General features: G+C 41.3%; 6 protein-coding genes across 14 annotated transcripts in view; 4 read left to right on the forward strand and 2 right to left on the reverse strand.

Annotated features, from left to right (window-relative positions):
• The window catches only part of TRMT10C (tRNA methyltransferase 10C, mitochondrial RNase P subunit), a 3,884-nt gene extending 611 nt beyond the window's left edge, over positions 1 to 3,273 (forward strand). For all 3 annotated transcript variants that reach the window (XM_017830882.1, XM_017830880.1, XM_017830881.1), the window contains exons 2-3: positions 1,116 to 1,269; positions 1,471 to 3,273. In XM_017830882.1, the coding sequence (XP_017686371.1) occupies positions 1,502 to 2,755 (1,254 nt within the window). In that variant the 5' untranslated portion in view covers positions 1,116 to 1,269; positions 1,471 to 1,501 and the 3' untranslated portion in view covers positions 2,756 to 3,273. The remainder of the gene's footprint in view (positions 1 to 1,115; positions 1,270 to 1,470) is intronic.
• Positions 3,274 to 4,838: 1,565 nt separating this feature from the next.
• On the forward strand, positions 4,839 to 15,064 carry PCNP (PEST proteolytic signal containing nuclear protein). Of its 3 annotated transcripts, none has more exons than XM_017830876.1 (5): positions 4,839 to 4,950; positions 8,407 to 8,575; positions 10,538 to 10,612; positions 11,114 to 11,169; positions 12,114 to 15,064. In XM_017830876.1, exons 2-5 carry the CDS (start codon positions 8,498 to 8,500, stop codon positions 12,241 to 12,243), a joined length of 339 nt encoding a protein of 112 aa, XP_017686365.1. In that variant the 5' UTR covers positions 4,839 to 4,950; positions 8,407 to 8,497; the 3' UTR covers positions 12,244 to 15,064. The 3 variants fall into 3 exon arrangements, with proteins under 3 accessions (XP_017686365.1, XP_017686364.1, XP_017686366.1); XM_017830875.1 differs by having other exon boundaries at positions 4,868 to 4,950; positions 8,355 to 8,575; XM_017830877.1 differs by lacking the exon at positions 4,839 to 4,950 and adding an exon at positions 5,115 to 8,331.
• A 3,016-nt stretch (positions 15,065 to 18,080) lies between these two features.
• Positions 18,081 to 37,068, reverse strand: ZBTB11 (zinc finger and BTB domain containing 11). Its single transcript, XM_017830849.1, has 11 exons — positions 36,759 to 37,068; positions 33,831 to 34,066; positions 32,943 to 33,174; positions 31,019 to 31,806; positions 28,826 to 29,005; positions 28,231 to 28,467; positions 27,702 to 27,846; positions 26,613 to 26,730; positions 23,919 to 24,077; positions 23,275 to 23,450; positions 18,081 to 21,330 (listed from the first exon to the last, which is right to left on the reverse strand). The coding sequence occupies exons 1-11, from the start codon at positions 37,066 to 37,068 to the stop codon at positions 20,798 to 20,800; spliced, it is 3,114 nt and encodes a 1,037-aa protein (XP_017686338.1). The 3' UTR covers positions 18,081 to 20,797.
• Positions 37,069 to 39,890: 2,822 nt separating this feature from the next.
• On the reverse strand, positions 39,891 to 43,377 carry RPL24 (ribosomal protein L24). The gene is made up of 6 exons (XM_017830850.1): positions 43,325 to 43,377; positions 43,135 to 43,210; positions 42,195 to 42,305; positions 40,968 to 41,104; positions 40,593 to 40,656; positions 39,891 to 40,018 (listed from the first exon to the last, which is right to left on the reverse strand). The coding sequence occupies exons 1-6, from the start codon at positions 43,327 to 43,329 to the stop codon at positions 39,938 to 39,940; spliced, it is 474 nt and encodes a 157-aa protein (XP_017686339.1). The 5' UTR covers positions 43,330 to 43,377; the 3' UTR covers positions 39,891 to 39,937.
• A 121-nt stretch (positions 43,378 to 43,498) lies between these two features.
• On the forward strand, positions 43,499 to 60,423 carry CEP97 (centrosomal protein 97). 5 transcript variants are annotated; one of them, XR_001877406.1, is made up of 13 exons: positions 43,499 to 43,659; positions 45,950 to 46,092; positions 47,013 to 47,171; positions 47,565 to 47,666; positions 48,133 to 48,246; positions 49,169 to 49,335; positions 50,569 to 50,733; positions 51,762 to 51,892; positions 52,412 to 53,168; positions 54,186 to 54,261; positions 54,986 to 55,580; positions 57,108 to 57,183; positions 58,743 to 60,422. XR_001877406.1 is itself a non-coding variant. In XM_017830889.1 (12 exons), the coding sequence occupies exons 1-12, from the start codon at positions 43,614 to 43,616 to the stop codon at positions 57,110 to 57,112; spliced, it is 2,460 nt and encodes an 819-aa protein (XP_017686378.1). In that variant the 5' UTR covers positions 43,499 to 43,613; the 3' UTR covers positions 57,113 to 60,422. The 5 variants fall into 5 exon arrangements, 2 of the variants coding, with proteins under 2 accessions (XP_017686378.1, XP_017686377.1); XM_017830889.1 differs by having other exon boundaries at positions 57,108 to 60,422; XR_001877404.1 differs by having other exon boundaries at positions 43,500 to 43,659; positions 54,986 to 57,183; positions 58,743 to 60,423.
• Positions 60,424 to 63,066: 2,643 nt separating this feature from the next.
• NXPE3 (neurexophilin and PC-esterase domain family member 3) overlaps positions 63,067 to 63,260 on the forward strand; it is a 21,909-nt gene continuing 21,715 nt past the window's right edge. Inside the window, exon 1 of the mRNA XM_017830892.1 lies at positions 63,067 to 63,128. The gene's annotated coding sequence lies outside the window, so the exon portion shown is untranslated. The remainder of the gene's footprint in view (positions 63,129 to 63,260) is intronic.

Here is a 63,260-nt window from a genome sequence, read left to right on the forward strand (position 1 = left end):
ACTCCAGAACTATCCGGACACAATCCTGTGCTAGGTGCTCTGGGATGACCCTGCCTGAGCAGGGAGGTTGGACCAGATGACCCGGAGTGGTCCCTTCCAACCTGTCCCAGGCTGTGATTCCGTGTGTGGGCAGCTGTGCTGGGGAAGTAAGAAGAGTTATTCAGAGTCTGAAGTATCAGTAAAGGCCCTTTCTGTGCCTGAGATTAGTTATGGTGAAGCCATGCTAAAAAAAGAAAAAAACAAACGTTTATGTTTTTTACAAATCTAAGTTCTTTAAAGAGGTTTAGATTGAGTCTTGCAGTAATGATGTTAGTGTGAATGTTGGACACACTGGAAGGTAACTTGGCTTTATCAAAAGCTGTCACCAAGTGTTCTGATTGTGTAAATCTGATGTTTAAATATTGATTTAATTGAAGCTCCAGTAATATAAGTTAATTGAGGAACTTATCCCTTGATTTCTCCAAGGTGGACAAAATACTTATTTGATTATTATTTTTGCCATTAGGTTTAATGGTGAAATGTAAAATTAGGAACACCTCTATAGTAACACTTCTCAACTTTCACATTGTTAGGTTGGTTGTTTGTTTTTGTTCCTTTTATCTTAAGAACAGTAGTAAATGAGAAGTTGGTCACCAGTTTGACCAGTTACTGTATAGTAAAAGCAGGCCAGGTTATGTCACATTTCTTAATACACAGCTCTTTCTATGCCTCATCTGAGCAGGTACATATATATAACCCCAAAATTAGATTTAACTTGTTCTTCTGTACATCAAATTATTTTTAGGTTATTAGGGAGATCATGAATTTTGTTTTCAAAATGTTGAGCTAATCTTAGTTTTGATCAAATCATGTTTTCTCAAGCATTGAAACTTCACTGATTTTAGTTCTGTAGTGTGCATAGGACAAAAAAAATATTAAACATTCTTGGGTGTTTTTTTTCTGCAGACCTTTCGCATTTAAATACAAATGCATATGAAATTAATGGGGCTGTGGGGTTTATCTCCTTAGCTTTATGTGCCAATACCAACTTAATGGGCAGTTTAGTAAAAAGAAAAAAGATGGCCCTTTCATATACTGGTTGCTTATTCTTCCATTTCTTCTTTCTCTTTTCACAGCATAGATAAATTTGGTGTATAAAAATATTTCCGATGTCCATGCAGCGTTTCACTGACTTGGGTTGAAAAGGCTCCTGCTCATCATATGGTACAGAAAACTTGGTACAGATCTTGGACAGTACTTGGAGGTTGTGTGACCACATTTTGAATTGCAGTAAGTATAGCTGTTTTAAGCAGCAGTGCCACACATACTGTTTTTATTTAGGAAACAGTAAAAAAAGTAATAGTGGAAATAGGAATTTCTTGTATTCTCCAAGAATTAAGCTATTGTCTGTGTTACTAAGAATAAAAATTAGTGTGTGTTTTCTTTGTGATTTCTTACGAGTTGTTTTTTCTTCTTATTGGTGTTTTGCAGATAAGTGTTTGAACACAGCACATGTCTAAGTATGCAGTCTGCTAATATGCTTCTGAAAAAAATAGTAAGAAGTTCTGTCCTTCCAGTTGCTGCACAACATGAGATGAAAAGGGATTTGTTTCCACTCAGTAGAACTCTGAGTTTATCACTTTGTCTGAAGCAGGACAACTCATGCAAACCCTCAGAAAAACTAGATTTAGATGCGTGGAAGAAGGTAATGAAGTCTGGGTTGCAAGAAGAGGTCAGTGAGACGGTCTCTGAGCCTCAGGAGCTTTCCAGTTTGGCTGCTGCACGTGAGACTGTGGAGATGTGGAGACTAGCTGGCAAATTAGTTCCAGAAAATGTCAGTGAAGAACAGCTAAAAACGTTTATGGAGTGTCCTTCCAAGTCAGCCAAAAAGAAGTATTTAAAGTTTTTGTATCTCAAAGAACTTTACAAGAAAAATGACAAAAGAAAGATGGAAGAGAAAAGGGAAAGGAAGCTGGAACCACAAGAGCAAACTTCAAAAACGGATGAGACCAAAAAGAGTCCATTTTTATCTTTGTGGGCCAGCACTATGGATAAAGCCTACAACTGGAGGGCTGCTCAGTCCATGATCTTTGGCCAGCCTCTGGTATTTGACATGTCTTACGAAAAAGAAATGTCTGTCCGAGAAGTTGCAAACACAGTGAAACAGTTGGTCCAGAGTGAAGGCTGCAATCGGAGGGCTGTGGATCCATTCCACATCCACTTGTGTAACTTCAAGGATGATAGCCTCTACCATAGGGAATTTCTTAAGCATTATAAAGAGGCGTGGGGCAAGCTGCTTATCACTGTGACAGAGCAGTGCTACACAGAAGTCTTTCCAAAGGATAAGCTCATCTATCTGACAGCTGATTCTCCCAAAGTGATGAAAACATTTGATCATGATAAAATCTATATTGTCGGGTCGATGGTTGACAAGAGCATAAAAACAGGAGTCTCTTTAGCACGGGCGAAGCGACTGGGATTGGAGACTGCAGCCCTTCCGCTGGATAAATACTTGCTTTGGAATACTGGTGGCAAAAATCTTACACTGGATCAAATGGTGAATATTTTATTAACCTTGAAAGATACTGCCGACTGGAAGAAGGCTCTGGAGTTTGTTCCAAAAAGGAAATATCATGGCTTTGTAACCAAGCCTGTAAGTGAACTGAAAAAAACCTTAGACCTGGTGAACACGCTTAAACTTAGAAAGAGACAGGAAGAAGTACAAAAGCAATTTGCCAAGAACTACCCTAAGAAGTATAAACTAAAGCAGAAGTAGAGTGATGGAAAAGAGAATGACTTTTCTTTTTTTTTTTTTTTTACAGGCAAACTGTGCCCTTTAATGCTCCAGTTTCTTGGGATATTTAAAACTCTGTTCAGCTCTTTATCTCAAAACATGTCTTTGTTGTTTAAGTTTGAAATGACTGCTGTTAGGGTTGCCTTTTTTTTTTTTTAATTACCTTAGTAGTCCAGTCCTGTTTAAATTTATGCACACATTATTGAAATTATGTAAGAGAAATAATATGTTCTAAAAAAATTACTCTGCACAAAGAATATCAGCCTGTTCTGTTGAACCATGCTGGGACAAGGGTGATTGTAACTGAATGCAAAGGTCATTGTTCAGAGAACACCTCCCTGCTTTCGATTTGCAGTGGTTGGAGGCTGTCTATAGTTTTATGCTAAAAGATTACTAAGATGAAGTAGAAGAGACCTCCCCATTACTTCCTGGATCTTCTTTTGGTGTGCAGATGCATTGACTTTTGGATGCTGAACTAAAAACAAATGGGAAAAACCTTGCTTGAGTTTGTGGAGCTGCCCATTTTATTTCTAGATGTTCTGTCTGGCACAGATCAAGTCCCTGTTTGAAAGGAATAAATCAAATTTCTTGACCGTGCAAAAAAAAATAAAAAGCTTTTATCCCCAAGTGCCTGTGTTTTCAGGCCATGTAATGTAAATTTCCCACAGTGCTGGAACTTTTGAGGTGATAAAATGTCCTATTAGTATTTCAGGAGGAGAGACCCTTCTGTCTGGAGCACAAGAAGGGTTTTAAGGGGTGCTTAAATTGTTAATTTAATCAACTACCCTGATGCTTGAAGTCAGTGATGGCAGGTGGTGAGTTTGGTCCTGAAAATTAAAAAAACTAGGAGAGGGGAGTATAATTTCACAGAGTAGACTTCAAACATACCAGGGGTTGGTGGTGTGCACTCCCTGTCTCACCTCTTGGTACACATCGTTTGAGGGGGGGAATTTCTCACCTCTTGGTACACATCGTTTGAGGGGGGAACTGGAAAGCAGAAGATTCTCTACTCCAATACTGCCTCTCACTGCCTGTGAGGCACAGGAGTCTCCAGGCATGGATAACCCCTGGCTCATGGAAAGACTTGGTTCCTTTCAGCTGTCCATGGTTGGGCAGTACACAAAGTTTCACCCTAGGGTGGTGTTTCAGGTGCTGCTTGAGAGCTGTCCTCAGCTCCTATGAAGCCCTCAGGTGCAAGGACGGGCTGTGTGAGTGTCTGTGCCACACTTGGGCAGCACCTTTTTCTTCACAGGAGGAAGAGACAACATGGAGCTGCTGAGTGCCATAGAATGATGGAATGGTTTGGGTTGGAAGGGGCCTTAAAGAAGTTCCAAAACCCCGCTGCGGGCTGGGTACCATGTCCTCCTGTCATTTGCTGTTTGCCATACAGCCTCTTCTGTGACTGGATTGCACACTGGGGAGGGGAAATGGTGTCACTGCTCACTTGAGCTCGTGTTACAGTCACAGAATCACAGAACAGGTCAGGTTGGGAGGGATCACCCTGGGTCATCTGGTCCAACCTCCCTGCTCAAGCAGGGTCATCCTAGAGCACGTGGCACAGGATTGTGTCCTGATGGTTCTTGAATATCTGCAGTGAGGGAGACTCCTCACCTTCTCAGGGCAATGTCCCAGTGCACACTCAGGCGCACAGTAAAGGAGTTTTTCCTTAAGTTGAGCTGGAACTTCCTGTGCCTCAGTTTCTGCCCGTTGCCTCCTGTCCTACTGCTTGGCACCGCCGAGCAGAGCCTGGCTCCATCCTCTTGGCACTTCCCGCCCCCGCTGCCCGTAGATACTCATACACCCCGATGAGGTAACGAGGTCACGATGTTGGTGAAACACGGACCGTAATCGCCAAACCACGCGCGGCGGGGAGGGCGCGCCGGTCAGCGCGGCAGCGGCCGCGATTCCTCCACACGCCTGTGACGCAGCGGCTCAGCTGGCGGTGCCGGGGGCCGGCGCTCCCCGTGAGGGAAGGGAAGGGAAGGGGAGGGGAGGGGAGGGGACCGGTGCCCATCCGCGCCCGCCGGGCCGTCCCCGCGCGCCGCAGGGGCGGGGCCCCGCGGAGGGGCGGGGCCGGCGCGTGGCGCGTGCGCGGCGCGGGAGGCGGCGGAGGCGGGGGAAAATGGCGGACGGCAGAGCCGAGGGGGAGAAGGCGAAGCGGCCGCAGCCCGCAGGAGGTGAACATGTAGTGCCTCTCGCCGCGGAGCTGTGGGGTGGGAATGGGGTCCGCGCTGGTTCCGCAGGGGTGGGGAGGGCCCAGGAGTGCCTTCCCCGGCCGGGCGGGCCCGGGCCGGGCCGTGTGATGCCCGGCCCTGCGGGGAGAGGGGGCGGCCCGGGCCTGAGGGGGCTGCGCTGGAGGATAGGCCGAGTCTGGGCCTGCTGTCCTCAGCCTTACAGGCACTTTTGTAAAACTGTGACATCTTCTCCACGCAAATGTGCTATTTCTCTCTGTTAAAAATACGCGGGATACTTATGCTGTGTTTTGAGAGAAATTCGGTTGTTGCTGCCTGCAAGGATGAAGACAACACCTTAAAGCTTTACTTTTAGCACCTGCGGTACCTTTTTTACATATGAGTACAGTGAATATTCCTTAATTGCCTTTTTAAGCATCTTGGGTTTTTTTTGCTTGGCAGCAACCTGTAAGTTTATGTTTTGGTTTTATAATATCTATATTGTAACTGGACAGCCTTGCCTTTTCTGCACTATTCGAAAATTTTTAATGGGATGTTTCTTTTCTTTTTTCTTCCCTTGATTTAAAGTTGAGAGGATAATGTCTTTTCAAAGATAAACCTTTTTTTTCCTGGTGTGTTTCTATTTGTGTTGTAGTTGGGTTTTGGTGGTTTTTTTTCAGCTTAAATATATCTGTAGACAGAGGGCATTTCTTTGATCTGCTGAAAAATTAAATCAGGCTTGTAAACCAGTTAGGACAGCCTCAAGAGTGAATGTTATTTCTGATAATCACTGACATTTGAACAGTAATACTTGATTTTTAGGTAGTTCCTTGACTCTTGGTTCTCTGTTGGTTTTTGGTGGGCCTTTGGGTTTGATTTTTTGATTTTTTGGGGTTTTTTTTGTATTAGTAGTACAGTAACTGGAGAGCATCAGTACATAAGTAATCCTTAGTGCCCTGTGTACTGTTTGGTGTGCTGCAACATGGTCTTAATGAGTTATGGTACCTTGGCCCTAAGGAAGAATAGTTAGCTCTTGATGATTTTTGAAAGCAGTTTGGAATCTTTAGCCTTTGCCAGGGTTAGTGGGGTTTATCTTAGAATTAACTTAGTTGTGTCTGGTTTGTTCCCACCTCCACCAGTGGTCGCACTCCTGGAGACAAGAGATCCTGGAATGCTGTGCAGCTGGCACTGTCAGTCTTGTCACTGCAACCACCTGGAGAGTGGAAGTTGTGCACTCGTGTGGTTTGTTACACATGAGTAAAACTCCTCTGTGCAGTAGGACAGCTTTTTATTTCTGTGATCCACAAAACCAGCACCGATCAGTCTGGTTTTGGAAATAGTGCTAGTGCTTTTTGTAGGTGAAGTGTGATCTCCTTGATATCTCTAGGAAACAATAAAGAAACCTTAATGTTTTGGAATATATATATATATATATGCATGCATTGGCATGGGAGAGACCTGTTTCATGGTTAATATGTGTCTGCATTTCTGTTTTCTGCAGAAATCAAACAGCACAGCAACTCCTTGCCCACCTTCCCCAATTGTCCTGTACCCCTTATAGCTCTGCAGTTCATCCTACATCAAGCCTAGTAGAAGTAAAACTCAGAATGCAGTGATAGGAGCTAATTTTGAGAGAGATGCTCCTTAAAATTTGGTGAGAAGACAGATGTGAGTAGGTTGTGTTAGGCTTCCCCTTGTGCTTAGCAGTATTTGAGAATTTTCCCTTAAAGAAGTAAGCTTCAGTGTAATTAGCTTCAAGCTAGCACTAGTTTCAGAACCTGGACTGGTCCTGTGTGCCCTGAGATTTGGGCTGCTGTGGATTTTGTATATTATGAAAAAATAGACTTTTAGGCCCATGGTTCCAGCACTCTTAAGGACAGTGAATCTCCTACCTACCCTTGAGTCACAATTCTCTAGTGTACCGAGGCTAGACTTGGAATATTCTGTTTAATGTAGTTCCACGGACTAGCTGTAAAGACCTTCTAGTCTTGCAGATTGCTGTTTGGTAAACCGTGCTAAGTCAGGTACCGGTACCCAGGGTCACTTGTGTAAATTTTGCTTGTTTCTCTTTCCTCTTTGGTTTTTCACTGTTATATCTGTGCTTTCTGGGTCAAATTTCTAGTGAAACTGATTAAAGTTACAAAATATTTTTTGTGATCTGCCATATTTCCAAAGGCGAACAATAAATCTATTTTTGTTTCAATCACTTATCTTGGTAGCTGGAAGAGTGGGGTAGAAATGCTGCTGAAATGGTATATTCTGCTGCTTATGATTTGGGAAATAGCAAATACATGTATATAGATGGTGTCCCTAGATTTCCTCTGTCCTGATGTTGTTTGCTGCTTTTTTTTCCTCAGAGCTACAATATTGTTGACCTCCAGTTCAGACTTCTCTCCCGTTGCTCCATCTTACTTAGTAGCTTTTTGCCATTAGCTTTTTTCCCTGATGGTCTGAACTTGCTGTGCATGGAATGTCCTGTTCTCCACTTGATACGATGATGAACTGGTGCTAACTCCAGTTTTTCTTAAACTGTTACTGTGAGCACTTCCCTGTCCATTCCCTAATGTGTGTTGGGGTTTTTTTTTCTCCTGCTACTGCAGGAATTTGCTTATTGCAGCAGCAGGGAAGTGTCTTTTTGCTGAAGCATCTACTGTGTTCAGTGTGAGTTTTCCAAGGACACCTTTGTCTCTTGGTGTAGCTGAAGAAGCTGCTTATGTAGGAATGGAAATGTTACTGGAGTGTTTTTTAATCTGTGGTTCACTGTTCAGCTGCTATGTTTTCCATGACTTTATACAAACCTAGAAAAGGTGAAAAATATATATATATATATATGTTTTTTTAGTGCTGATTCCTTCCTCAAGCAGAGCTTGGCAGATTTATTACAGATGAGATGCGGACAAGCAGTGACTTGAAAGATGATTGAGACAGCCGGCCTCACTGCAGTCACTCCCATGGTTTTAGAGTTGTGCCAGACAAGCCTAGAGACTGGCATGGACATGATTTTGTAGAAATTTAGTAGAATTAATTTTAACTTAGATTATCTACTCTAGATTTGGAATTGAGATTCCAGTTATCAAAGCTTATCTATGGCAACTTAAAACCCTAAAAAGATTTAGTCATCTACATGTAATTTACTACGTGAACTTTGACTTCCATACTAAATAAAAGAGATGGTGCTTCAAGATTGTTTTCCTGGCTCATACAAAAGAAGTTCTTTACCAGTAGTGGAGTGCTTGCAGTTTCTTCTCCTCTGTGTTTTGCTGTCCACTAAATGTACATTGGTGGAAACTGCTGTCACTAAAAACACCTTACCTATTGCACCCAAAGTATAATGCTTTTTGAGGTTGCTGCTCCCATCAATCTGCTCAGTAAAAGTAGCTCATCTTGGTAAGTTGTTTCGACTTCACCAGGACCTGAAGAAGAGGCAGAAAAACCTGTGAAAACTAAGACTGTTTCTTCCAGTAATGGAGGAGAAAGTTCGAGTCGCAGCGCAGAGAAACGGGCAGCTAATGAAGAAGCTGAAGACTTCACCACAAAGCCTGCTCCTGCCAAAATGTCCAAGTTTGGATTTTCCATAGGCAGTCAGACAACAAAGAAGGCATCTGCAATATCCATCAAACTAGGAGCAAATGTAAGTTGCCCGAGGGCTTTTAATTTTAGGGAAACTGAGGCAAAAAGGGTAGCACTTTGGGAAGGCTTCCTTGCAAAGGGAAACCTTGAATTCCATGAGGGTAACTTGGATAAAGTTTAAGCAGGCATTGCAGGGCCAACTAGTTGTGCATGTGTAAGTACTTCAGGGTGATTAATAACAGGTCAGTTGTCTTAGGAAGCAAAAGACTTGATTGAAATGAACTGTTGATCTTTGAACATAGAGAATAATTTCATAATGAGATTTGATAAGTCTGGAATAATTTCCTAAGGGAAATGAGCAGACTTGTAAAACTGCTCAGGCTACTTTGAAATGAGTGCTGGGAACCTTATGCTATAGGATGCTTAAAGCTGCAAGAAAGCATCTCTTAGATGGCTTAATAGGTTGTCTTCCACTCCAAAGATCTTATTCTGGATGGGGAAGTACAGTTGATTTTTCATGACTTTGCCTGTGCTTTGCAAGGTCAGTATGATTCATTTGTACTTTATGCAAGACACGAGGCTTCCTTACATAGGGTACTAGGAATTCTGATGCCCTTTATTGTCCGGTACAAGGTATCCTTGTGCTTGTTTAGATGTGAATCTGATGAGTCTCTTTACTTCAAAAGCAGTCCTCTATAGCTTGGGCAAGGACAAGCCTGGCACTGCCTCTCCATCTAATACAGTTCATTTACGTTTCCTGCCTACCACTGTGATGGATACATTATAAATCCTTGTCTGCATTAAATTCAAACTGTAATCATGAAAGGCTTGCACCTGCAGTGCCAGCATTCTACAGATCTGCAAAAGATTAAAAGAGTGCTCTGTTACTTTGAGATGGGAGATGTGGGCTGGCAGCGTTCTAGGGTATGAATGCAATCAGGTCAGCTCAGACTGAGCAAGAATTGACAGAGCTGCCTTCTCTGAGCCACCAGCATGCTTCAGTTTCTTATGTCAGAAGATGCTTGCAGTGGCAATAAATTGGGCTCAGGATTTCTGGCTCACTGCATTTAGTGGGTGACTGACAGTGCACCAGATGGGACAGTGCTGAAACTTATCCTGTTTCTTTCCAGTCATTTTTAGTCCCTTAGAACATTACCCATCCCTGCGGAGCAGATGCTTTAAATATGGTACAGTGTTTTACTGTTGCACACTGTCAGTAAAGAACAGCTGTAGACAGTTGCATAAGGACTCTGCTGCAGTATCAGCTTCTATGAGTATATATTAAATAATCACCAATAAAGTAAAAATGGAGAAAGCACTGTATGTAATTGGTTTAGATATCTGGAAGTACTGTAGAAGCAAACTGTTACTGGTGACTTGGCTCTTAGTGGTGTCAAAACAACTTTTGGTACCGCTGTTGTATTACTTGTAACAGTTGTGAGTTTGACAGCTTCCTACACTTTTAAATGGAGGAAGGTTTTTATTGGAAATAAAAATAATACTTTTCAAAGGAGCTTTATATTAATTGGCCTGTGTGATACACACTGATGCTCGTTTGAAAGTATCGAATTAAGCCAAAAAGCTGTTATATTGTTAAAATACTGGAGAATAAACATATTCATCTTTCTGACATTGATGGATAAGAATACTCCAAAAGAATAATGGAAACAGTGACATAGTAAAATTTTGAATACCACAACTTACCCAGGATCTTTTTAATTGTTCATGTCATGCACCAGTGGCTTAGTAGCCTTGCAGTGTGCTAGAAAGTTAAGACCTGCTTGTGGGGAGCTGTAATATGAGAGGGCTGAGCTTGCTCAGAGTGTATCATGCTTAAACAAGCAGTCATTTTTCCTTTTTTGTTAGAGAAACCTTTATGTGCTCGATTCAAAGAAAAACTTTTCCCTCTGATTGCCCGTTTCAGTGAAGATGTTTGACTTCATTTACCAAAATATTTTAAAGGCCAAGGGTAGATTTTTTGAGTTAGTAGACTTACTTTACTTGTTTATTTGGTCTTTTTCAGAAGCCTAAAGAGCCTGTTCCAACCCTGGCTCCAAAAACCCTTTCTGTAGCAGCAGCTTTCAATGAAGATGAAGATGTGAGTAATAAGCCAGTGATCAACACAAAATACCATTGGTGTGGGAGGCAGAGAGAGTGGGTTCTCTAAGGTTTTCTACATAAATGTCAGGAATTTTCAGCCTAGAAGCATCTCTTGTGTTTCTGCTTAAGAATGTACAACTTTGTAGCTCTGTGTTGGTTCAAGAAGTCATTAAAGTGCTGATAACTTTTCCCTGAAAATGAGATGCACAACATAATTTGAATTAATGGTTGCTTTTTCTGGGCTTAATAAAGGGGAGGTGAAGGAAAGTCATGCTTCTGGTTTGCTAAATATCTTGTCATGTCATAAATATCTTGCTCCTTCTTACACAGAGGTCAACAAAGGAATTTGTATTTCAGTCTATAACCTTGTAGAACCTCTGTTCTGTCCTAAGTCTCTTTGCTTTCCTGTGGGGCTGGAGTCCATCCTTTATCTTGTCAGGCATTTGAAATGTTCAAAGGCAAGTGCCCAGCCATGCTCTAACCTCCTTTCTCTCTGCAGAGTGAACCAGAAGAAATGCCTCCAGAAGCCAAGATGCGCATGAAGAACATAGGAAGGTAGGTCAGCTTTTAACTGTGGTTTGGAGAGAGGTGAGTGTGTGAGAATGACACTGACCTCCTCCAGCACAGGTCAGATCTTGCAGATGTCTTAGAAATACAGGAAGATAGAATGGGCTCAGAAATTTTTCTTTCCCGGAAACAGGAAAATTTTCAAATGTTGTGTCTGTAGGTTAAAAGTAGTACATTTACGTTTGAACTTTGAATCTTATTTGCTGCCTTTGCGATGAAGAAATTGATTCCGCATTAAATAGAAACTTGTTTTCTTCTTGGAAAGGTAATGGGTGGGAGTTCCTGCTTGCCACTATGTATCTTTCTGGTTCTCCATTTTGTAAGTTGCCTTGAAGTAGGGCAGTCTGGTGAGGTTTTTTAACTTCTGTACAAGGGGAAGATGCGAATCATCTCTTTCAGAAAGAAAAAAAAAATTGTTTATTTAAACAAATATATGTAGTTCTTCTGCTTGCTACAGATTTGAGTAGAGGGCCAATCCTAAAATTAATAGGGACCTTTTCAGAGTAGGCTTTGCTTAAATTAGGGATGAATTTTAGGAATATGTGTTTTAAAGGTGTTTATCACGATAGACTGCTTTTAAAGTTAATCCATCTGGAGGTTTTCTAGTTTCGTGGGGGTTTTTGTCTCCAGTAGCAAATTTGGATCCTCAGTTTTTTAATCCTTGTGAAGAATTCTTCAGAGCTGCAGCAGTTACTGCCACTCCCACCTCCTGCTGCCCCATCTCATTGCTCTGTTTTGAGATGCTGTGGAGAGATCAGTTCTGTGGCCAATTTGCCGTTGCTGATAGTGAGGACTCCTGATGTAACAGAAAGAAATGTGTGGTGGTTTCTGGCAGCAGATTGGACTTGAAATTGGTGTTTTCAGTGTCCCATTGCACAGACTGCTGTAGTTGAGCTGACTTTCTTAACTGTTCTTGTTTTACTTTTTCACAGGGATACACCAACCTCAGCAGGACCAAATTCCTTCAATAAAGGAAAGCATGGATTTTCTGACAACCAGAAGCTATGGGAACGAAATATAAAATCTCATCTTGGAAATGTCCATGACCAAGAGAATAACTAAATGATGTGGATTACAAGTTGGGTGTTTGGGGGGAGGGGAGGGTGTAACGTTAAAGGAACAGTTTCCTTTTTTAAGAATGGTATGAGACTATCTTTGGAGCCACTTTTTTAAGATTTTGAGTGGTACACTAATGAATTAGTTTGAAATTAGAGGTAATTTATGTTTTCTATACAGATTTCAAGGCATTTGCTAATTTTGTAGTTCATGTGATTAGTTTCAAAAGGTTACAGATAATAAAGAAATTGGAGTGGTACCTTTTTAAGAATTTTTTTTTGGTCAGTGATTAAATAAGGTGGATGAAAAAGGTTACTGTCTCTTTAATCAGGTTAAAATTGAATGCCCGTGCATTCTCACTTCTGGCTCCCTCTTCATAATAGGAGAAACAGTTGACTTCTAGGAATTCTGCTAAAGAGAGAGCATTGTTTTGTGCTAGAAGTGTTACTGGACTATTAATTTGAATATAATCTACACAGGAAATAATAAGAACCTGGATTTTTTTTTCTCCCTGCAGTCACCTTTTTGTTAAGTCTCCGCAAAGTAGGAATTATGTTGCTCTGAGTGGCTCTGGTAACTTAGTTCTAATTTTGTTTTAAACTTCATGTAGGATGTGTAACCTTCTGTGGCCTGTTTCATCCTAAGGAAATGGGCCTTGTCTGTATATTAGATACAGTCTGTAAAGAATATTCACTACAAAGGTAAATCAGTATTTTCAGTGTGCTCCTCTTAAATCATCAGCCTTGAGTAGTGCTTGTTAGCATTTCCTAGTGGTACACGAAAGCCACCACCAAAAATACAAGCTAATGTACATTAAGCTTCACATTTGGTTGAAATATTTTTCTTTACTATGCCTAGAAGGAATAAAAGCCACACCAAAAATCAGTAACTCACTGCTTAAGTATGAAAAATCCAAGATGCACTTTCCCTGTCTTGCCATTTAAAACAAAATGCCTTGATGCTATGACCTCAGTGGACACTATCAGGTCAAAGAATACTCTGTCTGCAGTTTTAATGCTTCTAACAAGTGTCGACTTCAGAAATAAAACTTGACCTTTTCCTGCCTGTCTGCCTTTTGCAGTGATTTTCAGCCATGACATTAGTCTGGTCAGTTTAATTTCCTGGCTTTCATACTGCAGAACAGTGCTGTAGGATTTTAGTAATGACTGTCTAAATTTTAGTCTAATCTAGATTGCATATTTTTAAAACATTGTACTATCAGAACTGGTTAAACAAATTTATCGACAGCAACACCACCACCTGCGTTCCCCCTACCCCAAAAAAGCATAAGTTTTTTTTTAAACTCAAATACCTGATAGTGTCAACCCCTAAATTAATTTCAGCCAGGAACTGGTTGTAGAATTCAGTATACAAATTGCTTTTATCTTGCCTCTAAAACCTTCGTACTGAAGTTGAACCTGCAAGTGCAGAAAGGAAAGTGCATCTTGAAGTGTATTTTTTTATTATTATTATTATTATTATTATTATTTTAGGAAAGCTCTGACCACTTAGACTTTTGAGTTTGTAAGTTCTAAAAAATATTTTTTGTATTTTTGTATTGTATGTGTAATCTTTTTTCTTTTGAAGTCTGATGCAGTTGAATACCTGTAACTGTTTTCTTTAAAAGCCTTGTTATAAACGTAACATAAAAATGTATACATTATTTTTTTTTCCATAGCAGAAATACTTGGTTTTTTAAAACAAAACACACTTTCAAAACTGACTTTCAGGACTTCCAAAACAGATTTGGGCATTACTGGAACTAGGCAAGGCAAACTTTTCACTTATTTTCATCACATGTGGTTATGTTTGTTGAAATAAATCCCTTTAAGATAGTGGTAATTCATAGTGAACAGCTATTTTCTCGTGCTCCTTAGTAGTTGCTCCATATTATGTTGATCACTTTTATTAGGAAAAAAGCAAAACAGAATTTTGAATAAGAAGATAGCTTAGAGATCTGGTAATTTTTTAGTTGACATACCACCACTGTTTTCCACATCTTGGGCTCAAGTAGACACTCATATCCAGAGTTTCCTTGTACTTCAAAATCATTTAGGAAATTGCCAAGCAGAAGAGCAGACACACTAGGAAATACCTTCCATGCCAGTGAGAGAACAAAAGTTATATTTATCTGTCTTACTCCTATGGTGAGTAAATAATTACAGACTGGGAGAGACTGCAGAAGCTTCTAAAGCTCAGTGATCCTGCCTCACCTGATGCAAGTGTTCTCTTCCTGATGCTTCATGGAAGAGAATTGACCAAGGTGGCCTCAGTCCCTGTAGGACTTAGTGCCGGACAAGCTGGATCTTGTAGCTACGAGGTGTCTGCTGGTGTTTAATGTCTGACACTTGAAAGAACAAACTGACTGACCTGAAAGGCAAATGTTACCTAGGAATTCACTTGAAGCTGTGGGCTCTTGTTAGAATATTAGAATAGTCATGGTCTTTGTGTGCTGAGAGCCTCTTTTTTTTTTTTTTTTTCCTAAGAATGTTCGAGAATCCTGAAACTCCTGGTAAACTATCTGATTTAGCTGTCTTTAAGTGCTTCCAGGAGGTGTGCTGAGACCATTAATTGCTTAGAATAGCAAGGTATGTATAGCTGTCAGTGGTTGAAATGTCTATCCATCTAACTTGTGTAGTTTTATCTCAGAAGGCTTATGCTTACTTAGCAGGAATTAGCACCTGAGCAGCCTGCAGAACGCTGAAGACATGAGGTGATGTGAGGAGTTACCTGGTAACCTCCTCTGTGCTACCCTGCAGCTGGGCTGTTTTGGGCCTGCTGGGTTGTAAATGAATCCAAACTCATCTAATGCTAACTATATTAAAATAAAATTAAAAAAAAAGAACCCAAAGAAAAAGAACCAAAACAAACAAAAAAGGCAACCCCCCCCCAAAACCCAATGCCAGAACAGTGCAGTGTACTACTGCTGGCAGTGTTGCAGGCAATCCTGGGTGTAGCCGCTTGACTAATTTCACTCCTTAGAGTATGGGAGGTGCACTGTCCAGATTCTCAGAATCAAGATTTTAGAAGGAAGAAGTCCCAGCCAGCGTGTCTCTAAGGTGCCATTTCTCAGGCTTGTGCCATGTCAGGGATGGCCAGTCACAGGGTACGCTGACCTTTAGCAAAACCAACTCTCTGTGTCCCACCGTGAGCATCACGGCAGCAGCCACAGCTGCTGCCAGATGTGTTGTGCTCCGTCTCTGTGTCTGCCGGGTTTGCAGAGCACCCCTTGACAGGACTGTGCTGAGCTCTGTGTGCTGGCTGTGGCTTTACCAAAGTTTGCTTTGTGAAGAGACTTGGAGGAAAAGTCAGCTTTTGAGAAAAGGGCAGTCTCTGCTTCCTGAAGAGGCAGATGGGTTTTAAACTACTGGAAATCACTGGCATAAGTACAACTCTGTCTAGAGTAAGGTGAGACACATCTGTTTGGAGAAGCAGCAGAGTTTTAAGAAGGCTTTTTTTCTCTGTAGTTAGCAGCCCTAAAGGCTGTTCTGCAAAAAGGTTGGGGTTTTTTGAATTCATTATAAAATTACAAACTGAGGAATGCTGAGCAGTCCTGCCCTTAGGCTACAAAAGGGAAGGTAATGTTCTAAAACCACAATAATTTTTTGTCTAGTTCCTCTGGCAAGAGATGGAAGAACACCATAAATATGGGACAATTAACAATTTGCCTTTTACTGTATCCTGTAAACATTCCTTATTTCTTCTGGTTTTATTAATGAAGGGATCTCCTACTGTTCTGTAATTTTGAAATACTGGCATCTTATATAGTGCTTACCTAGGAAAGCTGCTAGTATCTAATAATGTGGAGCCACTGCCTCGGAGGAGAAGTGTAGTTATCCATGGAATTAAAAGCATGAAACATGAACCGTTAACCTTAAACTCTGGATATAGCATGTTCAGTTTCTGTTTACGAACTTCCATTTAACAGTCTGCAGTGGGGGGAGTCCGAGCAAGATTTAGTCACCAAAGCAAATATTTAGACTGCAGCACACGCCTTTTTGAGGTCTGGACACTTCCAAGCCAGCTGCCTTCAGGCTGGGCAGAGAGGAGGGAGGACTGGCAGTGACTGTCAGCACTGCTAATCAGAGTATGAACCTCTTGGTGCGGTGTTGTACAGTGAGGTCTTAAAAACATCTGCTAAGCTTGTGGTGTAGTTCATAAATCTGGTTTTTGGGATTGGATATCCTGATGTGACAAATGCACAAATGGAGCAAGAGCTCCACTGAAACTTGAAGTCATGAGCGTATGTTGATGTTTTCCTGGCAGCACAAGTTTATTAATGTAAAGGGAATGCAAGTTCTAATAAAAACATCTCTCCTTTTCTCCCCCAGCCTCCCATAATTAGTAAACATAGTAGTCGCACAAACCATGTTGGCTGATGCTCAGTAGTTACAGAATCACAGTTGTGCCTCTGTGAAAGAAGTGTGACTGTGGTGGCCCTCCCTGTTCACAGGCAGACCAGCTGCCACTGTCTAGAACTGCAGTGAGTAACAGGCAGTTGTGAAACTGCAGCCTGTCTCAGGGTGTGCCTTGCTTTTGTTACTTTGATGCTTGTTTAAGAGTCCTGTTCATGTGTAAAATTTAAAGCCATGACAAGAGCTTGGACTATTGCACATCTAAGAGCACCAAATCATTCAGCAGTGCTGTTACCATCTGTAAGGCAAAATACTGCCTCTAGGACAAAACTTTTCCCAGGAGAGGAAGACCAACTTATTTTCAGCAGAGCCCCTTCAAGGTCACACTAGATTTGTGAGCATGTTCCCCAACAGCCCTGGGCCTGAGAGTGACAACAGAGTGACCAGGGGCCTCTCGCCTTCCGCAGCTGGAACTCTTCTGCACAAGAATAGGCCTTGGTAAAGAACTGCTTGAGAGCTGCTGGGTTCCACCCCGCTGTCAGCAGCAGCTCTAAGACTGGCTCCTGAATGTTACCATAATATACACCCCTCCAGCACTGTAGAAATTCACCATGCTTCCTTTAACAGCCAGGAATGACAGTTCTAGCTCAAGTAGAAACAAAGGGGGGTGTGAAATTATCCACACATCAGGTGGCTGGTTTGCATCTATGGTTGCATCCCTGTGGAAGAGTAGTAATTCAACAGTAGGCTACGTTACTCCTTCAGCACTCAGCCTTTGAAACCTGTTTTTGTTTAATTATATACTTGCTTTTTTACTTACAGAGAGCCAATACACTAAAAAGCTCCCTTATCACTTCCCTGAAGAATCAGGATGAACCACAAAAGATAATCAGCCTTTCTGCACCATTGGTGTTGCCTTGAAAGTTCCTGTAACAGCAAATGCAAAGGCACAGGACACTGTTCCCAGCCCAGGAGCAGCTGTACAGCTCATCCTTCAGCCAGGATGACACTGGAGGACAATTTCCACCCCACAACCCCTGCTCAAATATTCATCCCAGAGCAGAGGCCAAGGTGGAAGTGCTGTGTGATGCTTGCCTTGGGGTGCCAGTGCTGTACGGAAACCCAAGTCAAGAGAGCCACCACCTGAAACAAACCACAGTGGTTACAGCGGGTGCCGGGGGGCCGAGCAGATGCCTCCCCCAGCAAGAGGCCTTGCAGCCAGAGTGATTTCAGTACCAATATACACGGTGTTTTGTTAGCACTGTGCTCTTGCAGAGCCACGTTCTGACAAAATTCAGGAGGGCAGCGTGTTTCCTTTCCTCATCCATGTTAATTCTTTGAGCCTTAAGCAGAAATTAAAAAGCAGGCCTTCCTAGAACTATTCAGACCAGACATTAGCCTACATATGGAAAGAAATACTGAGGAGGAATAAACAATTCTGCAACCCCTTCCTCCTCATCCGCCAAAAAAAGTTTCTTGAAAGAGTAATTCATGGCAAAGCTCCGTTTATTTGTTGACAGAATTAACCATAACTTTATACATCTAACACTAAATAAAAAGAGCAGAATGTACAAATCAAATTAATTATGTACAGGAATTCACCAGGAATACTTAATAAATGGACACTTCTCATGAACTTTATTTTAAAAAAATCAAATATCAACTGCATATTTGCAGTCTGACTTCAAATAGATTGCAGAAGGGTAGTGAACATCCTAAGTGCTGAAGTCTAAAGAAAAATGTAAGGCAACACATACGTGGGAACAGCAAAGCCAAAAGTGACACTCCCTACTTACCTCACGCCGTTCTGGAAAGGTAAGGCACAGCGTGTCAGGAAAGGGGCGCACAACATTCAGCTTTGACATTCCTGGCTGAACCTAGTTTAGGAAACAACCTTTTGGGATTTGTTTGGTTGGTTGTTGTTTTTAAAGAGCAGTCTATTGAGTCAGTTACAGCATTTTTACAGTGGATAGGAAGGCTCTGAAATTCACATTCACTTCTGCCTCTTCCATAGGTTGGGCAAATAAATAAACGCACCAAAGATTAAACTAAGGTGCTGGTAATATTCTTTTTGTAAGGTAACACACTAAATATACAAATAATGTTCTAGTATTATTTACAGCTATTTTTCCTTGAACATTTCTTCACTTTAGTAATAATTTGTAGGATAAGAACATTGAAGTAAATTTAAACTTTACCTAGTGCTCTTTTAAATATTTTTTCATCATAATGGCAGTATTTTAATTTTAAGCAGGATGGCTATCTCCAGATTCTTGACCATAAAAAATTCAAGTTACAGCTATCAGTATTTTTTTTAAATATTAATTTTAGTTTTATTCCATTTGGTAATTAGAAAATAATACAATTGTAAAGGGCTGCAGGATGTATAAATAACTACATTATTTTTCTGAAGGAAGACCCTGACCTTTGAAATAGACATCTACAAATTAATTTGGATCCAAGACAGGAACTCGAACTACGCATTGCTGAAAAAATTTCAATAACTGCTTATCTACAGGATTGCGAAGTATAAAAAGAACAGTCCACTCTGTAGCTTAGTAGACAGATACTCACATAGTTAAATAAGATGAAAGGTAGAAATACTAATTCAAATGAGGTGGTTACTTTGCCATAGGGTTTCTTAAATTTTCTTCAGTGGATCTGTTTCTGTAGCACAGAATTATATGCACGTTGTTTTATTTATGAAGTTTACCCTGCAATAGCACAGGTTTCTGGCTCCTTGGGTATCTTGCCACTGTCCAAATGAGGAAATATTTGATACCACTACAGACTGAGAATCATTTAAAGACAGTTCTGATTGTTCATATGCAAAGCACTTTCAGTTACCTCAACAAACATCTGCTTGCTTAAAAATCAACCCAAACAACCAACAATAAAAGAACCCACACCTTGTACACATCAAGATGTGCACTGTTGGTGGTATTAAATAAGGAACATGTAAACTTGGGCCAAGCATGGCTGCGATTCACACTTGGTTGCAGAAACACCTAGTAAGGATTTTTCCATCTATGTGGTATAACACTGGGTAATTAACTGGCCCTAGAAGTATTTTCTTACAGCAGCAGTAATAAGGTCTTCTAGAGACACTGGTAATTTTGAGACAAATCTGATTTTTACCCCATACTAAGATTTTCCTATTTCTCTATCCTGATATTGCTGTGTGTCCTATTTGGGAATTAGCAAGGCTCCTCCTCCGTACAAGATCAGATCGTAACTAGGTGGACTTCTTCACCATGTTTACATTCCCAAAGAAGTGTGCTGCTACACCTTTTTCATTTGAGAGTTTGTACATTAAATGTAGAGCAAAACTAGAAACATCCATCATTAGGCTGCCTGCTTTGGGTACAGACATCAGTGCTGGTGACAGCTTCCTTTAGACAACCAAACATTGACCTAAACATGGCTGTGCACGGAGGCTGCAGGGAAAGCTCCTCCCTCACAAATGAGAAGGAGTTGACTTCTCTAAGGAGTCTCCCTGCAGTGGGCTGTCCTCTGGTCAACTTGAACTCACAATCATCTTGGAGAACCACTTCCTCAGCCTTCAGAAGATCCCTGACCATTATGTGTAAATGATTTTAACAGTGTTTTGCTGCACCTTGGACTGCCACCCACCTACCCGGAATTTAAGTCAATTCTTCAAACTGGGATTCACTAACAGCCAATGGTGCCTCTGCCCAAATAAAAAAGCCTCAATTTTTTTGTATGTCACATGAAGCACATGCTGCACAAAGCATTCTAACACCCCCTTGTCTTGGGGAGTAAACAGACAGAATCCAATAGAAGTAATTTGCTCACAAACCTGAGGAAATGCACATTAAAACAAAAAAAAGAAAGCTACTGATAGCTGTGCATTTCTAGTTTTTAGTGCAGCCTTTTTATATGTTTTTTTCTTTTAATTTTTAAGTTACAGCATGATACTTACTCCATGACACAAAAAACATTATTCTAACTTTTTTTTTCTTTCAGTTATGGTCAGTACAGACATCTTAGCTTTCAAAGCCTTGGCCCACACTGGAGCATCTTAACTTTTTCCCTCTAGTGCGTGGTGCAGTATTTCGTCACCACAATGTTCAGTACTGAGTAGTAACTGTTTGAAAACAGGCATCATTGAAAGCCCCAGATAACCCATTCAATACTTGCCTCTCACAGATTGTAACACCTCACTCTTCATGCTCTCTCATACACTAAATGGACTCTGTTGTTGTAACATGGGCCACTTCTACTTCTACAGTTTCAATGGCCTGCGTCCCTTCAGCCATTTTCTGTCCTTGCTGTTGTGCCAATACATAATTCACCACCTGCATGATGCTTTGGTCAGAAAGAGTAGAGACTGATGTACATTCCTCAGTAGCTGCAACTGCTTCGATGGCTTCAAGCGTCTCCCCTGTCACTACCACAGTCTCACCCTCACCAGCACCAAAGCTAATCTCGGTTTCTTGCTCCTGCACGTCTGCTGCTAAAATGCTGATGGCATGCTCCACCTGCGTCCCCTGGTTGTGAAACTGAAGAGTATCTTTTTCCAGCATGATTTTGCAGGGTATGTAGTCCCTGTGGAACTTGGTCATGTGCTTCCGCAGGGTCCGGGCATCTATGTAGGCCTCGTTGCACACTGGGCACACGTACGGCCGCTCCCCGGTGTGTGTCCTCACGTGGCGCTTCAGGGAGCGCGCGTCGGCCCAGGCCACCCCGCACGTCAGACACTCAAAGGGCTTCACACCTGTGCTCGGGGGAAAGCAAGGAAGAGATGACCACCAGAGTTCATAAACAGGCATGAGCCACGATGAGAACTGACAGGGAAAAGAGGAGTATGAAAGAACAAAAGGAATGCTGTAACATCTGCCATGTAAGAAAGAGATCCTGTTCACCACTTCTGGGCTACAATATAATGCAACCATAACACATTCAATGGTAAGATTTTCAACAAGTGCTGAGCCCAACTGTCATAGGTTTGAAAAGAAATGTTGGAATTTTTTCCCAATGTGGTGCCCCCACCCCCCCATCTGTTTCTTCCGGGATGGGAGTGGGGGCAGAGCGAAGCTGCACAGGCTGGGCAGGGCAGGGAGGGCTTGGAGTCTTTTGTTTGGGGGCTTTTGGGGTTTGGTCTGGGACAGGACAGAGCAGAAGCCTGGTTTTTGGCCGCCTTGTCCTCTTTTCCTGAAAGGAAATTTTTTCACCACAGGACACCTCATGGAAGACGACTGAGAGAGACCAACCCATCTCAGAGCAAAGTATTCTGCTTTCAAGACTGCCTGTGGGAAAAGGACTTCATTCTTTTTTCATTGCTGGCTGCAAGCACACGTGGCTGCGAGCAGCTTTTGAACTGCTGGGACAGTCCTGCATTTCTCCCTCGGACTGCCGCAGGTTTCTTCCTCCCCATCTGGGGTTTGGGACTTTGTTTTGTTTCTTCTGAAAGTTTTTGATTGCACCTTTTGTTGTTTATTCAGATTTTGTTAATAAAAAGCTGTTTCTTTTCCTTTTCCACACTTCTGTGGAAGTCTCTTAATTTTTAAGTTGTAATCTTGTTAAACTAAGACACCAATCTAACATTTTACTTCTAAAAAACTTTTCAGGATTCCTTTTAATGAAGTTTCTTCCCTGTTTTAAGTGCACACTACTTAATAATATCAATTCTAGTTTTTTTTTTGCTGGTGATGCCTTTCTGAAACCATGTTTTACTTCACAGAATTTGTCACTTACATTTATTTCTAGACACCCTTTGTTTCTGTAAGTCCTTCTGTACACCTACACCTGTTTCACCTTCTCTTCTACACTGCATATGTTCAAATACAGCACCTGATGTTTTTATAATCTTATTCTCCCTCATAACATCCAAGTTCCATGGTCTGTAATATCTAATGGGGCGTATGGGTAGTGACCAATGCCATCTCAATATTGGCTTTTCCTCTGTCACAGTTACTGTAGATCAGGCTATTGCAGGACACTTTATTTAGAAACAAACACAAAATCTCCACTTCAGTAGTTAGACAGCTATTAGATTTACTCATAAGAGCTCTTTAAAAGGAGAAACGCTTCAAAAAAAGTGGGGTTTGCCCTCCAATAGGAGAATATACACTCCCAGCACAGCTGCAACAACAGAATACTCAAAAATCAAATTTCATACTTCAAAAATCAATTTCATACTTCACATCTAAAGTAAAAATGCAGATACTTTTAAAAAAGAAAACTGTAAAATGTTTTCATATTTTCACCAAGCATCCCATAGTTTACTGCTTGTTATAAATCAAGAAGTTGATCAATTTCCAACATTGGTTTGGTTTTGTTTTTTTTAATTTAGGCCAATTATTCTCCTATCTGAAGATTATTTTAACTGTGTGTGGAGAATGTTTTACGACATCCAATTCTTTGCCAGATTTACACCTTTTAATCACTTGTAAAAAAGTTCTTCCATTAAAGTTCTGAGAAAGACAAATTGGCCTTGTCCCTGTGTGTGACTGGAGTTTTAGAAAGATCCCAGGAGCCACCTCTGGGAATCACTGGCAGCAAGTTATCAAGCCAGGACTAGCTTAAACCTAACTGGAGAATCTGTAAGAACTCCTACATGTCTTACCAGATAGGATATACACAGACTCAAAGAAATAATTATCCCTCTCTCCACCATGGTTTTAGGGGTTGAGGGATGTCATCACTGTTTTCTACATACCTTCATGATTGTTCACGTGTCTCCTATATTCCCGGAGTTGGGTGAATTTTCTTCCACAATGCTCACAAACTCGTTCCAGATTTTGTTTTGCTCTTCCTTTTTTACCGTGTGTTGCTTTCTTTACATGTCTTCTGTACAAAGCCTTCTCATAAAATTCTTTTCCACATACATTACACCTAAAATGGGTTAAGTGAGAAATCTATTAAAATCATTATGGTACACTTATGTATTTAAACCAAAATGCACTTGAGTTATGGTAGGCAAAGTTTAATGGGAATACTGTCTCATATAACAAGCAGTTCCCTAATTAGAAGTAACACTGTTGGACTGAATTACATTTTCTCTTATCCACAGCCACAAAGATTCCACTTACCTTCTAGGGAAGTGAGATCCCACACAAAGCATTTCTAACTTCATCAATTATATTTATCCTCACACTATGTCATGTATCTTAGTCCCAGGACTATCTCAGCAGGTTAACAGCTAAACCACACTGTTTAAAGTCACCCACCCATTCTCAAGACCCCAGTCACCACCAATCAAATGGTACTTTTAGAGTGGACTAGGTAGTTCCTTGTTGGCTGGCTGTGGATCTGTATAACCTCCTTTTGATTAGTACATTTCAGCTGTTAATTTTCTCTTACCTATAAGGGTCTGTGACAGAATGAGACTTTACATGAGAATACCAGTCTTTCTTCCAGCTGTAACATTTTCCACAGAACTGACACTGAAATGGCTTCACACCTAAATGTTTATTCATATGCTGCCGAAGATCTCGTGCTTCATAGAAACTTTTGTCACACCTGTAAGAGTAAATGTTTTAGCAACCTATATAAGAAAGGCACTGGGACCCTATTCTTTAATAGCAACTAAAGTCTTTGAGAACACCTACTGCATCATCAATATTTATATAAAGCACAATCCCTTTCCAAACTAGGGAAAATTAAAAAAAACAGCAGCTTGTTTGAAAGCCTGGGATAAAACCTGAGGACCTCTGAAACACACTGTCTCTTATGAGTAACTACATTCTTTCTGTTATTTGGATGGGGAATAATCAAAGTCAAAACAACTCGGAGACATAAGAAATTTGTATTATACCATATGAACATAGGAGGGCATTAACAGCTGCTTCTTCCCTTAAGAGGATTAATTACTGATACACAGACAACTGGAATTTGTTCTTTGTAATGTTCAAATGTAGTTTTTTTAGAAATGAAAATATCAAATCCATGATCCTACAAGAAAGCATCTGAAAGTAGTGATACTCATTCCTTAGCTAGATGCTTATACACATCTAAATCCAGGCAACCTTATTGTTTTCCTTCATTTATACCTTGCCACAATATGACTATATAGCTCTTCTTGGTATGAAGAGCTATGGTATAGCTCTTCTCTCTCTACAGAGACCGGTCTAATCAAAGACATGGTTTCTCCCTTTGAAAGAAATTCTGCTGATCATCTCTATCTCCTCGCTCATGTAACATCACAGAGCTCTATGACTCAAAAAGGGACAGAGGCAGAGAAATGTCAGCAAGCAAAGGTGGAGGATTCAACTTCTGTAGACGATCAACCACCGGAATGAGGAAATCTCAGAATTCTCAACCTCCAGTGGAATCTGAAAATATAAAATAGCTTCCACGCAGGAACAAAACTTTTTACATTACATTTCCTGAATAATGGGCATTCTGGACAGGAGAAAAAGTTTTCTTTGCTTTTGAGGGCAGGGGGGAAAATAGGTGATGATCCTTGAGCCACCCAAACAAACTCCTCCTCCTAGGCTGCAAAAAATGACAGCTCCTCTTCAAATGGGGCTCTCGGAGATCCTTGGTTCACACAGCCACATCAAAAAGTATCACAAAGATTGGCACTCGGTGCTCTCTCCTCAAGGATTGCATATTTGGAGAAGTCATTAGAGAAGTACAAAACTCAAACAACCACCACCCTCTAACACACACAAATGAAAGCAATCAAACAAACACATCACTGAAAAACTTCCACAACCATTTTAGGAAAATAACTCATGTTCAGCTTCACTCAGCTTGGCCAGAAGTTCAAACTAAAGCCTGGCAGTGATGTTTCCATTCCAAGCTACCAAATTAAAAAACTAAAGTCTGGTTATTGCTTAGTGAAGGTCTCTAAACCATTTGAGAAAACATCAATAATATCTTTAGTAGAGATCTTTGCAGCAGAAGCAGCAAGGACTGTGTCTATCTTGAAGAAGCTGGGGATTCAAAATATCTTCTCTGTCTAGGTGATCTTTTCCATCCATTACTCTACTGCCTTAAACAAAAAAAATTCATTTTTAAAACATATTTCGCCTTCAAACCAAAACTGCCTTCCCTAATGTGTTTCATGAAATAGTGTCTGTGGCCTCTATTAGGTCTTTCTTTGTACTTCTAGGATTAATATTTTTAGCATTAAAAAGCACTAAAGAACATTGCTGACAGAATTAAAGTAAGTTTTCAGCACTCAGAAAATATTATTTTTGCTAGCATGCAGCAGCACTACCAGAGATACCTTAAACAATACTTCAGATTATTGCTTTCATTAAAATCTTGAGATGCTACAGGCACTCATAAATTGTGCAACTCCTCTTAATACTTGAGAGAGCTTCCCAGGGACCTAACTGAGAGTTCAAAAAAATTAAGCACTATTTGTCCTTCTTGGTCACTTGAAAGGTTCCCCTATAGTCTGCTTGGTCATGGAAAAAGTATCCACGTTTCACTAATGCACTAAGAGATGCACTCTTTCCAAGTACACTTTCTGCTAAACTGAAGTCCACAATGCAAAGATATTTAAGTGGTTTTGCATGTTTTATAATCAAATTAAATGCAACAGTCAGTGAGTCTTGATTTATGATGATGTTCCCGCAGAGCTGTTTGCTAAACACAGTGTGCATTGCGATGCACACAAGTACCTGACCTTGTAGACTATACAGGACATTTTCAAATTAAACTGAAATCACCTATCACACTTAGAGAGGGCAAAACCAGGCTGAAGGCCCTTGGCCTCTGACAACCTTACCACTCCTATCTGTCCTACAAAGGAGCTGTAAACCCACATAGCTACAGATTACAGCACCTGTTACAGTGCAAACACACTCATTAGAGAACAACTGTGTGAAACCAGAGCCAGGTTACAGTTTAAAACCAAGCTTTTGCTCTCCAACACATGTATTTACAAAAATGTGGTTTTTTACTTTTATGCTTTAAAAGTCTTATCTCAGGCCAGTGGAATAGTTTTACACTACAACAAGGAGCTGCTTTTGACCTTTAAAATTATGAGGATCTTAATGTTAAGAAAAAAAGCCCACCAAAGAAACCCACCAACCAACTTACTGAGTACACTGATATCCACGAACTTCAGGCTTTGGTTGGTGTTTCTTTATGTGTTTACTGAGCCCTGATGCCCTGTGGAAGGATTTTCCACAGATGGAGCAAAGATACTTGGATTCTCCTGAAAAAAACAAAACAAAATATGTTACCAAGCCAGGCCTCCATTTCTCTGGAGTGCTTTGTGAGAGTGGTTTTTTTAATTCTCATATAGTTTATCTTAAGTAATCAGAGCAGTACTACAAAGAGAAGTTGGTTTAATTACACAGACAGAATTTTTAAGTGTATTTTGTATGTGCTAATGCAATAATACACAAAGAGTGGAGTAGCAACTCTAAACTGCTTTATTTCACTTTTTTTACACACAAGTACCTCATTGCAGCTACTAATCAGCCATGAGAAGAGAGCAGTCTAAAAACTGCCCTCTTGTGTGAAACCCACCTCCCAATTGCCTGTGTTCACATATTATGCAACTTTTCCAGCAACACAGCATTGCTTAATTAATTGTATTAAATCTTGAACTTGTGGAACAATACCTTAAAATAAAAATTTCTGCTCCAATTCATCAATGTAGGAGTGATGAGTACTAATATATTAAATATAATATATACTTGTATTAAATTATTATACTGTCATTCTTTCACATCCTAAGATCTTTCAAGACACCAGGCTTTTTAAAATGTCAGCATTAGTTCAGCAAGTCTTGTAAAACGTACATGGAGATTTTGAGATATTTAACTTGTTTTCCTCTAGAAGTATAGGCTGGAAGTGTAAGTGCTTTAAAACATTCCAGCTTGCTGTCTATTTTTTGTTGAAGTGACATGATACATTAAATATGTACATAAAACCACAGGAAAAACCAACCACAATTCCCTGTTCTTGTATAGAACATCTGCATAATAACATTAAGCTATGGTAAAATAAGCCCAGAAAATGACTACTTCCCTCTATTTCTGCTGCCTGACCATTAGAGGAAAAAGGAGAAACTGCCATTTCTTTTTTTAAACAGTGCCTTTGACACTGAAGAACAATAACGAAGTTCAGCAGCACAGAACAGCCAGACAAAGGAAAAGGATTCCCTTTCTCATCACTTACCTGTATGAATGCTCATGTGTTCCTGAAGACTTCTTTTTGTGACAAAAGACTTTTCACACAAGTCACACTTGAACTGTTTCTGTACTTCATGGAGAGCCAAGTGCATTTTTAATCCATGCTTATATGTAAAGGTCTTTCCGCAAACCTGAAAAAATCCGCATGTGGTGAAATAGAACAAACAAAAATCATTATATAATACGTGTTTAACTTCAAACACAACAAAACCTCCTCTATTTCTTGGGAACTAGGATGGCCACACCTTTGATTTTGCACCAGTGATAGAGCTGGTCTATTAAAAAAAGGAATACTCGAGGGAAGACATTCTTCTAGACACAGGAATGTGGACTTTCACAACTCAAATTCATTCTAGTTTTCTTGCTCTCAGACTGCAAGCAATTTCATCAGGATGTTACAGCAGCATTCCCTATTCTGAAGTGACTAAAATTAACATGAATTTTAGGGCACAGCATCAATACCAAAATATCAAGAGACCACTACCGATTTGATTCTGAGGGTAAAATGACTTTACCTTGCATGCGTGTGGTTTTACACCTGTATGTTTGAGCATATGTATTCTGAGAGAATAGGGCTTAGGCAGAGTTCTCCCACAGATATCACACACGAATTCCCGTTTGGTTCTCCCTTTCACTGCAGACACACCCGTCCCTTCCGCACTCGTAGCTGCGGGGTTGGCTTCGGTCTTCCGAGTGTGCCGGACAAGGTGGGCCCGCAGGGATGCACCGTACTGGAATTCCTTTTTACACAGCTGGCAAAGAAAATATCACAACTTTACTTTGCTTTTAATGCTCAAAATTAAATTAAAAACCAAAAAGGTAATCAAAGATTTGGAGTAGAGTAATAGGGTTAAATCTATAACCTGACTCCAATAGGTATTTTATCTCAGATTAATTAATAGTTACACATTTTTAATCTTATGGCCAAGTGGCTGCACCACATTTTACCCCACCCCACCCAGATCAAGACTGCATCTGACTCTGAAATCCTTAAGGAAAATAGAAGCTTGTACCAAGAAAAGGCAAAAAAAAATAATTACTAACGTCATTACTCAATGAATTTTCATTAAGAGGGAGGTTTACAGACAAAAAAAAAAACCCTCAACTTACAGGACATTTATATTCTTGAGATCTTTCATGTTTCAGTGTGTGCATTATAAGTGCATAGCGCCGCTGGAACACCATTCCACACTCTGTGCACTTGTGCTGAGCTTCAACTTCGTTATTTTCTGTGGTCTCTCTTTTGGACTGTTTCATTTTTTTCCCTCTTTGTACCAGCTTCATGGCAACCTAGGTTGGAAAAACATAACTCTTAAATGAATTTTGCTACACTGTATTTCATACTTCCTCTGCAAGTGAGTACTAAAAACTGATTTTTCTGTGTTGCTATAATACCTGTTAATTTTGCAAAGTTAACCTAGCTTCTAGAAAGTTACCTTATTTCAGTTCACTACAAAACTACAGATCTCATGGTGAGTGACAAACTGGTCTTAAAACTGTAAACTGGCTATGATAATGGGCACACAACGATTTAGCAGTTCAGGGACAAATAACTATTCAGCCCTGAGTAATTGCCTAAGTGAGAGCTAAGGGATAGTTACAGGGAAATCACAAAGTACTACCAGTCACAATTTCCATCAAATGTTTCTAACCCTTTGTTGAACCTCAACTTCCCTTTTCAGAATTTATATTAGCTTTGCTAGAAAAGTCATCATATTAAATAAATTTAAAAAAAAGGCCTATGAGCTATTAATAACCTACCAAAAATTCACAGTATTTAAGCAAATTAATTCTTTCAGATTAAGAGTATTCCAGCTTTCCTGGAGATTTTTTTATGTAAGGCACTAGTGGTTTTTTGTTAGGCATCATTGACAGTGCTACCTGGAGCTGATAATCTCATTTTCCTCTGTAGAAACTCACTGTCAAATTCTTTAGAAGCCAAATTGTAAGTGATCAGGCTGAAATTTCCTGTATCAGGACCCTCTGGGGTTCTGAGAATAAGGCAAGGGAAGGAAATACAAGCATCCCTATTTCTTTGTCCTGTTCTCCCAACAAGCAAGGTATCTAACAGTTTTTAAAACATGCCAGCCCTTCCATGCCTCTGGAAGCCAAACAAACTCAATACAGAGACAACATTTTCATATATTTTTTTAAATTTTACCGTTGATCTGAAAACTTAGGCAAACTTAGCGAAATTGTGAAGCCACAAAAGTAATTTTGTTCAGTGTGTGATTAGTAAGAGCTTGGAAAGTAATTCCTACACAGCACACCTCATCCCCGGTATCTGAATGCCAAGTGGAAGCACTGTAATTCAAGTCGGCAGCATTTTCCCTGCAATCAGTTTCCTGGTATTCTGCCAGCATCAAACCTGGGAACTCAGAAAGGAGTGTCTCCTTCCCAAAGCTTATGACACATCCAGTGCCATAGGGGGAAGCTGAGGGATGCCCGAGACAAAAGCACTAAAAGCTATGAAATGAGTTAGGAAAGGAGAAACCCATTCCTGAATCCAATCCCGAGCAATTATCTAAACCAACTGCTTTTTTCCATAGGTGGTCACTGTTTGTGGACCTCATGTGTCAATGGGCTGGATTTAAAAACTGCAAAGTAAGTTAACAGGAGTTGTTCCTGAAGGTAAATATTCCCCCCTCCCAAAACAGAACAAAAACTTGTCATTTTCCAACCCTCATAAATAGGCTGCTCAAGTATTTTGACTGCGCTAGTTCTAACACCTGGGATTTGAACTGTCCATCAGTAGGAAAGAGACTAATGCTACAGTTTCTGGCTATGAGGGTGTTGTAATGATAACAAATTATTCCCCTGTGTGTGGAACTGGTGGCTAAACATTCAGTATATTCGAGTGCTAGAGTTTTTAACATCAACGCTCTTGGAACCTTTTTTCTGAACTGACCCCAATCTGAAGGTAGCAGGACTGCATTATTGTGACTTATGACTACATCTTAAGATCCACACGGGATGTCAAATTTTTCTTTCCCAATGCTGTTTTCCAGTCTGAACAAGTGTAGGGTCTCACTTCCCTAATAGATAAATACATTTGTCTATGACTGACATACACATGACATAGTTAAGAATTAAATTCACAGATCATTGAGGACTGCTGTGAGAAGATACTGAGGCTGGGCTAAGATCACTGAGCATACTCAAAATCTTTAATATGGAAGGAATATTGATGCCAAGTCAATGGGATTTTTTGTTTGTTTGGTTTTTTTTTGGGAAGCAGTCTTTTCAGATAGGTTTTGAAACACTGGTAATTACTGACAACAGGCCTTATGCCAGATAGAATACCTGCTGTACTGCAGATTTAGGATTTGTCTTTCTGCTTTGCAGTTTCTTTTCAATTCCTTTATGCAATCTGATATATCCCCCTTCACTGACAGAACGCTGGCGAAGCTTGCTCTTGTAAGTATCATCCTGGCTGGAAGCAAGGTTTTCCTGCGGGGAAACTGGGATGCTCTGTTCGTTACTTGTTTGCGTGAGTGTCTCTGAGGAGTCTTCAGCAGCAGTGTCCACATGTGCTTTATCACTTTCATTTTGAACGGTCTCGGTTTCTGTTTGACTCTCTGTGTCCACATCTTCCACACCCAACCTTTCGTAGAGGCTGTTTGAAATGCTCTCCACCAGCTGGATCTTGATGTAATTCTCAGCTTTTTCACACTGCTCCTCAGGCTGTGGAAGATCATGGGGAGTGGCCTCCAGAGGCTCTGGGTGCAGGAGGTTGGGCTGGGGTGCTGCTGCCTCCTCTGTCCCAGCAGAGGAAGGAGCTCCGTTCACAGCTACTGGCACTTCACTGTCTGTGAGCTTAAGCGGTTCAGCACCATCCGTGGGCTGTGTCTCAGCTTCAGCCTGCTCTGCTAAGTTCTGTGTTGACTCCACAGTTTGAATGTCTCCCTTTTGGTACACCGTGATTTGTTTCTCTTCCATCTGTTTGTGCACATTTTCACAGATTTCCAGGACATCCGTCATGAAGAGATGCCGGGCAAGCATGGCCACTTCTGCCATGCTACAGAAGTCAAAAGTTAATTCTGAAGTGTAAGCAAATTCCAACAGAGGCAGGAAACTGGATTTGCAGAACCCTACCAGGAATAAAACAAGGTATTAGAGCAAGTACTGATGACCCGAATTACACCAAAATATCCCATGATGAATACAACTGTTCACCTTTGATATGGTTAAGTCTGAAATTTAGAGCAAAACATACTTTGAAATAACACTGAAGTCTCTCCACTGGGACTCAATTAGTTGTCATTTACACAAAAGCTTTCTCCTCATGTATTTTCTATGGGTAAGTAAGCTCAGACAACTTTTCCAATAACTACATAGAACTTAGGTAGTTTCACAATAAAATTCCCTAGAAAAATGTTTCAAGATGCTGGGAGAGCCACAATATTTTTGAGACACATTAATTTAACCAAAATTTTTCTGGACCTGCTACATTCAGAAAGCACTCAGGACTTAAGTATCAACTGATGCGGCAGAAAAATAAAACAAAAAAATAGCTATTGGAAACAACAAATATATGGATATATAGATAGAAATGCTTAAATATAAGAATTTGGTAAAATTTTCCACAGTTGTGTAAATCATGAATCAAGCATTTGATCTGGGGGAGCTTCTGGACCTTCATATTAGAAATGTATTGTTCACACAGAGACAGGCACAGTTAAGAACTCATGAGAAAGCAATGCAGAAGGCATATGTTCTGTACAGTATTCTTCATCACTACAAACCTGTTTTTAAAGCATTAATTTTAGAATTGTCTCCAATCTTTAACATACCAGAAGGTTTGAGAAATAAGCAGACATGCATAATATTACTTCAGAGAATTAAGAAACAATTTAGCATTTGGTAAGCTAAACAGCTCTCCAAGAAGCTAGTCAACATCCCCCACTGATGTATTCAACATTTGATTATGTTCCCTTTTAATGTCTGTGACCAATACAAGGAGGAAACACACTTAAGTAAGGTAAAAAAATCAATCAAAAGCTTCTCAGATATTTTAAGATGAAATACCATAGTCCACGGAAAATCAGATTGGACAAAATCAGAGGGATTGCTTTAGCATTAAAATCCACACAAAATACTTTTAGATTAAAAGAGAGAAAAAAGCATGATAAAAATATTTGGTTGTCTTGAACATTAAAAAAAGACTGAATTAAACACCTTACTTAGGATATTATGATTTCTAGCTTTGAAACCCACAGCAATTCACCTGACAGATCCACTATAGCTTCATGACTAGTGACAGCTCCCTTTTCAATGAAGAGCTCTCGGAAGTACTCGCTGTTGGCTGCCAAGACAGATTTGTGAGCTTTGTACTCCTCTCCTTCAATCAGCAAAGTCACATCACAGAACTGATTGGACAGCCTCTGCTGATTCAGCTGGTTTAAGACTGACAGACAATGTTTGGAAGATGACTGCTTCACAAGGCCCTTACTGTCCACCTGTCATAAACAACATTATGAAAATTTCATTACATTTAGATTGTGCCTTTTTAAGCATTCACACTGAAATACAGAAAAGGATTATTTTCTGCAACCATGCAATCAGTTCAAGCCTGTATAACATAAAGCTTAAATTTACTATTGTTTTCTTCTTTAAGCTTCACCCTCCCTGCAAACACAGTTAAAAGAACACAACTGGAAAAATGGGAAGACACATTCAAACAGTTCTTTGACCATGTTTTTCTATGCTACAGTCTGAAATGGTTTCCAGATTTGTGTCTTTACATGCCCATGAGCCTGCACTTATGAACAAGAACTTTATGTATCAGTATAGCATCATTTATTAAGGAACAGATAAAGAGCCCAAGACAATCTTGTATGTGATGTTTTACCACTGGTAATTTTGCCATTCATTTTACCTTGGATTCTATATGCACAAATAGGAGTCAGGATGATTTTCTTTTTCAACAGTGGTGTACTATAATTAATTTCATGTCATCTATACCAGTAACCCGTTTGCACATATTCAATATCTTTGGCAAAATTTATATTGTTTTGCTACTACAAGATTATCAAAACAATGGAAAATAAGTACATGACCAAGAATGCAGAAACAGACAATTCAAATTCATTCAGATGTAAACAATGGTACTTACAAACACAAGCTCATGCTTTGCTATTGGCTTCTTCTTCACAGGCTTTGGGGATGCAGCTGGAATTGATCCTGTGTTACTCAATTCATCATCTGTTTCATTGCTGTCTTCATGAGATTTTGCATCCAGTCCTAGTTCCCCCAGCATTTCAGAAGGATCTGACAGAGATCTAGAGCGATCCAGCTTTTCTTGGCACTTGCTGCATTCTTTAATGTAATCTTTAACCTGCTTAAGGATACCTAAGGAAAATTAATGGAGCTTAATTAGGCTTCTCATTGTAATTGAATTTATCTTAAACACACAATTAAACATGTAGGTGATTAGCACAACCATATTACATGCTAACCAAGGAAAGGGAAGTAAATTGCCTACACGTTCCTACTTCACATTACCAGTTCTGATTCTCTCACACCATTTCATGATACTGCATGTTACTACTGTAACCCATTAATTTGAAATAACATTTAGAATGTCACTACATCAAGCAAACTCTCCCAGAAAGATTTTTAAGGCTAGAAAAAAATAATAGTACTTGGACATTTACTGTAAGAATCCCAAGACAATGAAACCTGCAATGTAATCCTGCATTTAGCCAACACGAATGGCTTGTTCTTATTGAAGGGGACAGGAATTGGACTGCTCACCTAAGGGTTTTTACAAAAATTGGGATCAACTGTGTTTTATGCAATGATGATGATACATATTATTAACACTGATTTAAATCAATTGCTTATAATTTTGGAATTTAAACCAAGTAATTCCCACCACTACTCTAATCAGTGTAACTAAATAATTTTAGATACTTAACAATTCCTAAACCCAGGGTCCTCTTCTAGTTACCCAGACATTTTCTGCGTATGGCTTTCAATCCAAATTGATTTCCTTCACTAGGAGAATATAAGAACATACGTAACAGCCATGCCTCTATAGTTCAAACCCAGCACAGCTCAAAAACTTGGCTGACAGTCTTAGACTTGCACTGCTCACACCTTCTCAGGGTATGAGATGCACTATCATTCCATATGTATCCCTGTAAAGATCAGGAAAACACACACTTAAGGCAACCCAAGACATTCACGCCTATTTCAAACACTTTTACATTTTCTTGATTTTATCTCAAATTAGGGCTAGTTCTCAGCACAGGAGGTGTCTGGTCTTCAAATCACGTATCCAACACCCATCCTGGCCCTTGGGCCATGCTCCAGCCCATTGCTTCCCAGCTGGAGCAGACAAACACTAGACTGACACCCATCTCCCCACATGACACCTGGGCCAAAGCTGCTGTCCACTGGAAGCCCAAGAATATTGCAATGGCAAAGGAAAACAATGTTTTAAAGGAAACATAATACTTGAACTGAAAGCAGGGAATGAATTTTAGGATTTTCAGTGCAAGAGAAACAGGAGAGTACAGGTTGTGCAAATAAAGGTGACTAGTAGCCTCAAAAGATGCAGGATACAGAATGCTCTCTCCTGACAAACAGAAGATGTGATGAGGTCCATCGGGGAAGTTTCCAGCACAGGGTGACAGTAGATGCTAGAACAGTCCAATACTGGGCAGACAATGAGAATGCAGATAAAGGCAAGGAAACCACCATCCAGAATAGATATATCAACTTTGAGACAACAAATTCTTTTCCACATCAAAGGGTATTCAAGTCAAGGAGATCTGTACTGGAAGGATGTGTTGCATCCAGAGCAAACCCCCTCCAAATCAAGATAGGGAAAAACAAAGCTGAAATGACAGACTTGCTAACTGATGAAGAAAGTAGAACAAGAGAAGCAATACAGACACAATCTGGGCCCTTGGCAAGTGAAAAGCAGGATATTTTTTAATGGATACCTAGGACTAAAAGTAGAACAGCAAATCCAAAGGGAATAAGATGTCAAGTCACTGGCTCAGCCAAAAGAAGGCCCCAACTGGGAATTATTGCTGTTCATGCACCACCATTTTCAACAGCTGTGATATCACTCAGGACTCAGCTGAGAATTGGTCTGGTCTTTTCAGCTTCTCATTGGAAGAAAGAGATAAATATAAAAACGAGTGTCAGGACTGCAAACCACCACTGGCAGCTGTAGTACCTAAACATGATCACCATCCACATGCACGGATGAAGTTAAAAGCTAACCTGAGTCACATGGAACGGATTATCTCCCTATACAAGGCATTCCCTTTAAGAAGTCCCTGCCTTAACCGAGCTGTATGCAACACCTGGAGGGGGACAGTCCTGTTCCGTGTTTCCATATATTCAAAGGAGGGCTACTGGGTAAGAAGCCCTAGGACAATTTGCTGGCCAAGGTGCACCTCGCAGAGCGAGCCCTGCCCCTTGAGGAGTGACACAGACCACGTGCTTCGAGGTGGCACCGGTAATCTGCTCTCCTGCTCTCTCCAGGGAGGACACCAGGACATCCCTTCAGGACCCTGCAGTACGAGAGAGACACGAAGCTCCTGGAGCGGGGCCAGTGGAGGGAACAAAGATAATTAAGGGACTGGAGCTAGGTCTGTTCTGCCTCGAGAAGAGACGGCTGAGAGGGGACCTCATCAGTGTCTGTAAGTATCAGGAGAGGCTGTCAAGAGGATGGAGCCGGGCTCTGCTCGGTGGTGCCAAGGAATAGGACGAGAGGCAACAGGCAGAAACTGATGCCCAGGAAATTCCACCAGAACATGAGGAAGAACTTTTTTACTGTGCAAGTGACTGTGTGCTAGAACAGACTGCCCAGAGGGGGTGTGGAGTCTCCCTCACCCCAGATATTCAAGACCCGTCCGGACACAATCCTGTGCCGTGTGCTCAGGGATGACCCTGCTTGAGCAGGGAGGCTGGACCAGACGACCCACTGTGGTCCTTCCCAGCCTGTCCCAGCCTGTGACTCTGCCCTAGCGCCTCAGTAGCCGCAGCCCCGTCCGCCCGCTCCGTCTCCCGCGGCTGCACCCACCTCTCCACCAGTACTTCTGCGAGAGCCCCTGCCATGTCTGCAGGCGGGTGCGGTGCCCGCCGTCGGGCGCCAGGTGCGCGTTGCGGATGAGGCGTGCGCGGCGCTCGGCCTGCAGCACCACCTCCAGCTCGGCGAAGCGCTGCTGGTCGCGCTGCCGCCGCTGGTAGTACAGGGTCCCGCCGCGCACCACGTAGCAGGCGGCGGCCTTGCGGATCTTCCGCTTGGCGTTGCCCTCCGTGCCCGGCGCGTACGGCTCCCGCTCGTTGGTCAGGTACCGCAGGATGGCCAGGTAGCTCTCCTCGCTGGACATGACGGGGGGGGGAGGGGCGCGGGAGCTACCCCCCGCGCCCTCGGAGCCGCTGCCGGGGCGGGGAAGGGGGCTGGGCCCCGGGGCCAGCGGGAGCCGCGCCCGGGGGGGAACTGGAGTGTCGCGGCCCCGGGCGGCGGGAGGGAGGGAGAAGCTCGGGCAGCGGCCGCGGCGGAAAGACAAAATGGCTGCTGCACAATCGGAAGTGACGCAAGAGCCACCGCGCGCGGGAGGGGCGGGGCAGGGGCGGGCACGCGGGGAAGGCGCCGCTCGCGATGGGGGAGTGGGGTGGCCATCTTGGAACCGGGCAGAGGAGAGGCCGCGCGGGGGCCGGGGCGGCCATCTTGGAGCCGGGCAGAGCCTGCGGGGGAGGGCGCGGCCGTGGCGCCGTGAGCGCTCCCGAATAAATAAATCCCTTTGGAACCCTGGCTCCGAAACGAGGGGCCTCTGCTCCAGAACTGCCACGGGAGCAAGGGCAGTGAGCAGACGAACAGTGAGATTCGGGCTGCACTGTGATCAGGAGCAGCACCGGCGCGGGCCTCGGTGCGCTCTGTATCACCTGTGAGAGGCGAGGGAGAAAGTATTTTAAACGTCAGCTGCTGGTTCTCCTTGTCTGAACTCTGACCCGGCTTTTACACTCGTAACAGAGACAGGAAATGAAAGGCAGGAACCGCGGGGTGTCAGCCCAGCCAAGGGCGCCGCAGCAGTGACCCTTCCCCTGCGCTCGGTACTTGGGAGCACAGGGGTCCCCACACAGGGATACCGACGGGATGGAGCGAGGCTGACGGAAGATTCCGTTTATATATAAAAGGGAGGGTGTTTTGTGGTTTTTGTTTGTTTGGGTTTTTTTTTTAACGATGGTGGTGGTCGAATAATGGAACAGGTTGCCCTAAGAGGTTCTGGGACCTCTGTCCTTGGAGCTGTTCAAACCTCAGCTGGATACTCATCTCAGCAACCTGATGTAAAATAGACATGCTTTGAGGAAGGCGTTGGAGTAGCTGACCTTTGGAGATCCTTTTCAACCTATTTTTTGGGCCTATGACCAATTTAAGTATTCAATTTTTGGTGATAAATACGTGATAGAGGATCAATGACATTGCATTAGGAAAACACGATATTAATTCCCATGTTAATTCCCTGTATTACAACTATGTTGAGGTTAATGTCCTGCTCTGAACAGGCTGCTTCACTCACTTGAAGCATAGCTTGTGACAGGAGTAACCTGATGAGCTGTTACTCCACCAGATCATTTAGAACTCAGCCATAAACATCAAGGAAGAAGCATTTCAGGGCACCTCTGCAGTAACACCAGGCAGCCAAAGCCTGCAAACTTCAAAGAATTAACAAATAGTGTCTTATAAATTAGTCCTATGTGACAGTTTATATTAATGGTATTTCAAGCAGATTGTAAAAGCTCATCTTCTTTTTCAGCTTTTTAGCTGAAAACTTTCACAAGGGCACGGGGTACCAGGTGCTTTGTATGACACTTGACATGATCAGGATTTGTATCATCACCACTAGTATCAGTAATTTTCAGTGGTGTTTCCAGCCTTCAGTTTTAGATGACTAAAAATCCTTTCCAGATTCTGGCTCCTTCACTTTCAAGTATCTTAATCAGTTTAAAAGCCTTCAATCTCATTCTAAACATGAGCAGCTCCTACGCATTTTTTAATTACCAAAAAGCAGAATTGTTTGGAAGGTAATGGGGCAAATCCCATTAATGTAATCAAGCTGGGCCTTTTTTAAAAGGGTTGAAGACTTCACTCAGACCCATATCTATTTTATTAGGAAACTCAAAACAAAGCATAACTCAAAAATACAGCCTGTAACCCAGAGTGCCCATTACAGCCATTGTGGGTTTGAAGCCCTAAAGAACTGCAGGAAGCAGAACTGTAAGAACACAGCTGCTTCCTTGACCAGTTTAGTAGGATACCAAAGCAAGCCCTCAAAGCTAACAGGCATCAAGATGTGGCATCAGTAAATTGAGAAGTAGCTCATCCAGAAAATAGGTTTGTCTTCTGTTATGGTTCTGGTAGGTAAGTCAGAGGACTTTGCTTTGCCAGGGCTATTGGTGTCCAGCAAAACTGTGGCAAAGTTTGGGCATGTTGTCTGCACAGCACAATTACTAAGGCAGGCAGGTATTTCCCATGAGAAATTTCAATCCCTCTAGTGGTGGGAGGGTGAATTACTAAGGGGAACCCCATCTGCATTCTGGAAGTTAAATATGAACCTCATTAAACAGGCTTTAAGCAAGCATGTACTGTCAGCTGCATTTGAACACATTCAACCTTCACAGGCATCTTTTTCCTGACAACAGCTTCCAGTAATCCATCATTTTGTTACTTCCTGACCCATGAATTGCATGTGAACCTTTAAGAGCCACATAGTCCATGAAACGATTCAGTCCCTTTTTTCAACCTTTTCCTCCTTTGATTCTCTACATCTTGCTACATGCATTGCACAACACAGGAACTGCATTAACCTTTCTAGGTGTCTTACAAATGGCACTGCTTCACCCCCACTTCAGTTTGCATCTCTTGAGCTTAGAAACCTCTTTTTATGTCATTTGTCACAGATGCAAAATAAACTTATGTGCTGTGCTGTCCTCCAGCAAGAACTCCCTGCGAACACCAGCTCCACCTTCCCTGTCAATGAGCCAGTTGTTAACGACTTGGGAAAGGTACCAATACTGCAGATTGTCCAAAAAACAAGTGTTTTAGGGCAATAAGATGTTTTTCAGTCTGCAAAAAACAGACATAGTTATTTCACAGATTCATTCTCTTCAGTGTTATCTCACATAGTTGAGGAGAACATGGCACAAGTAATGAAAGTTAACAAGATGTTTATTCAGCATGACCAACAGCTTGGCAAATTAGCGCTTTCCACCAACACGGGGAGCAGAAACCTTGACAGGCTTCACAATCTTCTGCTTTGGTGCTGCCTTTGTAGGAGCCTAGAGAGAAATAGGTATGAACAAAGAGAAGCAATTTATCTGCAGTCCTGAAAGCATCCCTGTATATATTTTTGACACAAATTAGGCAATTTAAATCAGCTCAGATTAGAATTACAATCTCTCAGATGAGAATCATGTTAATAGATGTTTACACACATACCACCAAGCCTACAACATGTATCATGCCAGCATAGGGTATTAATTCATAAGTAATAATGAAATAGATGGTGGCACTCATCAATATATTGGTATTAAGTCCCTAGACAGTGAAAATGTTACATCCAACCAAGTTTTTTATCTATTAAGTATATCTAACATATAGCCAGAAAGTTGTTTTACTGTAATATTTATTTATTCTGTAAAAAAAAAAGTTAATTCTGTTCAGCTATTTGTGTATGTTTAACTTTACTAGAAGTCTGGTCAAGGTGTTTTCAGATCAAAAGCAAAAATATGCAAACGCTTCCTCAAAACAGAAATGGGCATTTCCAATTAAGTCCTGCAGCAGAATGTTGTGTGTTGTGTTACAACATGGTGTATTCCATTTCATGATTTCTTTTTGTCTACTATATCTCACCTTTGCAGCAGAAACAGCTGTTTTCTTGGTCGCCTGCTTAGCCTTCTTGGCTTCCTTTGCAGCTCTGTTAATTAACACAAAAAGAGGAACAGTTATCCGAGTCTGCCATTCACTGTTTCTTTGTCTCAGCACTGTAAGAGCTCCCTAAGGTCAGGAATAGGATGCATTATTGCAGATTTCTCCTCTGCATTCACTACCCTCTAGGGTGACTACAACAGAGACAGCAGGACTCTGTGGGACAAAAAAAATTATTTTCACTACGGGAGAGGGCAAAAAGAGACTCTTCTTTGCTGCTACAGTCTCTTGCCAAGATATTACACACAAATATACTGATTAAAAACAAACTAAAAATCCCACTGATCTTTGACTTCTCACCTAATAGCTTGTTCCCTCTGTGCTTTGCGTACTTCAGGCTTCTGGTTTCGTTTAGCCATAATCTCAGCCAGAGAGGCACCAGTGATGGCTCTCTGGAACTTGACAGCGCGGCGCGTGCGCTTCTTCTGTATCTCTTCCTACAATGGCACAAGATGAAGAAAATTAGCATCACAAGACATTAAATAAATGGCTAAAGACAATTACAGAAACAAGGTGCTATTGAGATTGAAGCTGTTATAAAACTGGGCACTGAAGTAGAATTTTATTCACTTTGGCGATTTCTTCTGTTGGTTGCTGCCCTGCCTCTGTGTGGCCCCTTCTCCAGCCACTTCCTGTTCTTTCTCAGTGTGTTACCAACAATCCTCGGATGGCTTCGTGGCTATCCAGGTCTCGGTGTTTGAGAACATGCATTAGCTCCCTTATCTTTGAGGCTTCTACAGCAAGGTCCCAAGAAAAAATATTTTGGAAGAACGTCAGAAGTTCAGCCTTCTGTAACTCACAGAAGGAAAAAAAGAGGGGGGATAAAGTCCATTTGATTCAATCTTCTGAAAGGAAGACACTCCACATCTCCTCAGGTGGGATCAAGTGCTAGGCAGCAGTGTAAGCCATCGATCACCAACTTCCCTTCTTCAAACAAACTGGTAAAAACACTGACTTTCAGCACTGATGTGAGCTCTCACTAAATGCTCTTCTGCTGTGCAAGTTTAAACGAGAGCACTGGAAATACCTCATGCTACATGCCTTAGTGATTTATCTTTTTCATGGGGTAACAACATAGGAAAAGCCTTCTGCTAAGCTACAGCCCAAGGTTTTCAAAGAGAGTACATGAGAAGTGCCATCCCTGCCCCCTAAACTCCCAAATCATCTATGCTGTCACCATTCAGGAAGTTTACAAGATCAAACTTTTAGACAGTCTGCATATTAAATAGCATTACTCACCTTCCCTAATCTTTTAAAACATGCCATTCCTACAACTGTTAAGATCTACTGAACCTACTGTGGCTCTGAGTGCTACAACCCAAATATAATGTTTTTGCTGAACTGGTTACCTTTAAACCACAAAGCAGTGTATCAACTCATGAAACTGCGATCACATTTTCACCCTTATTGGTCAGTTGTCATCCTGGTTATATGGGTCACACTTCTGCTGAACAGCAGTGTGCTCAATTGAGCTCTAACAGACCAGTGTCCACATCTTCTGGCAGCCTTTAGTTGGTATGTACTTACTGACTGTCCCTTCTTGTGTTTACGCCTGTACAGAACAGTCCAGTTGATCTGACGGGGGTTTCTCTTGGAAAGGAATGCAGACTCACATTTTGCATTCAAGAACTGAAAAACCTGTGAAGGCAAAGTGTTTTATGAATGACATTATCACAGTTTGCATGAAGTAAATCTCTGACTCGGTGTTTTCCAACAGTGATGCCTTTGTATTTCTTTAACACAGCTCTGACTATTAAAAATTTTAGAAGATAACATCATACTTTTCAAGTGTCTGTCCTCAAGTAACTATGTACTACTTCCTGTATGTGGGAGTGAGTCAAAACTTGGCCTAAGGAAGACAGGAGACCAATGCTCCACCCAATTCCTTCTTGCACAGATATACGAACCTGCTTGTCTAAAACAACAGGCAGAATAAACAGGCTAATTTATTATTAGCTGTACAATTCGATTTTAAGCATAGCCTAATTCCCAGGAGAGCACACGAGGATTCAACCAGTTTATTTCCTTAGCTGTCATTCTATACAGCAAGATGACTGCGTTATGATACCCAAAACCCAACCCCTCCTTTTGCAGGCCTGAAAAGACAGTCCTGTCTACATGTGACACGATGCCCTGAAAGAGCTCTCCTCCCTATTCCACCCTAACCATCTGTACCCAACTCATTTCCAAGACCAGCAGCAAACCCCAGCATTAGATGCAGGATGTCCAAGCAGAATACCTGCTGCTCTGAGACATGCTTTCCAAACCGCATCCTAAAACCCAGCCCCACGCCACAGCACCTGGACAGCGATGCTGCCCTCGCACCACTCAACACCCGCAACTCGGACAGGCCCCGAGCCACACCGGCGGCGTTCCCGGGCAACACCAATCGCACAGCCCGGCCTCTCCGCGGGCCCGCAGCCCTCCTCGCACCCGTCCGGCCCCGAGGGGCTCAGCTCGGCCTCACCTTGCCATCGGTGCGGGCGTAGCGGCGGCCGTGGCCCGGGTAGATCTTGTACCCGCTGAAGCTGCACAGCTCGACCCTGCGTGGGAGAGAAGAGTTAGGGGAGGGCGCGGGGGGCCGGGGGAGGCGGCCGGGGCCCCGCGGCGGCCTCCCCGCGGCGGATGGAGCCGGATGGGGCGGCGGAGGCTCTCACTTCATGATGGCGGCGGCGGCGGCGAAGGGCCGGAGGGGCGGGGAGCGCGCCGGGGGCGGTGTCGGGAGCGCGCGGGGCCCGACGGGAGCGGGAGGGAAGGGCCGGGAAGGGGCGTCCCGGCTGCACCGCGGGAGGGCGGGGGCTGGGCTGGCCGAGCGCTCACCCGGCCGGGCCGACCCATCCCGGCCGAGCGCGACACTCACCGCCCTGCCCGGGATAAAAGCCGCGGTGTCCCCGGGGCGGGGTGGATCGGCGCTCGGTTGCCTGGCGGCGCTGTCAGGCGCGGGGCATGGCGGCCGCTGCGGCCAAGGCAAGGGACGAGGCGGCCGGAGCGGGTAAGGGCAGCCCCGCTCGGGGGCCGGCGGGGCTGCGTTGTTGGGGTCTCCGCTGTGTGCCGCGGGTCCCGAAAGCCGCGGTGGCGCTCGGAGGGGCGCGGGGGCCTCGGCGGGGGGGGCCCGGGATCTCTCCCTCCTTCCGGGGCTGAGGGGCGGCTCGGCCGCTCCCCGGTTCCCCCCGCGCTGTGCCCGCTCCCCGGCGGGCTGGAGGCGGTCGGGGCAGGGGGGCGAGGAGAGCGGCGTGGGCACGGCTGCCCGCCCTGGGGAATGGGCCTGGCTCGGGGCAGGACAAGCGGCTGTCCATCGTGCTGGAGCATCCCGCAGCCTTGTAGGAGCTTTACAGGCCAGGATTTGAACGAAATAAGGCCCGTTTTCCCTACAGTGGAGGGCTGAGAGGTCTTGGGAAGACAGCCCCTCTTCTGAGGGTGCAGTTCCTTGCTTCCTGCCAAACGAGTAATAAGGATTTCTGGAACGTTTTCCTGGTTCCTGAAAGCCTATTAGGAAAATCTCGTTTCCGAAGTATTGTACCAATGAGTCTTTATAGTATGAAATCATATTGATTTCTTAAAGCTGTATATCATAGAATGCTTTGGGTTGGAAGGGGACCTTGAAGATCATCTCGTTCCATCCCCCCTACTGCGGACAGGGACACCTTCAACTACACCAGGTTGCTCAGAGCCCAATCCAGCCTTGCCTTGAACACTGCCAGGGATGGAGGAACTATATATGTAGTTCATGCTGTATACTGAATACCTGTGTTCTTGCTTAAGCAAGCAAAGTAGAGGACCCCAGCTTGTTGCAAGGAGGAGAAGGACAGACCGTTTTGAAACAGGAACCTGTGCTTCTCTGAATCTTGAGGGTGCTCACAAACAATAAAGAGGCAGCTACCCCCTTTAACACCTCTGGGAAACCCTCCCATTGTCTGGTATCATACATAAGTGATTATAGCAAGACTGACTGCAGGGATGTCTCGATCTATAGAGAAGCAGGTGGATGGTGACACCATAGAAATACAGTTTCTTGGCAAATGGATGTGTGTTGAGTAGCAAGTAGTCAGGTCGTGTTGTACCTGAGTGCTTTAAAGCTGTAACAACCACTTGTGAAGCCACACTGCAGGTGCCTCAGTTTGAAAGGGGCACCTCCTGTGTGAATAAAAGGACGCACGAATAAAAGATTTACTCTTGTAGTTCTGTACTGTGGGTCCAAGCATTTCTCCTAGGTCCTCAGGGGTCAGTTGTGAATTTTTGTAACAAACCCTGGGATAAATGGGCAGATACAAAGTTTCTGTGTTTAACTAAAGTGACCAGGGGGTTGCAGAGGTGACAACTTAAATGGAAGACATGCAGTACCTTCTCCCTGAACGTGCAAAGACAGGAGTGTGACTGTTTCTGGTGTTGCTGGCTCTGCATTACTGCTCTTCAGTTTGTCTCTACTCGTAGCATAACTAAACCCTAAAAGCCTGTAAACTGTAAGAATATTAATATGTATGGCATGTTGGGGTAAGAACACTATTTGAGACATGCTGCTGAAAAAGGCAGTGTTATTTTCTGAGCAGATAGGGAGAGAAGATCAAGCACTACGATGGTGTTTGTACATAAAATGCGCAGCAGAGGCTTAATGTGTGAAAATTATTATTATTGGGTGTCACTATGGGTACGCAGTCATTCGAGCTCCCCGTAGATGGCAAATGTTTGCCTTTTAACTTTATATAGCAACACTTTTTACATGGAGCATTTTAATTGTGTGTTCCATTATTAAGTGGTATGCTAGCCTGTTTACAATTTGTTCCTGCCCAATGCCACCAGTACTGTAGTATAGTTGTAAGAATGGATTCTTAGTTTAGATAGAATGCCTACACATACATGGTTAGTAGTCAAGCTGCTCAAAACTTGAAATCTCTGAAGAATTTAAAAATTTAGTCTCTTTTGAAATTTGAGGTTTTGAGGATGACACCTTTAAATTTAGCTACCAATTGCTTTATTTTTTTTTTTTGCTCTGCTTCTCATTTCAGAGGGTCTGTTACTGACTTTCCCAGAATTCTGACAGAATTCTTTACTGTGACAGGGTCTGGAAGGCATATCTTTGAGTAACTGGATCAGTTACTCTGAGGTGTTTGGACTGAAGTAATTTGCTTCAGTTTTACATGGAAAAGAAACTTAACCTGTATTTCCAAATTATCTGCATGCATTATAAAACAAATCGGTTTATCTTGCGTTGCTTTTTCAGTCCATGTTCTCATACATAAACTTTGTGGTGCCCTTTTTGTCTTTTTTCTCCTTTTTATTCTAAGGCTTAGTAGTCAACTGCTCAGGTCAAGGATTGCAAAAACTGTGTCCAGCCTTACCCTGTGATGCTGATACTCAGACTCTGATTCTGGACAAAAACCAGATAATTAAATTGGAACACTTGGAAAAATGCAGGAATCTGATGCAGGTCAGTATTACTTGACTTGATGTTGCTATGAAATAATGGTACTGTGATGTTAGCATCTTATGCTTTAAGGTTGTATTATGTAATCAAAGTAAACTAGCATTAAAAAAAAAAGATGGCTAAAATAGCTTTGTTTTTTTCAGTCTACAGTTGATTGTGGAGGAGGCTGTTTTGTGCATTACCTAGGCAACTAAAAATGAACTAAATAAATCCTAATGGGAGGGGGCATCGTAAGAACACTTAGAAAAGTCACTGATAACCCAAATTTTGATACCACTGAGCTTTTGGATACTTGTGCTTTGTAACATTAAAAATAACTTTATTATCACTGAAAGTACCTCCAGAGAAACTCAAAGCTGCCCAATAGTTTCTATAGACAAGCTAAATTGAGATGGGAGAGGTGGGGTTTGTTGCTACAACAAACCTTCACCAGAGTCAGCTTGGCAGTCATGTTACTGAAGTGTTTGTCTAATCAGGATCTATTCTTTAAACAGTTTGTGATCTACAGTCCTGTTAGCACAGGACTTTTTTGTTAATCATGTGAAACATATTTTGTCCTCTGCCATGTTGACAGTAAGTACAATTTTACACCAGGAATGGGGCAACAATTTGCACAGTGAATTGGCAATTCTGGATTTAAAATCTTATTTTCATATGACGCGATTCCTCATTCTTTCTCCTTTATTTAGGTGTTGCTAGGAGAATTTCCTCTTAAGTTTACAGAGTGAGTTGAAGACAACGCTCTTTGATCAGTAATTTATTTCCTGGCTCTTGCGGGTCGTTTGTGTTATTTATTTATTTGGAAATTAAATACGTAGATTGAAGAAGTTCCTGTTTGGAGTAGATTTTTAACTATTAAACATAAAAGCCTATTCTGTCTGTGTAGTTAAAACTCTTCCTTTTAACTGTGTGTCCATCTGCAGCTCTCTGTAGCCAACAACCGTTTGGTGCGAATGATGGGTGTAGCAAAACTGACCAAGCTCCGGGTGCTCAACTTGCCTCATAACAGCATTGGGTACGTGGAAGGGCTGAAGGATTTGGTGCACCTGGAATGGCTAAACTTGGCAGGAAATAACCTTAAGGTAAAGTATTTGTTCTTTTGCGTTTTTTTCCAGAATCTAGTCTTGTAAGCAAAGAAATCTGAATACATTTCTGGTTTTGAGTGGAACAAAAATGTTGATGTTTTGTGTTTACTGATTAATGAAATAGAAGAAGGCAGCTTTTGGACTACAGTTGGCTAGGACAAAATAAGAGGTTTGATATCAAAATATAACGAGAATAAGGAAACAGTCACGAAAATAGGAAAAAGAAGTATCAGCTTTAAAATGAAACTGTGTTAAAACATGGTTTTTATTTTGGGTTACTTATCCAGTTATTTTTTTAGCTTTCAAAATAATTTATAGTTATTGATACCTGGTTTTATTTAGTGACGAAAAGAGAGTTACTGTGAGTAATTGACTTTTTTATTTTTGTAGGTCATTGAACAAATCAATTCCTGTCTGTCTCTTCAGCATCTTGATCTATCAGACAATAACATAGCTCAATTAGGTGATCTCTCCAAGCTTACATCGCTGAAGGTAGATGTTATTTTATCTCTATTTTCATTACATTCTTTACATAAGGAAATTTCTGCCTTTAAAAACATTGATAATTCAAACTAGCTTTTAAAGCATTTTAATGAATTACTGTCATATCTAAAGGGAAGCATGTAAGAATTCTTTTCCTTGTTTCCAAGTTGCAGGAACCAAGGCAGTGATTTTGCTATAACTTTCTATAATGATTTTGATAAAGATATGATGGTGAGATCTTGTTCATAGCTCTTTGTTCTCTTAACTTCTGTCATGAATCAAGACAAAGCATACTGTTAACTCTTTTAGCATGAACACTGTAGATAAAAAGTGTTTCCAAATACATTTTTTGGTAACTGTGACGAGAAAACCTTAATTATAGTTCTTTTGCATGTTTTTTGCAGGTAATGCCTGAACAAGAAATATGGGGGGTTTGATCAAACATACATTTCATCACCATATTTTTATTTTATAGACTCTGTTGCTACATGGAAATATTATAACTTCACTTCGCACGGCCCCTGTCTGCCTGCCTCAGAGTTTGACTGTTTTTTCTTTGGCAGAAAATGAAATCAGAGACTTAAATGAGGTAAAATATAGAAGATACATCACCCTTCCATTAGGTAGACCAAAAGCAGGTAGTTGAACAATTTTTTTTGAGGTTGTAGCTGAGAGTGGGCTCTCTTCTTTAAAACAACCCATGCTGATGGAAGTAACTTTTAATAGTTTATATGCAGTAACTGTACTTGCATTAGCTGCACGAGCTAGGTGATACCTTTAAAATTCAACCTGGAAAGAAACTTTGCCTTTTCTCTTTTATATTTTTGTTATTCAAGGCTGTCAAAAGTATACTTTAGGACTAAATTCATAGCTTGTCATGACTGAAAGTTGAAAGCTGAGCTGATTAACTGCTGCAGAGAACTTCTGCAGCTACTGTGTTTAGAACAGAGAATTGCACTTGTTGCAACTGACCTATTTTTCAAGCACTGTATAAGATGAACAAATAATCTGCCTGTGACTTTTGTCTTTATTGCTTTGTTTGTTTGTTTGTTTTAATATAAGTAGCAGCCAAAACTTGGTTGGGAGTTCATGTTGGAAAGAAAATCTTGTTTTGGTAATACATTTCTCTTCAAAACAGAATAGTGTTTCTTCAGCTTTTTGGCTTGCCTTTTTTTGGTGTTTTTTTTTTTTGTGTCAAAATCCAACACCCGTTGTACTAAACTGGAATCATAGAAATACTAAACCTTTCCATACATAAAGCTCTATTCCCAGATTTTAAGAGAAGCTAATACTTTCCAAGGGCTAATAGTACTTACATAAGAATTAATGGGAAAATGACAGTAGTTGGTAGAAGGTCCTTTGTAGGTGTTGTGTTCAAAAAGAAAATGTGCTTTTTAATGTGTTTGTAATTCTGTTGTTTTGCATGAGATGTCTGGCTGCATCTAGGAAATGTGGTACATTCTGTGAGCATTTAGTGGGTTCAGATAACAAATGTGTCTTATTTTGTCAAGGTTTCTTTCCTGAGTTCTCTTCGTCAGTTGGAACAGCTGTCGATTATGAACAATCCTTGTGTGATGGCCACACCTTCTGTCCCTGGCTTTGACTACAGGCCATATATTGTCAGCTGGTGTCTGAACCTTAAAGTTCTTGATGGATATGTGATTTCTCAGAAGGAAAGGTGACATAATTATATTAAATCTCTAAAATTAATAAATAAAATTTGGCTAAGCTGAAATTGCATTCTTAAATAATGAAAAAAAAATTAAAAAGTGCTAATGATCTGAAATTGTGTTTGTGTTGCTAATGACCGTATGAGATACAGGCTGGTTAACATTGTTGCTTTTGCTAAACTTTTCATCTGTGACACTGGAATTATTATATAAGATCACAAGTTTGTTTATGTAGAAGTATAGCCAAGCTTTTGTTTTGTTATTCAACTCACAGTAGCACTTCTACAAAACTGGTAGCAATTTATCAATGGTCTGTTACCCTTTCCAAGCTTACAGCCTCTTTGTAGAATGTGACAATCAGCAGATATTAAAGCTGTAACTTGTGGGAAACTCAAATGTCCCCTTTTATAAAGGGTCTTATTTGTGTGTGCATTTCTACATTTGGCCTTTTTTTGGTATCAATTAGTTACACATTATTTTGCTCAAATCTCTTGTTAGTGTATCATTGTAGTCATTCATATCACTATGATATGACAAAGTTCTGCACATCAGAACAGTGCAAGCATAAGTATTACCCAGTATAAGCACATTCTAGTCCAGTACATCAATGTAGTCCAGGACATTAATGTCCTTCTTTTCCCATTACTAAAATGAAAAGCTGCCTTTTTTGTCAAAGGTAAACTAACTTTAGCTCTGTTTCACCATAATATGGTATAACTTTCCTGAAAAGTTGTCTGTTAGAATTTAAACTTCTTTTTTTGTCACTAATAGGGTTTTCTATATTAACTGTTATTATATGTATATGTATTATATTAAATATTCTCAGACTGAAGTGCATTTAATTTAAAAACAGATTTCAGTTATTGAATACTTCTGGCAAGATTTGCTCGCTGTGCCTGTTCTGTATGTTTGTGTGAATTCTTCTGTTTCTGTGAAAGCTTTGATGATAAATTCATTGACACAAATGTGTTTTCAGTGCTCAAAGACTACACACAGACAAAGCAGAGGCTGCACAGTTTTGGACAGGGGTTGTTTTTTTTTTTGGATGCTTATGTGAGGGAATACTTTATTCCTTGTTCTGGAAATGAAATTCCCAGTTCCCCTGGGCACTGCACATGTTCCAGGTTTTGGTTAGATTTGTAGATTAGCTCTTGGGTACCCCCTAGAGGAAGAGTAGTGAAGGGAGACTTAGTGGTTTTATGCCATTCGTTAATGGTGACTGTTTTCCCCCTTCCTAACAGTTTGAAAGCAGAATGGCTCTACAGTCAAGGTAAAGGAAGATCATATCGACCTGGGCAGCATGTTCAGCTCGTCCAGTATTTGGCCACTGTTTGTCCTCTCATATCTGCATACGGACTCCAGACTGAAGAGGATGCCAAACTGGAAAAAATACTGAGTAAGCAAAGGTGAGAACTTTCTGTTTCTTTCCTAGAGAGTGTAATTGAGAACATAATTCTAGGTCTTATTGCATGTTAGATATAGTGATTAGAAAGTTGAGCAACAATAGTCCTGTAGTAAGCAGGAGGGTGGTATCTCATCAAAAGGAACAGAAACTTGGGAGCATCTGGAAGGGGTAACTGTCAGTGCAGATTGGCCTCCAGGCAGAAATTATAGAAATGTGGCCATTTTGGAGGAGAAGGTGCAATAAAAGCATATTCACCTTGGAATCTCCAGCTAAGTGCTCTGACATTCACATGATGTTTCTGGGGAAAACTCAGGAAGTTGGCTTGCTAAATATAACTCTAAAAATCTAAAAAAACCTCAACAATCAAACCGAAAAAACCTCAGCAGAAAAAGCAGTCCCCCGAAATTCCCACCTGTGTATATATGCACACACATATCTGATTTATAGGGCAGTTTGATCTCTACCTCATGGTCTTCTAATTTAGCTGGGCTGAAACAACTTGTGTTTTCTCTGGGTTCATAAAGGATGATTTTAAGTTTGTGGCAATATTTGTTCATTTGTACTAGGATTTTGTCCCTTTAGTAAAGGGGACATCTATTCCTTGATTCAGTCACTTTCAAAAATAAAAGACACTCCCTCCATTCCTCAAACACCTATAGGCATAATGTATTCTACATCAGACACTTAAAATATCTGCATGCCTTCCTTGTATGTAGAAGTACTTAATGGTTTTTAGTCTACAGTCAGAATTGAGTGTTGGGTTTTTTCCTCTTCTTTTTCCCTTTTTTTTTTTTTTGATACATCTAATGAAAAAAAAGGGGCAGGAGGAAGGGGAGCAGGAACAGACTGTACCATCCCCTACTTTGTGAGTAGCCCTATTAATGTCTTGTAGATATAAGGATCTGCATAACTAACCTCTTGTTTAGAATGTTTTGATCACTTGTTTCCTTTGAAGTAATTGATATTTTCTTAGATGTTTTCCGTACTGAAAAAGTTTAAATACAAAATTTGTTGGAACTTTGTGCTTAGACTCCACCAGAGGCAGTTGATGCATCAAAACCAAAATGAGGGACCACCTACCTCTGCTCCCAGCAAAACAGTGCCAGTTGCTCATGAACAGAGCAGTCCAGCCCAACAACCACAGATGGTTCTTGAAAGTGGTAAGAAGCTAATCTACACCTGTGATCTAACCTGTGGAAATAGATATTTTTCTTTTCAACACAGATAACTTTGCAGAGAGAATTTCAGAACAAGACCATTTTATTATTTTATTCTATTGATTTTTTTGGAGACTTTTTCAACTGAAGTTATACTTTGTTGTCTAAAAACTGTTCCGTGCTTATTCATGTCTTGAAATGCTGGTAGGTTTGTTAGGTGAAAAACACAAGCCAATGCGCACAAAGTTATCACTTTGACTGTTCCATTTTATAAAAGTTGACTTCTCCAAGGGGATGCAGTTTGTGCAATTTACTGTATCCAGTATTTGCCAAGTTTGTGGATGTTACTTTGTTAAGGGGTTATTTTCCTTATACAGAAATAATGCTCACCTTTACTAGTATTTTAGATCATCTTACACACCTGGGTGCTAACTATCAAAACCAGATTGTGAATCCCTATGAACTGAATGAAGATGTTATTGAAATACTGTAACACTTGAATATGGCTTTCTGCCTATCTAGAACCTGTCATCCAGAAGAATTCTTGGGTTGGACCAAGTGCAAACAATGATCATTCCTATGCAGCAAAGAACACTTGTCCTCTTGAAAGAAGCTTTCACAAGGATCTATACCTTGAAGATGTACAGACAGATGAAGACAAACTAAACAGCAGCCTTTTGTCCTCAGAGTCTACTTTCGTGCCAGTTACTTCAGGATTGTCTCCAGTGTCTCCCGCTTTGGACCTGAAGCTACATGGAATCAGTTTGGGCCTAGAAGATGATGATGATACAGTGATTGAATGTGTGAGAGATGTTAATAGTAGAGAAACAACTAACAAGCAAGAAGCTTCATGTGTTACAAGAGAGCAGACAAACAGGGCAGTAGGAAGTGTGGAAATGCAAGAAAATGTCAAAGAGATTGTGGTGTTGCCTTCTCCTGACCCGGGAGCAGCTGGACTGGCTGCTAATATCGGCAGCTGCTCAGTGTCCTCTGAAGATCATGTTCTTCATAGTCACCCCAGCACCTTGTTAGGTGCTAAATCAGGAGTAAAAACTGTCTGCCCTGACCAGATGACAGGAGAAACTTCTGATTCATTAGCTGTTGTTAACCAAGGTGCAGCTGAACTGCAGAGGATGACCAAAGCAGCTACCAAGCTTCAAGCTTGCTGGAGAGGATTTTACACGAGGAACTACCATCCTCGAGCCAAGGAAGTGCGAAATGAAATTCGACTACACAGAATGCAGGAGCACATAATTTGCTTAACTCATGAAATAGAAAAGTAAGTTGAGGTCATGCTATGTATTTTCAAATCTGTATGAATATAACCATCACTCCAGGGTATTTCATAACAGGTGTAAATGGATCTTGATATAACTACTCACAGTAGAACCTCTCATCAGAAACATGAAATGGTGATTACATTTACAGGGTCACTTCCTGTAAGGTAAGCACAGTTATGCACATACTCTCAAAGTGCCTTCTATGAGTGGGTTGGGTTAGAACACATTTTTATACTCCTCTATTAGCAGGACTTGCATATTTCTGTGGATAACCCAAAATAGAAATTGTTGGACTTTTTTTTTTACTTGTCTTCTAGCAATTACAGAGTCTATAAATGAAGTGTCCATATTGAGTTGTTCCTCTGTTGCTGGTGAAAAGAAGAATTCCCTCTGCCTTGTATGATACAATTTTAAAATGTGACTGTTTTGTTCTGTCTTTATTTTTTGATCCTGTGAGTCCATGTTCGGATAAGACCATTATCAAAGTTCCTCAATTTGTAAGATAGAAATTCTGGATTTACTTATCAGCCTGGGACTGTCAGTCTGCCAGGCGCTTTTTCTTTACTATCACAAGTGATGTAAGTTCTGTGAATCAAGTTGAGTGCTCAGTGAACCTCTGGAAAATCCCAATGCTTACACATCGTACTGCGTCCAGGTATCAGCTGGGGAGAGCATAATTTGAAATGAAGTGTTATTGTAGAGGGGGACGATGATAGTTGTGCAGGAAAAAATAAGAGCTCAGGTTCAGTTTCCAAAAAGACACTTAAATTATTGGCAAGCCAACAAATGTGCTGCAGTAAAAGGAAGCAGAATCTAAATGTAACTAAAAAAGAAACTTGAAGTCAGCAGCTGGGTATTGATGGCAAGCCAGACTGCAGTAATTTCTTAATGTTAGGCTCTGTTTTATTTTTCAGGAGTGCTGTTATATAAGTAGACATTCTTATGTATTCTTGTTGCTCTGTTACCCAAATGTTGCTTATTTAAGATGCATAAATTTTGGCTGTGTGTTCTTGCAGACTAAGAAAAGAAAGAGAGGAAGACAAGATGCAAAGGCTTGTACAGGAGGAAGCTGTCAGATTTCTTTGGAACCAGGTAAATAGTTTTAGTCCTGTTGTTTTCCTGCTTATATATGAATTTGAAAGGCATTATTTCATACTGTAGCTCCTGAAGAGATAGTCAATATGGTTTACTTTTTCCACTGATGATTTGAGTGGCTTCATAGAATCAAATTGCCATGTTGTTTGCTATATTCTTATTCTGGGGGAAAATAACTTTCAGAAGGATTAGTGCAAAAACATTGGTTTTGTTACTAAAGGCTAAATTGTGGCCTGGTGTGAGAAGGAAGACAAAATGCAAGGGAAGCTAAATAAATGTAGCAGATCCGTGAAGAATGATGTGACTGCTAAATACCCAGGGCAAATGAAATGTCAAGCTGTGTTGCTTGTGAGCAACTCATTTCTGAAGTAGGAAAGTTATTAATACATCTTTTAATAAGCTATTCATCCAAAAATAAGACTCTTTTCTTAAGCTTTGATTATTGCATAATGGTTCCCCATCCTTTCTGTTTTTAAGAACAGATTCCTTTTTCTTCAGGTACTTGGACTGAGAGCTTGTGTACTCTGTCAGGGCTTCTAGGTTTAAAAGCCATGATTTATCAGTGGGAAGAACAAAATTTCCCTAAAGGTATATCAAGCCTTTTGTATGTCTCTTATCTTAGGTTTTATACTAGTGCTTGGTTGCCGAATGCAAGAAATACTCTAGAAGTCAAAATACTTTTAGTTGCACTTCATAATGAATTTATCTCTATGTTTTACAGGTTAAATCCCTTCAACAATGGCAGCTTTCAGTGATGCAAAATTTAGGTGCTACTGGGACCCCTTCAGCCAGTATTTTATGCTCATCCAAACCATCTATTCAGTCATCCACACTTGAGCAAGAAGCCCCACCAAATGTTAATTCTGCTTTGTTAGTTTCAGCTAGTGATGATCTTCAGGAAAAGTCTTTGTTGCAATTCCCAGATTCTGGTTTTCATTCTTCTGCAGCTGATCAGACTCACGCCAGTGATCTGTGTAGCTCTGAAAAGAGCTTAGCTGAAGGAACAGAGAGCTCTCTTTCAATGGAAACTGTCAAACAGTGTGGCACTTCTGTTTCAGCATATTCCTCAGATGTAGAGGATGGCCATGGGGAATGTGGGCAAAGTAAAGAGAGCTCTGGTAATGAGCAGGATAACGGACTAATAAAACAGTATTTGAAATCTGTTCAGCAGCTGGAAGAGGCTGATGAAGTGACAGATTGCAATGAGGAAATGGAGGGCAGCTGTCCACAAATCGCTGTTTCAGCAGAAAGCCAAGATTCTTCATCGGACACTGTCTCTCTAGATCTCCCTCAAGATACATCTTCCCCTATCCAAGGTGAAATCAGTCAGACACCAGAAAGCTACAAACTGGATTCAGAAATGGTAGAAGGGAAGCAAACAGACTGTGATTCTTCATTTCAGATGCTGCATGTTGGAATAGCTGTATAATAGGTTCAGTTCCACAAAGGATGAGGGATTCCATTTCACTTTCCTTTCTTTTTCTCTTTTATACAAAACTTATTTTTCATGTGTGCTGTTTTAGATTTTGACACGTTACCAATTTATGTTGTACTTACTATTTTATTTATGTTGCTGAGGGCTGACACTAACTATAGTACCCTGAAATCAGCAAAGTTCTCAGTGACAATCATTATGCACTTTATTTTCCAACATAAAACTGCTATCCTAATAACTGGCTTCCATTAAATTAATCTGAAGATTAAGGTTGTGAGTGGCAGTGGTAGTGTTTGCTGTAAATTCACTTGAGTGAATGTGTCAGTAAGTATTGGATTTTTTTTTTCTACAAAGAAAGATTAAGTTCTTCTTTTGCAAAGAGAAGGAAACAATATGGGAAGAAATGGAATTGATACAGGCAGTGCATCCTGTCATAGGCAGGATACAGTCTGATGAGAAAGGTGAAAGAAGTTGCTTTTCAGAGCTTTTGACTTTAACAAAAGTTTGGTCAGTGTATAAAAGATGCATTCCAGAAAACCAGTGTCCAAGTCAGTGACCTTTTTGGAAATAACTTGAAGCTACTGGCTAGGAATTAGGTCATTTACATATGCACTGAAACAGGGACTTACAGGAGAGACCTTAGGGAGCTTCAAATAAGCTTTGGCCTTTGCTTGCCCTGGGGTTGAATTTCCCTGATTTCTCAGGTAAGACTCAAAGTGGAACCAGCAGCAGCCAGGACTAAATAAGAATTTCAAAAGGGCATATGATTTGGGAACATCATTTCCAAGGCTGCACTGCTGGGTTACAGCAGCAGACTTGATGGCATGTTTTGCTCCACAAAGATGCTGATGTCACTGTGGGATTTGGATCTGCATGCCTTTCAAGACAGTGCATTTGATGGATCACAACTACTCCTATCTACAGGTATAACTATTAAAAGCAAATGCCATGACTTAAAATTATTTTTTCATATTTCTGTTGGGTTTTTGCTTGTTTCTTTCCCCCTGTATGTCCAGTATTTGACACTTTAACTAGGTGTGGATAAAAAGTTGTATTCATTCTCTGTTAGCAAATATGCTGAGATACCTAGGCTATGCTTTCCACTTAAACACTGGGCAAACAACAGGGCTTGTATCTTGCCTAGCCATTGCTGTGTTGGGCTTTTTAATGGAAAAGGATCAGGTATCTTGGTATACAGCAAAAGTGGCAAGGGAAATCTGTTTTTGCCATGTTGTTTGTGGTGGACACTAGTGAAATAAAAATTGATATTGTGAGTTACAGGGATCAGTTCAGTTTGCTAATGCTGTGGTTCTCAGTGTTTACTGGAAGGTCAGTGTTTCAGTAGTTTGCTAATGTTTACTTCTCAGCTATAAAGACACATGCTTATTGTAATTCTCTAAATCCACAGGTTAACTTCTGGTGCTATGGTGTCATTAAAATCAACTAGTGCTGTTTTAAAGTGACTCTTATGGCCACACTACCAGGTAAAATAATTTAGTTTTTGTAAAGCTTTGGTTGCTTGTCTACTTCAGGTTCTGAGCTGAAATTTACCACTACTCAGGAGTTTGGTATGAGGCCAGTATCTGCTTGAGACCTTAAAATAGCCTTTATGTAGAACATAAATGGTGTATTGGACTTGTACCAGCCATCTGCCCTGTGGTGAAGTTCACCTTGGAAGACTAAAGCTTGCCTCTGTGTACAGAGTAGCCATCATCTCTTTTTCCCTATCCCAGAAAAAGTTCTAGGACACTAACTTCTCAAAAGAGCTATCACTGCAGTCGGGCTGACATTTGATTGTGCCTTCCATACATGGTAACATTTAAGAAAAAACCCCAAACAACTGAGGTGGTTGGTTCTTAATGGGCTCACTCTCTCGCTGAATCTAGTTACAGCACATTTGTAGCATAACCATATTCATAATTAGAGCACAATTGTGCTTGGGTATCTAAAGTGGTATGGGTGCATTAATGTATCACAACATCTAATAATTGTGCAAAGAAGTGTGTAGTCCACACGATCATACCCTTGCCATCTGAAAGTTTTGAACTTGGCTTTAAATCTGTCATGCTTGGGGATCTGCAGTTCATAGGACTTGGCTCTTTGACTGTCAACATGTTACATAGAAAGAAATTTCATGTAAACCTTTAAAGGGATGTTCTTTGGGTTTTGAGAGATAAGCTATTTCAGTCTGTGAAACAGTTGTTGGACCTTACACTCAAGAGGCAGTGGTTAGGTGTAATCTCTTCCGTGGCAGAATGCTTTATTTGCATTCACAGGACCTGGGAGAAACTAGACCACTTGCTGGATAAAAATGTTTCACTTACTGAAGACACTGAGGGAGCACAGATATTTTGCTATTTTGTATTGTCACTTTGGCTGCAGAGTCAAAAAGAGGAGAGACAACTTGAATTTTGGAGGTGTCAAAGGGGGAAGACTTGGTGAAAGTTAATTTTTCATGGAAGCCCTAGATGTTTATTGACATTTCCTTTGTTACTAGGACTTGAGAATGCAAACACAAACGCAGCATTTCAACTAATGCCTGGGTCAGCTGTTGTCCTTATTAACTTGTAACCTGTATATCCAAAGGTGGTTTTATGAAGGTACAGCGAAGCATGTACCGACATATGATCAGCTTTATCTTTTTGAGGGAAACTGTGAAATACAAAACGTTTTTTTTCTGATGTTTTGAAAAGTATCTTGCATGTGTAGAAGATGAGTTGCCTAAATATAGAGAAATCAAAGAATGGTGAAGTTTTGGATTAGTTTTTATAGGGTAAAATGTTATTAGTTTGTATATATAGAAAAGATTTTCATCCTGACCATTCAAATGCATACAGGAAAAGATGTAATGAGGGAGGGATACAGTGGAAAAATAAGGAATAAAGCTGGATGTATACTTAAAAATGGCTTCTTTCAGTCCTGTTTTGAGCTCTCAAAGAATCATGATTTGGAAATATCATAGTTAAAATGGCTTAACATTGACTCACCTTTGTCTAGATACGTTTTCTTAATCTAGGTATGTAATATCCTTTTATCTGGATAGGGATGCACAGCTCCCTTTGGAGATGATGGAAATTTCATAAAGGAATTGGAAGGCCTAAAATATGAAAACCTATGTCTGAAAATTTCCTGTGTTAATGTTGTATTCTTTCAACATTTTCCTTTGAAAAGGCTTCATATTCAACAGAAGAATGTACTTTGTACAATAAAAGTTTGTCCCTTGTGTTTTGTGCTGCGCTGATACTCCAGTTGTAATGGGAGAGGTAACTAATGGTTATTTGTCAGGCAATGTTGTCAGCTCTGCCATGAGTACAGTTTAAATGCTTCTTTTATTTGCTTCAGAAAAATCAGCTAAATATAGCTCAGACTACTTAAACTCCACCACACAGATAGTTTTGCCCCAAATGAGATAGCTGGCCCATGCAAGCCTATTTTCAGCTAGTCTGTGTCAGAAATTAGTCTTTTGTCTGTTTCTCTGAAGGTAGGGACAAGTGGTTTTATACCATAAGGCAAGAAGGCATTAAGACTGCAAATTTTATTTTGCTGCTTCTAAACCACAAATATCCTTCAGCAAATACTTGAGAAAGTCCTTGTAAAACTAAACTGCAGAAGCCTAACAATTGTTGATAGTTAAGTTTCTTAAACAACCATAGATTCTAGTATTTGCATGCAGCAGTTTAAATAATACACTTAGCAGCCAGTCTGTATATAAAAAAGTTGGTTTTTTTTCTGAATAATGTTTGTATTTGAGCTTGCAAATTGTTCTTGTTTTTTATGAATTTGTATATATTGTCTGAAGAATTCCAGTCTTAATTTCTACTTGTAGCAGGTCATTTGATGAACAAAAATGGAATATGCATTCCTTTGAGACTACCTGGGTAATTTTTACTGGACTTGATGTTCTATTGTGTCTCACACAGATTTGCTTTTTCCTGTGAGGATAGAATTGTAGCATCGAGTGGAGACTGACTGAATGACAATAAAATGTAAAAACTGGTCAGTTCCTCTGATAGTGGAAAAGACACTTTTTTTTTCCCCCCTGTTGTATTAACTTTCCCCCCCTTTGAGGACTGTGCCACCTGAATAAGTATGCATCAAGTATTCATGAAGTCTTTCAAAGTATCTTTTTTTCATAGTTACACTTTTTCCCCCCAGATTGATTTTTCTAGGACTAAGTTACTGAGAAACACTTGCTTTCTATATGCCTGCTGAAAAGCTGGGACTTTCTGTCTGTTTTTAATTGTTTTCTTTATGTCAGTAATGGGAAAAGCACATGATCCTTTTCTTGCAAAAACATAGAACAGTATTTATCAGGAAAGGTGCTTTATCTCTTGGAAAGTGCCACACCAAATTTTACTGTATAAGAGCTCTCAGTAAGAATCTTCTTTTTTGGTTTCATTACATTTATAAATATATGGGCTAAATTCACTTGTAGCATAATTCTACTGAACTAAATTTTGTTGAGTCTTTGACAGTAGTATTCTACCTCTAAACTAAAATTTGAGAAGAAAAGAACAATTGGGCATTGATTTGTCTTTCTACTTCTTGCTGTTTTGTGTGAAGAATGGCAGGGTGGTTAAATTGGTACCGTTCATATATTTTCTATAAGTGTTTACATTTCTGGATTTATTGTTTCTTAAGTATTTTGTTTGTATCTCTGAGTTTTGAATTTTAAATAAATGATTTGTACATTTATTGAAAATGTTAAGGTGTACGTGTACTTGATCTTGACTCTTACGGCTTGTAGTCATCTCTTTACGATTGGAGGGCTCTTTTAGAGATGAGATGGGAAGTTTGGTAACAGAAACATTTGATAACAAGGTAAGCATTAGCATTCTTTACTTGGTACAGCCGAGGCATTCCACGGCCACTGTTTCATTCCATGGCTGCTTTGACTGCTGAAGACAGTAAGAGTGTAGTAGGGTACCTGAAATGTGTTCGCCAACCTCACTGAAATTGTTCTTCATGATTTGCAGTCCTTTGTTTCTACTGCTGGCCCTCTCTTTTGTGTTCTTAATTCCCTGCTGTGTTTAAATGAAAAGATGTGGCAGTGTTCTGTATAGTTTTCTAGAAAGAGAATTAGGACTAAGGGCTTATCAAGAGAAACACAGTTGCAAAGAGTGTTGATCCCCCTCCTACTCCTTTGGTTTCATCAGATACCTGCTCTGTTCTTAAGCAAATGAAGATTAATTAAACATCTTTAAAGTTTTAACAAACAAACAGTCGAGGAGCTCAGACATATATGAAAGTCATGTTTTACTGCAACACAGTCCTCCCAAAAGTAAAAAAAAAACCAAACAAACAAACAAAAAAAAAAACAAAAAACAAAAACAAACAAACAATGAAAAACCCCCAAACCAACAAAGATAACTTTGGGTTTTTTTAACTCATTTCACATGTGGATGTTAGTGGGCATTTTTAAACTCTTTACTGTGTGTTCCTACTTCATTACACCAAGAAAAATAGCTGAGATTTTTTAAGTGAGACTCTTCTTGCTCTTTGGTGAAGGTATTTACTGTGAGGGTGGTGAGGTGGTGGCACAGGTTGCCCAGAGAAGTTGTGGATGCCCCATCCCTGGAAGTGTTCAAGGCCAGGCTGGATGGGGCTTTGAGCAACCTGGTCTAGTGTTCTGCCATGGGCAGGAGTGTCCCTGCCCACAGCAGGAGTGTTGGAACTAGGTGATCTTTAAGGTCTCTTCCAACTCAAACCATCCTAGATTCTATTTAAAAGACAGAAAGAGGCATAGCTAAAGTAACTTCAGGTCTGAAAAGAGAAGAGCGATGCTGTTTTCTCCTGGAGTAAAGACCTTAAAGCTGTACTACTAAGTTTAAATGCTGTGTATTGTAGGGATAGTAACCATAACACCACAGGAGCTCAGGTTGAAGGTCCTCTTGTTCCTGTTTTTGATTCACATTTGTAATAAGATCAAAAATTAAAATCTTTAGATTTGGAAAATAAAGTGATATCTAATGGATGGACCCATTTTTTTTTTCAAAAGGAAATAGTTAATTTTAATTTTATAGGCTGAAATCCTTATATGTGCTAGGAACTGAGTCCCCTCCCAACTTCTTGTGCACTCCCCGCCTACTTGCTGGTGGGGTGGTGTGAGAAGCAAAAAAGCCCTTGGTTCTATGTAAGCTCTGCTCAGCAGTAGCCAAAATATCTCTATTGAGAAGGGGGGAAAAAATCAATACCAAGTATTTTTCAAAATACTGTCTTAAACTGTTTTGCTTACACAGCCAGATGACTTTCAATTCTTGACCCACAGTGTATAGTACTAATAAAAGCTTGTGCCTGTGGAGATTTTGCTTTCTCTCTCTGCCATGTAACCACCATTGCAAGATGCAGAAAGGAAGAGAAAAACAGAAGATAACTTACTTAAAATAGCTGTGGTTGATGGGGGTGGGGGCAGAAGACAAGAGTTATATTTATAATGGCTAAAGTGTTTTGTTCACAGGAATATTTCAGCTGCTCTGTCTCTCTTCCAGGTTTTAAGTGAGCCCCATATTCCTTAGTAAAAATAAGACTTAGCCCTTACCCTGTAGTGCAAATAACTGCTAGCAGGTGACTGTTTTGGAAAGAGGCATTCCCAAACTTATGCGGTGTTTACAAGTGATGGCAAAGCCATTGCGGATGTCCTGTTAGCAAAGTGAAAGTGCTACCCAGCTCTGGTGCAGGGTGCTAAACTCAACGCTGGCTGCGTGCATCTCCTCACACATCTTGGAGTCCTGCCTTCAATGCAGCTGGGTTTGCCCGATTCTGCTGTGCTGTGCCTGTGCCCCAGCTCAGCCTCTGCAGCTGGTCTGTGGGCCAGCTCTCCCCCTTCCCAACCTCCTCGCTGGCCAAGACACCGCCTCTCCAGCTCCCTGCTCCACTTGTCTGCAGGCTCTGCAGCGTTTGAGCTGCGATGGTTCCTGTCAGAGCCTTCTCTCTTGACCGGGGGTGCGGCTGGGGGGGCCTGATAATGCCATCTGCGTGCCAGCCTCTCCACATCCTGCTGTGTTTCGCTTCACCCACTGTGGCCTGAAAATTATAGGGACTTAGTTTGAGGCTTTTTTCTTGGGGGGGGGGAAGAGGGGGGAGCGGGGGAAAGCTTTTTGTTTGTTTGTTTGTTTTTTGGTGTTGGGTTTGTATGTGTTTTGTTTGGGTTTTTTTTTTTTTCCCTTCTCATTATCCAGCGCCCTCCTCAGCAACTAGGATGTCCCCAAACGAGCGCGTGCGGTGCCGGGGCTTTCCCTCCCCTCGGGATGCGGCGCCGGCGGCCGGGACAGACCCGTTACCGGGGCGGGGCGGGAGGAGGCGCCGCCGCCGCCGCCGCCGTGTCGGGGGCGGGGAGGAAGGCGGGGCGGCGGGGCCGGGGGATATACGGCGAGAGCCTCCGGGCCGGGGGCGAGGCCGCCGCCTGGCCCGGGGGAGCGGCGGGGCTGCGGTGAGGGAGCGCGGGGCGGTAGCGGCGGGGCCTGCGGGGCTCGTCTGGGGAGCGGGAGGGGAAGCTGCGGCGGGGGAAAGCGGGGCGGCGGTGGGGCAGGGGCCGGGGCCGCGGTGGAGAGGCCTGGGGCGG

This window comes from Lepidothrix coronata, unplaced genomic scaffold, assembly GCF_001604755.1.
Source record: "Lepidothrix coronata isolate B3197 unplaced genomic scaffold, Lepidothrix_coronata-1.0 Scaffold184, whole genome shotgun sequence".
In the NCBI taxonomy this organism is placed as follows: domain Eukaryota; kingdom Metazoa; phylum Chordata; class Aves; order Passeriformes; family Pipridae; genus Lepidothrix; species Lepidothrix coronata.

What these genes read in the sequence shown, in the direction of transcription:
- PCNP (XM_017830875.1), top strand. Translation starts at nt 4,896, where the DNA reads ATGGCGGACGGCAGAGCCGAGGGGGAGAAGGCGAAGCGGCCGCAGCCC. An exon ending in CCATCAAACTAGGAGCAAAT is followed by an intron (nt 8,576 to 10,537) that starts GTAAGTTGCCCG and finishes GGTCTTTTTCAG; the next exon opens with AAGCCTAAAGAGCCTGTTCC. An exon ending in CGCATGAAGAACATAGGAAG is followed by an intron (nt 11,170 to 12,113) that starts GTAGGTCAGCTT and finishes ACTTTTTCACAG; the next exon opens with GGATACACCAACCTCAGCAG.
- ZBTB11 (XM_017830849.1), bottom strand. Translation starts at nt 37,068, where the DNA reads ATGTCCAGCGAGGAGAGCTACCTGGCCATCCTGCGGTACCTGACCAAC. An exon ending in CAAAGCATGAGCTTGTGTTT is followed by an intron (nt 33,175 to 33,830) that starts GTAAGTACCATT and finishes TGTTTATGACAG; the next exon opens with GTGGACAGTAAGGGCCTTGT. An exon ending in ACACGTGAACAATCATGAAG is followed by an intron (nt 21,331 to 23,274) that starts GTATGTAGAAAA and finishes CCCCGAGCACAG; the next exon opens with GTGTGAAGCCCTTTGAGTGT.
- RPL24 (XM_017830850.1), bottom strand. An exon ending in ACGCCCGCACCGATGGCAAG is followed by an intron (nt 42,306 to 43,134) that starts GTGAGGCCGAGC and finishes TTGCCTTCACAG; the next exon opens with GTTTTTCAGTTCTTGAATGC. An exon ending in CAGCTGTTTCTGCTGCAAAG is followed by an intron (nt 40,019 to 40,592) that starts GTGAGATATAGT and finishes ATTTCTCTCTAG; the next exon opens with GCTCCTACAAAGGCAGCACC.
- CEP97 (XM_017830888.1), top strand. Translation starts at nt 43,614, where the DNA reads ATGGCGGCCGCTGCGGCCAAGGCAAGGGACGAGGCGGCCGGAGCGG. An exon ending in CCAAGCTTACATCGCTGAAG is followed by an intron (nt 47,667 to 48,132) that starts GTAGATGTTATT and finishes TTTATTTTATAG; the next exon opens with ACTCTGTTGCTACATGGAAA. An exon ending in TCAGATTTCTTTGGAACCAG is followed by an intron (nt 54,262 to 54,985) that starts GTAAATAGTTTT and finishes TATGTTTTACAG; the next exon opens with GTTAAATCCCTTCAACAATG.